This window comes from Lissotriton vulgaris, chromosome 3_1 (assembly GCF_964263255.1).
Source record: "Lissotriton vulgaris chromosome 3_1, aLisVul1.2, whole genome shotgun sequence".
Classification (NCBI taxonomy): domain Eukaryota; kingdom Metazoa; phylum Chordata; class Amphibia; order Caudata; family Salamandridae; genus Lissotriton; species Lissotriton vulgaris.
The window spans coordinates 716794949-716867037 of record NC_141689.1 but is presented as its reverse complement, the minus strand read 5'-3'; the positions used below and the strand labels follow the sequence as shown (position 1 = coordinate 716867037).

At 45.8% G+C, this 72089-nt stretch overlaps 1 protein-coding gene across 1 annotated transcript; it reads right to left on the bottom strand.

The window, feature by feature from the left end:
- Nucleotides 1–41097: 41097 nt before the first annotated feature.
- On the bottom strand, nt 41098–64505 carry SRP19 (signal recognition particle 19). The gene is made up of 5 exons (XM_086961029.1): nt 64312–64505; nt 60074–60149; nt 46177–46248; nt 45973–46084; nt 41098–41875 (listed from the first exon to the last, which is right to left on the bottom strand). The coding sequence occupies exons 1-5, from the start codon at nt 64347–64349 to the stop codon at nt 41745–41747; spliced, it is 429 nt and encodes a 142-aa protein (XP_086817155.1). The 5' UTR covers nt 64350–64505; the 3' UTR covers nt 41098–41744.
- Nucleotides 64506–72089: the final 7584 nt, after the last annotated feature.

Sequence of the window (72089 nt, the reverse complement as noted above, 5' to 3'; positions counted from 1 at the left end):
GCTAAACAGAATGGTCTTGAGTTTTTTTCTGAAAATCAATTCTGATGGCTCCAAACGCAGGCTTGAAGGAAGAGCATTCCAGTGTTTGGCCGCCAGATGCCTAAAAGATCTACCCCCCATGCGGGCTTTCCTTCCTCTTGGTATCGTTAAGAGCCCTGTGCAGGAGGATCGAAGGCTACGTGTGGGTTCATACACGGTCACCAAGTTCCTGAGCAACGCAGGAGCCTTGCCATTCACAATACGATGGCATGTGGAGAGAGTTTTAAATTCAACCCGACTGGCAACTGGAAGCCAGTGAAGTGCGTGGAGCGCGGGTTTGGAGGGGGATCTCCTGGGGAGCCTCAACACCAAACGGGCAGCCGCATTTTGCAGCACCTGAAGTCGCCCGATGGCCCTGCTGGAGGCACCCAGATATAATAGGTTGCCATAATCGAGGCGGGAAGTCACCAGGGCATGCACCAATGTTCTGCGGGCCGCAAGGGGGAGAAGATCTAACACCTTTTTTAAGGTCCTCAGGACGCCGACGCATACCCCAGCCACACGGCCCACATGTGTATCAAAGGTCAGGCCAGAGTCCAGCCAGACCCCTAAGTTCCTTGCCTCCTGGCAAGGAGCTGGCGCCTCGCCCAAGCAAGAAGGCCACCATGCCGACGACCAGGCATCCGGAGTCCCACCCACAATCAGTACCTCGGTCTTGCTACCGTTTAACTTTAAACAGTTGGCGGACATCCAGGCTGCAAGATCTTTCATGCAGTTCCTGAAGTTGTCCGCCGCAAGATCCGGGGTACGTGAGAGGGAGATGGCCAGCTGCGTGTCGTCGGCATAGGACACAACACGCAGCCCGTATTTCTCCACTATTCCCGCCAAAGGGGCAACATAGAGATTAAACAAGGTGGGGCTCAGGGAGGAGCCCTGAGGCACTCCCTGGCCCAACCCGATCTCTCTAGAGTAGCAATCGCCCAGATGGACCTGAAAGCGTCTGTCAGATAGAAAAGATCCAAGCCAACCCAGCGCTGCACCTGAGATACCCCCTTCCTCCAGACACTGTAGCAGAATGGAGTGTGCTACAGTGTCAAATGCAGCGCTGAGGTCTAGCAGGATTAAAGCCATGGTTTGGCCTTCATCCGCACCCTGACGCAAGGCTTCCACCGCCATTAGAAGAGCTGACTCCGTCGAATGACGGGGGCGGAAGCCAAACTGAGAGTCGTGGAGCAAACAGGCATCATCCACGTACTTCATCAGCTGGAGATTAACAATCTTTTCCGCAATTTTTTTTTTTCAAAACCAATTTTATTGAGCAGAAGATTATCAAGAATGTGGTATCTTCACATACCAAGATCCCCACAACAGCATCAATACAACAGTGATATACTCGTCAATCCATGAATTAAATGATGAAGCTCAGCTTTAAAGACGTCCTAACTGCCCACCCCAACCCCAACTACTCCCCCACCCCTACCCAACACCCCCCCCCCCACCACACATGTACAGAGGCAACATAGAGACGGTATACATAGAAGGATCAGGTATGTTGCAACCAGGGCTTTGCCATTCGGGCCAGAAATGTCACTGCGATCAAATGTCCTCCTCCTGTTCTGCCGGGGGTTCCAAGGACAGGCCGCGGTAGTCGGCCCACCGCTTCCAGATTTTGAAATGTTTGCGCGGGCAACCCCGCGCCTCAAAGACTGGTTTCTCAAGGCCCATGAAGTAGTCCAGCCCAGCCTTCCATGCAGACAGGGGGGGAGCCCTTACAGATTTCCAAGCACGAGCCAGGTCACGCTTGGCCACAACCAGGCCCAGGAGCAACAGGTGGCGCTTATAAACATTACCCCCAACCCCTTCCATAACGTGCAGCAGGCCTAATCGGTGGGTACGAGGAAGATCCCATCCCAGGACCTCAGCCAGGCAACTCCATACTCCCCTCCAGAATCCAGCCAGGCGACCACACGACCACACGGTATGCAGCAGGGAGCCAGGCACCTCCCCACAACGCAGGCACTCCGAGGACGCAATCAAACCAGCCTTCCACAGGCGTTCACGCGTGTAATAGGCACGATGCAGGTATTTGAATTGTATCAGGCGGAGCCGAACCGCAACAGCGGTGCCACGTGGGGACTCCAGTGCCTCCCTCCAATCATCCTCGTCCAGGGCGCCCACATCCACCTCCCACGCCTCCCGAAGGGAGCTGAGAGTGGAGGAGCAGTGCGTAACAAGGGACTGATAGATCTTGGAAACCTTCTTGTCTCCCAAGTCACCCATAAATACTTTCGCCTCAATGGGGCTGAACTCGGGCAGGGAGTCGAGGCCGGCGATACTCGGGGCTAGGGCATGCCTCAGCTGGAGGTAGCGGAAGAACTGGGAATGAGCCATCTGGAACTCCACACGGAGGTCCTCAAAGGACTTGAGGGTGGTGCCCGATACGACCTGGCCCAGTTGTGTAATTCCAATAGCCTCCCAGCCCTCAAACCCGGCCAAAGCCGCCAATTCCGGGAGCATGCCATTGTGCCACAACGGCGTTTCGGCTGTCAGTTTGCCCCACCAACCCATACGGCGCAGAGACTGCCGCCACACGGAAAAGACCACTTTGGTTACCGATGGCAACCCACGGCGTATACGAGCTGAATAAAGAATGGTGTGAAGCGTACGATCTCCCATAAGGTGTCTCTCTAGGGCATAGGCCGGATCGCTCCTATCTCCATACCACCAGTCATTGAGGACAAGGAGGTGCGACGCCTGATAGTAGGAGAGGAGGTCGGACGTGGCCAAGCCCCCACAGTATGTGGACAGGAAGCACGTTCTCAGGGCCACCCTGGCCGCTCCGCCATCCCAAAGGAAGCGGCTCAGCACAGAGTTCACCTGACGGAACCACTCCAAGCCAATAGGGTGTGGGAAATTCTGGAGTTGGTACAGCAGCCTCGGCAGCGCCACCATCTTAAAGATGGCCGACCTCCCGAAGATTGTAAGGGGCATCCTGGACCATGTTTTGACATCGGTCTGGACTCGGTCCCACACCGGTAGGACACTGCGTGTCCAGGCCACGGCCCGCGAGGTCGAGAGGAAGACGCCCAGATATTTCAGACCGTCTGTCGCCACGCGCAAGTCGGCGGCCCAAGGATCGGCAACCATTCCGCCACGCAGAACCCACAGGGTCGATTTAGACAAGTTAAGGTGAAGCCCCGAGACCTCGCCAAACCCACGCATGGTCTCCAAGACTCGGGGACCCGAGCGCCGCAAATCAGTAAGGAACAGGAGGACGTCGTCTGCATAGAGTGCAATCCTATCAGTTAGGTGGTCGTCCCAGACAAAGCCACGTAGATGGGCATCCATGCGGACCCGCGCCGCCAGGGGCTCCATGGCCAGGGCAAACAAGTAGGGGGAAAGTGGACAACCCTGTCGGGTACCACGGCCGATCCGGAAGCGCCCAGAGACTGCACCGGCAACGCGGACCGAGGCTGTGACATTGGTGTACAGGAGGCGAATATAGGACAGGAAAACCGGCCCTAGATTGAGGCGGGCCAGCAAGGTGAACAAATATGTCCAACTCACCGAGTCGAAAGCCCGGTCCATGTCCGCAAGAAGGAGTGCAGCCTGTTCATCCCTGGCTCCCATGGCGTCAATCGCTGCCTGTGCCCGCCGGATATTATGCCGGGTAGCCCTGCGCGGCATGAACCCGGCCTGATCAGGGTGGACCAGGTCGGCAATGTGGGGCAGCAAGCGGTTCGCAAGGGCTTTCGCCAGAACCTTGGCCTCAATGTTGAGGAGGGAGATCGGCCTGTAAGAGTCGTGCCGATCCGGCGCCCTGCCCGGCTTCAGAAAGACCACAATCTCGGCGTGGCGCCAGTCAGGTGGCAGCTCGCCCCGAGACCTCGCCGCCTCCAGAGCGTTGCGGAAATGGGGTCCCAGTTGAACGTGGAACTTCTTATAGAATTCGGCAGGATAACCGCTCGGGCCGGGCACCTTCCCGGTGTTCAGCTGGCCAAGGGCCTCCCCAAGTTCCTCGGAAGTGAGTGGGACCTCCAGGGCCGTTCTAGTTTCATCTGGGACTGCCCGTGGGAGTAGGTCATCCAAGTATGAGGCTATGTCGCTCTCCACCACTGGGTCCCGGGGAGCATATTGTGCTGCGTAGTAGCGGGCAAAGCTCGCCGCCAGTAACCCCGGGTCGGACATGACCGACCCGTCATCCGCCGCCAGGCCGGGCAGTTCTAGGGGTTGGAAGGTCGCCTGGCAAAGCCTATGTAACATTGTGCAGGACTTGTCGCCCCACTGGTACACCCTGCTACGCGTGGCGAGCCACGCCTGCCGAGCCTCTTCGTATAGAACCGAGGCATAAGTCTGCTGGGCCTGCAAGAGCCGGCGCACGACGCCCTCGTCGCCCCCGAGTCGGCTACGCTGCTCCAGGTCCTCCACTCGGGCCGCGGCGGCCACAATGGCCTCCCGACGCTCCCGCCGAGCGGCCGCACACCAAGCTATATCGACGCCCCGTATCGTAGGCTTTAGCGCCTCCCACACAACAATGGCGTCGACACCCCCCACTAGGTTCTCGCGCCAAAAATGATCGATCGCTTGGCGTATATGCGTCACGTATTCCGGCCGCTGCAGCTGCCAGGCGGACATGCGCCATCGAAATGGCTGCCGTTTAGAGGGGAGGGTCACGGTGGCCAGGACAGGGGAATGATCCGAGAGGCCCCTGGGGAGTATCGCTGCGTCCCTGACGCGGCTCAGACAGGCACCCGGCACAAACAAATAGTCGAGCCTAGAGAAGGACCCATGCACCGCCGATACATACGTGTAGGCCCGCTCCGCGGGGTGGAAATGCCGCCACACATCAAGCCAGCCCAGGCCACGCACTGTCGCGCACAACCGGGTGGGAGCAGCCGCGGGGGGGAGGTCAGGCACCACATGCACTCGCCGCTGGCGGTCCAGGCTCACATCCATGACTTCATTCCAGTCCCCCCCCACCATGGTCAGGACCTCGGGAATGTCTTCCCACAGTGCAAACAACCGCTCAGACAATGCCCACTGCAGGGGGGGAGGGGCGTACACACTTCCAAAAACCACCGGCTCAGAACCCAGCAGGCCTTGAATAAAGACAAATCTACCCTGAGGATCAATCCACTGTTTCTCATGAACATAGGCCACCCTACGATGCACCAATATGGCCACCCCCCGTGAACCCCTCGCAAAGCCAGCATGGTAAACCTGTTGATAACCGAACCTTTGGAGGCTAAGGGCCTTGGAGCCCAGCATATGAGTCTCCTGGAGCATGAGTACATCCACCATCTCCCTCTTCCCCCATCGCAGCACAGCCCCACGCTTGATCTTGTCCAGGATACCCCGCACATTCCATGTCACCACCCGCAGGGTTTTCGAAGGAGACATAAGCGCAGTATCAGCCATTATCAATACACAGACCAAAATCTGGCCCTCCCTCCCACCCTGGTGCAACCCGCAAACCGACAAAAATCAAAGTCTCAGACATGTGTGGACCCCCCCCCCCAACCCACAAACACAGCGCTCCCTTCCCGACCCTGAACCCCCCCAACAAGTACAACTCCAAAACTCCCCCCCACGCCCCACACCCACCACCCCAATACCTCAGAAAACATTGAAGCATCTGTCGCGGCATGGAGAGACCCGGGCCCCAAACAGAGGACCCAGGACCCACCATACCAATGGATCCCAACAACCCCACAATGACACACACACCCCCCCCCCAACAACACTCACAGCTGTGAGGGTCTGAGGCCCACAAATGGTACCCCCCAAGCCCCACTGCATCCCCATGACAACAACTGAAGTCTTCACAAGGGAATTGACCGGCACATCAAGGACAGTATGAAACAGTCTCACCGGCCAAAGCAGGGCAGTTCAGGATGCAGCATACAAAGTGCGTGTAGATCCAGCAATGTTCAGCTGCCCGCGTCGGAGTGCTCCGAGTCTCGGGCATCACCCGGCCGCGTCGCGCTGGCAGAGGCCGACCTCTTCTTGGAGCGGGACCTCCGATGGCGGCCCTTCCTGTTCGGGCGATCTGTTCGCTCCGGCGACGAACCCTGGGACCTGCCCGGATCCAGCCCCGGCTGGGCATGGGGCCTGAGCCGCACCGATTCATCTGTCCAGCGAAACACCTCCTCCGGCGAATCGAAGAAATGGGTCCGAGACTGATATATGACTCGCAGGCGAGCTGGATACAGAAGCGAGTATTGAATCTTGAGGCCCCTAAGCTTAGCCTTAGCGTCCATGAAAGATTGCCGCTGTTGCTGAACCATCTTCGTGTAGTCCGGGAAGATCATGATATTATGATTCTCAAAGGCGAGGGAGCCCTTGTTCCTTGCCTCCCGGAGGATAACATCTCGATCATGGTAGTTCAGCAGCCGAGCGATAACAGGCCGCGGGCGCTCGCCTTCCGGTGGTCGCTGGGTCAGAGCCCTGTGTGCCCTCTCAACCACGAAGCACGTAGACAGCGCCCCTTCGGGGAGCCAGCTCTCCAACCACCCGGTCAGGAACCGCTCCATGTTGTCCTTCTCACATCGTTCAGGAAAACCGATGAAGCGGAGGTTGTTGCGCCGCGCGCGCCCTTCTGCATCTTCCACGCGGGCCGCCAGCGTCTTTTGAACGCTCTCCACCTCCGCCAGTCGCTTCTTTAGGCCACTAATGTCCGCTTCGGTCTCCGTTATACGGGTCTCAGCCCCAGCAATCCGCTCCACTGCATTGCGGAGGTCTTGGCGCAGGAGCGTGACATCCGCCCCAACCGCCCCAATCTTGGCATCGAGTGTGTCTCGGGACTGGGTGATGGCCGCCAGTAGAGCTGCATTGTCCGGCCCGGGGCCACCGCTGCCACCGGCCGCCCCGGCGCCACCACTCGGCCCAGTGAATTTGTCAATAGGGCCCTGTTTAGGCGGACCACCTCCCCTGTCCCTGGTCATGGCGCACGCCGGGCAGGGCGGACACCACCTCCGAGTCTTCGGACACTGTCACAAGTCTCTAGCGGGGCGGCCAGATGAGGCCCCAGAGGGAAATGCGGGCCGGCCACAGTAATCGGGCGTCACGAAAATCGAGGTCCCGGCGTCACCCAGGCGGGACAGGCCTCACCCGCGCTCGTCCCCACGGGCAGCTGCCCAAAGTATCAATTGAAGAAGCTGTGGGTCCGTGGTCTGTGGACCGCCGCAGCAATGGGCCAGGCCAGGATGGGCAGATCCGATGCCACTGCCGTCTGCCAGGTCGTCACCGGCCGCCTCGGGGCTCAGGGACCTCCGCCTCCAGACTGTCGCGGGGCCACGCCTCGCCACCTCCGCTCGTCGGCCACACAGGGAAAGAACCGATGGGTAGGATCCGATGGCACCGTCTCAATCCTTCAGGCGAGTGCAGTCAGTGAGACGAGCCAAGGCCGGCGCGGCGGATGCCACCCGCACACGCTAGATCGCTACCACCGCCAGGCGTCGCGAAACTCGAGGACCCCGGCCTCCGGCCGGCCACCAGGCCGCATGTCGTCGCCGCCTCCCTCCGATCATAGGAAGGGTAGAAATGCAGGATCGGCACACCAAAGTAGGCAGGGGACCCCACCAGATCAAAAGCAAGCACTGGGTACCAGTAGCGGGCTCGGGGGTCAGGATAATTGATCGGATTAAGTCCGGGCCGGCGGGAGCTCTACAAGGCTGCGACCGCCATCTTCGCCCGCCAAGCCACGCCCCCATCTTTTCCGCAATTTTAGCCATATAAGGCAGGAGAGAGATGGGACGTAGGTTCTCAAATTTATCAAAGCTAATATTGGCTTTTTTTTGCAGCGGGAGAACAATCGCTTGTTTCCATGCAGCAGGGACAGTCTGCGTCTCGTAAGAGGTGTTGAGCAGAAGGCGGATGTGTGGTTCGAGAACATCCAGACTTCCCAACAGCCGTCTGGGAGTAGTGGGGTCCCTAGGTGAGCCAGATCGTATTGATCCGCAAATGCGGATAAGCTCCTCCGTCGGGGGGGTAGTGAAGCTAGACAGCCGTTGTTTCCCCAGTCCCTTGGTAGTTGTCCCAAACCTCGGGATTGCAGCCATCTGGTGTGGGAAGGAGGTGTAGATTGTTGCTACCTTATTGGCAAAATATTCTGCTATTCGGTCGCAACCCTCCACCGTGCAGAGTTCTTCCGGCACTGCTACAGATTTCCCTACCGATAGTGTTTTATAGATTAGGAACAGTTCTTTAGTGGAATTTTCAGCTTCCAAGATCCTGGTGCCAAAGTATGTCGTCTTGGCCTTCCTAATCAATCTATGGTAGGTTCGCCGAATAGCGTTGTATTCGGTTTTCGCAAAAAACTGAGAGTCGTGGAGCAAACAGGCATCATCCACGTACTTCATCAGCTGGAGATTAACAATCTTTTCCGCAATTTTAGCCATATAAGGCAGGAGAGAGATGGGACGTAGGTTCTCAAATTTATCAAAGCTAATATTGGCTTTTTTTTGCAGCGGGAGAACAATCGCTTGTTTCCATGCAGCAGGGACAGTCTGCGTCTCGTAAGAGGCCACTTTATCCGCCGCTAATTTGTTTAAGTGGGTTTATTGTAACAACGCCACTCGCACACTGTGCCGATCCAAGAATGCAAGTACCTGCCTATTTTTTTTTAGGGATTGTTCAATCCTCTGACATTCCATGTCATGCATGTCACCTTACTACCCTCCAGCAGTATCTTTGATGTTCAAAACCTTAGTAAAGACTATACCTTCTGCACCTATGCCACATATAACACATTCCACCCATTTCTGCACTGCAAAAAGCAACCATGAATTAGTTCCCCAACAAAGCCCCCCACCCACTTAAGCATCCCAATCATGCTAAGGCACCCCAATACAAGAAAATTCAGTCATGAGAAGCTAGCCCTCTCATGACCTACACCCCCTTTGAAGAAAAAAAAACGCGGGTTGTTTTCTCCTGGAGGACACCAGTCGTCCACCGACCCCATGGTGGTACCAAAGGGGGGTCATGGCAGGTCCATAGTACCTTCCTAGCACATCCAACATTATTATACCTGCAGCGATGAACATGTCAATAACAACCCCTGCTAGGCAGTCAAGCACATATCATCCTCCTTCCACCAATAAACAGGCCATTGCACACCGCAGTCACTCCAGTGCGTGTCGGAGACCAGAGAGAGGACTACATATCACAAAACAGTCAAGTACATTTGTAGTACTCAGTGTCCCGCATCCCCAACCTCCCCTTATACCAAATAGAACAGAATGTGGTTATACATAACAGCACTGCCAACATCAGGACCAAGATAGCACCTCAGCGAGCTATTGCATATATAGATGCATCCAGATAAGTTCAGCTGTCCATCACCCCTTCACACATGTATTAACAGTGCATAATGCAGTCCTGGATTAATGTCCCAATCAAGTATCATCCTAGCTGTGGAAAAAAGCAACATTAACAACAATTAACAAAGGTGCACAACTGCATGGCACAGGAGCAGGATACGACCTGCAGTATCATGCTAATCTTCATTGTCCGGATCATCACCAGCTCGTTGGGTCGCTGCACGCTTCTCCAGTTGCTTAACATATTGCATAGCGTCTTTAGGGGTCATGCATATCCGCGGCTTCTTCCCATGCATGATCTGTAGACGAGCAGGGTACAACATGGCGTACGGTACTTCCATATTCAGCAGTTTCTTTTTGACTCACTGGAACTCTCGCAGAGCCTATTGCACCGCAACTGTAAAGTCCGGAAACAATGCCACCTCCATCCCTTGGTAGCTAGTGGTGCCCAACTCCTGTGCACGGCGGAGGGCCACATCCCTGTCGTGATAATTTAAAAGTCTTGCGATGATCGGATGCGGAGGCGCCCCCGGGGCAGGTCGAGGTGCAAGAGACCGGTGCGCCCTCTATCACCAGTACTTTGGAAAAATGTTCTGCACCCAGCATAGTTTTGAGCATGTCTTCCACATATAGTTCCAATTTGCCAGTGTTGGTGGATTCAGTAACTCCCGTAATGCGCAAGTTGTTTCGCGCAATCTCGCATCTAAATCCTCATTCTTGGCCCGTATGACCTCTAAGATAGTCTCCACCTCAGTGCAGGATTGCGTGACGCTTTCCACCCTGTCCTCAGCTGTGGAGATCGGTTGTTCCGCCTCCGTCAAACGTACTCCATGCTTGTCTAGCTTCACTGACATGGTATCCATCCGCAAATTTAGGTTATCTATTTTGCCATCAATTGTTTGAAGACTCTGCATTATTCCAGTTTGGAGCTACTACCAGATTCCATGTCCGTTTCCGTATCAGAGGCTGCCTGCATTAGCGTTTTCTTCAAGCGCTTAGATTCAAATGAGAGCGTAGATTGCAGGTGCTTGTCTGGCTTACTCATCATGCCACCAGGATATACAATCTGTTAGTTTGGCATGCCACCCGCCAGGTGACTAGCCAGTGTAGGCAAGTCTTCCACTCTCTGACGCGCCACACACCACTCAAGTTGGTCACGCCCAGTGCAGGTACCCGCACTCCAGGCCCAATCTCCCAACAAGTCGTGCCTCATAGTCCCAGCAGCTTAGCTGCGGCCACTCCGACAATACTGGGGCAGTAGCACTCCCCAGGCTTCTCTGATGCTGTGGCTAGCGTCCCAATGCCCAGGCCTAGAGGTCTTTTTTTTTTTTTTTTTAGATTGTAATGGGAGATTTGTGTGGGGCTCCACGGGTATCTAGCAATCCCCCATGTAGGAATGGCAAATGAATAGTGAGGCAATGCGTAATACTAATTTTTTGAAACGTTCAGGGCTATATAACAAATAGTCGCGTCTTTACGCGATCCAAATGCAGGTAACATTGCACATATGCCGCTAAAACCACAAATCCCAGAAGCACAACGGTCATGTGACCGCTATAAGTAACTAGGTAACCTGGCCGCCGCCCTCCATAGTGAAGGAAGGAAGAGCGATAGCAAGCTGTAAAGAGGTAAGGAGAGCTTGAATCGGGATGAGCTGCGCGCGTAGGGTTTGGATCACCTAATGGGGACCTAAAACGCGCTCCGGTTTGTTTTTTTAAACAGTGTATGAACCGGAGAATTATTCGGAAGCAATCACGCGGCGCACATAACGAGAGTACAGAGGACCGTTGTAAACAAGGTCAGTATGGACGTGCGGTGAACGTGATAAAGTCTTTTTTGATCCAAACAATTCCATTTAGAACCGGTTCAATGTTATATCTTAACAGAGTGCCCGCACATATATAAAACAAGGTGAACATGGAGTGAGACGCTCCCAAAGTTATCGGTGAACCCAATAAGGTATGAAGTTAGTCATAAGCTGTATAACACGTTTGAGAAATGACATAAGCCCACTAGCAGTAAACCAACTTTGCGTTGCCCCTAGGTTAAAGGCATTTCCGAGCCATAGGGAGACGCCCATACACGGACTCAAAAAGAGATAAAAGGGTATGTCTTGCAGTGTTCTTGCTAAAGTGACCGAAAGGCTAGAATTGAGTTTGGCTCTAATAGGATTTGTTAATATCCTTTAGACTGCAGCTCAAAAGACCTAGAATCAGACACAGGACAACTACAGCTACAGTAAAGGTAACATGGACCTTATACGTAGTATAATGTCAGCGAAGTTAAAATATGAGGCTATGGGAATTGACACTGAAACATTGTTTGTTGTTTTCTTTTCCTTACACACATGCAGATAGAAGTGACAAGGCCCTGAGGAGAACCCATAACTGCTGTATGGAGTTCGAAACGCGTCGGCAGAACGGAGATAAAATTTAGAAATACTAATAATTACTGACTCACAAAATTAATGTTGTGTGTTATCGCCTGTTGATTGTAACTTTGTTCACTACTGTTCTTTTCATTGTAAATCACTGGTGGTTAATAAGGCGAGGAACTGATACTTGCCTTCTGGAACAGTAGAAAATAGATATACAGAAGTCATGTTGTGTATAGTGAATGTATTGTATATATTGATGTAATAATGTTTTTTGGTAAATGTTGTGTATAAGTTGATGTACATATGTGTTATATATGTTGTGTTGTTTTTCTGACATAGAACCAACGATTTTTTCAAAAAAGAGAATTTAGAGAAAAGGTAAAAATAAATATACCTAACATATCAAAATTAAGATTGATCTGTTGCTTATAATTAAGAGCAAACAAAACAAGTGGGGTGGCATTTTCTAAAGAAACAGGCCTAGAGGTCAGCACACCACGTGGTGCCACAGCAGCACCGCAGATGGACCCTCCAGCGGCCGTCACTCCAGTCGACTAGGCCCAAAACTGCTCATATGTGGGCACTATGCCAACAGCAGCCCCCAGTAGCAAAGGCACACCGTCCAGTTACACAAGCCAACTGACCACAGAGCATCCAACACCACCGACCTCCACTTCGCTGTCAAACAAGTCAGGTGAAAGCGCAGTTCCAATTCTACAAATACGCAAATATAATAGGCGCCTCCATTAACATTTAAAGATGACCATTAGTTTCATTTGCAGCAGAGGACCACAGTCATTTGCAATACAGCCCCCACGGTCACATGCGCCGTAGTTCCACAGCCTGTTTGCACCGTAAATGACCCCAGTGTAGCCCCTGTTGCAATCGTGCACAAAGACCGATCTTTCTACATGGCTCCCTGCAGGCGCTCCACTACGCACGGTTACCTGCCTCTCCGTGTTGCTGCTGATGAGCTGCCCAACTCCTGCCGGGGCCGCACCGGACGCTCACAGTGCCGAGCACAGGCCTCAGACAGAGCTGCCTCTAGTGCCCACGATGCTAGGTGGACGTCCAGCCCCTCTCCGGTCCCAAAGGTCCCCTGTAGCAGCAGTTGGGCCGCGCCGCAATAGGCCACCCGGCAGCCGTGTCCCACCCCGCCAACAGTCCTCCGCTCTCGCCTCCACAACCGCTGTTGCCGACATCAAAGCAGGTCCGCAGGGGGCCGTATTGGTTCAGTACACCCGCCTATGCCTTCGGCACTCACCGCACCGCATTCCAGTCACAGGCAGGTGCAGCGTCCGCACAGCCAGGCCTTCATGCCACCGGTGTCAGCACTCTACTGCCGCCATTTTAGGGTCCGTCCAACATAGGCAGTTTTGCCGCTTTCCCTTGGCACAGCAGCTGAATAAACCTCCGTAATCGATACAGCAAGTGATACCGGTGCCAATGCGCGGTCACTCCAGTGTAGATGGCTGGGAGAGTAGTAGGATAATGAAAGGATCGTGGCCCCGACCAGCAGAGCTGCACTAATGTGCAGCCATCTTGCTTCGGGCTTACTAGCGCCCCCGAGAGCAATTAATGATAAAGTAATTCCCCAGTTTTTATTTGACCCAAATACTGCTGTTTTAGGTTCTCGTCACAGACCGCTCTTCAATACAATTGTATGAAAACAGTCCAGATCTATTCGCTTTTGCATTAAATAAAATTGTGTTTTCCTGGCAAAGAATCATACAATCATACAATCACCATCTATATTCTGACAAGTACTTCTAATCTTTTGTTATCTTGCTTGTGGATCTGTATTGTTGCGTTGATGATTTCTTGGCTTCATCCAGGGCCACTCAAATTATGCAGCAAGAAATGGCAAAATATGCAGCACATTTTCCGATAGTATTGCTTCCTTATTTTTACACTTGTTAACACGGTCTAGTTATATGTCATGTCTCAGTACCAGTTTAACACCCAAACAGCAATAAGCAACGGAAAGGTGACCGGTCAACCTTTTTGAATAGACTTCCACTGTGCAGGAACTCGTGTTGCTTTGATTTAAGTAACTTTTGAACTAGAATCAAAATAGTTGTTAAAATCTGCAATAATACATTTTAGCATATCAAGAATTGTGCCGCAGCCACACCAAAGAGGGAGGGGTGTGAAAGGAACACTATTGCTGTGATGAACTATTTGGCTCACAAGGGAAATGGGTCCCCCTCTCAAAGCTCCAATATTGCCAGCCTTAAGCAATTTATTTAGGGCATGATTTAGAGAAAGGAATGAGGAATTTATCCCAGTAGATGAGGATAGCTGCATTACAAATGTCCCCACCGAGGTGAGAGCATTCCTCAGTGTAATGGGGGTACTGCAGACATACATTCCAAACGTTTCCCTCCTAGCCATACCATCTCAAATGATTGGCAATGAAGGACTTCTCGGATCCAGTGACCTGGTCTGAGACCAGTGAAGTCATTCTAGGATTTAAAACATATTTGTGTTCATCCTTCGCCCAGGGTGTGCCAGATGAAGAAATAATATTCTACTTTACTGAGAGTGGAGTACTTACTCAGTCTGTGCTAAAAAGAACACCATGGCGATCAAGAGCACTGAGTTGCATATTTCCCCCCTACTTTGGCTTATGTAGCAGCAGTTCTCCCAGGGTGCTTGAGAGCAAAATCTGCAGTGGCATTGTGCTGGGGTATTCTGGGACACTGTATTTACATCATTCAGTCGAAATTCTGCCTTATGTGATGTAAAACAAGGTTTGATGGATGCCAGGCTCACACATAATGGAATAACCTTGCTTGTGAGTCCCAACATACCTGTAAAACGGTTTGGGGTTTTGAATATTGCCTCATTATTGCCTTTGCCTTCCCAGCAAGATGAAGAGCACAATTGTGTACAGGCGACAGAATTGCACACAAACCCGAAATCAAAGATGAACATTGTGCTAATGTATGACTTATGGATGGGTCATGTTTAAGAGACAATGCAGGACATCTAAATCTGCATATGCTGTGTGCATCACTAAAAGAGTAACTGAAGCCTCCTCTTAAGCCAATGTACAGTCAGCACAAGTCACATAACTGATGGCTCTCACAAGAGCATGTTGTTGAGCAAAAAATGTAAACGTGACCATTTAGAACGATTCTCCTGTATGTTTGGTGTATGATTAGACCATGTTGGCCCCATAGGGGCTTTAGGACATGACATCAGCTTTTACTCCAATACACAAGGAGCCGCCTCTGCCCCCCCCCCCCCCACGTGTTTGATCTGTTGCAAGCTCAACAAATGTGTTGCTGTGAAATGTGCAGCACATCGAGGAGGATCGGATGAAGATTTTGCAGACAGTGGCCAGTTTTTACATATTAAAGGCATCCATTACACACCTTGCTTTAATATCAGTGACCATCAAAGGTCCCTGTACATACATTGAAATAGAATCAGTCAGACAAAAACAGGGCAGGAGGAAAAACGGAATTGCGAATAGATGGGTTATGAAAAAAATCAAGATTTGGTGGGGAGGAGGGTAAGGTAAGTAAAAAGGTAAGTAAAATGCTTTATTGTACAGTTAATAAAAACCATTACAAATAGCTTTTAGCAATAAAAGAAATGATCAGTTAAAAGAAGAAGGAAACAAATTAAAAAGGTTGGTATAAAACCGTAAAAGGTTGGACAATGTTCATCCAGCATTAGATACGGATATATTTCTGTTTTAGGTAGGAATTTGTGCTTCTGTCCAGGCGCTTGCTTCCGGCAAATGGGTTATTCTTTCCCCACCGGGGGCAGACCGGCTATCTCCCATGATGATCGTGCCTCTTGGGGGAAATGATTTAATGTTCTTGATCTGTGTGGGTTTCTTGCCCGGTCTGAGGGCTGGAAGCAGGTGATGTTATGTAGGTGGTATCGGTGTCCACTTGTAGTCTCGTCATTTTGAGCCTGGATTCTGCCACTCCGAGATATTTTACCAGTCGGCAGGCCATCTGCACGTCATCTCCTCTGAAGCAGCTCAAAACTGCTTCTCTGCAAGACCTGATTCCCTTATTTAAAAATAAGGGTCTCAATAGGTTCTTCCGGTCTTGCTGCAGCTCTTTACAAATGGTTATGAGGTGTGTGATGTTTTCCTCGTATATTCCGCACAGGCGGCATTTTGCTGGTTTTGGTGGCCGCAGCCATGGGGCCATATGGTCCGCTGCTGGTAGCACTCCAAGTCGTAGTTTTAAAAACGATTCTTTTGTTGATTTGGAGAAGCTGTTCACCAGGTACGACTGTGGAGTAAGTTTATTATATGTTTGCACGGTCAGCCAGCCATGTGCTCTCTTTGCTAGTGAAGCTTTGTCTTGCAGGAGGGTTTCTTTCTTGACGATTTTGTTTATGATTTTTTTGAAACCTAATGGGCTCCCTTGGAGGTCCCATAGCTGCCTTGCCCCAAGATGATCGATGGCATCCTCCAGGAAGTGTCTTGCTGGACTGTTGCTTTTACTTTGTAGCTCTTTCCAGAGGAGTGTGTTAAGGGTGTTTTCTTCTCCTCTGCTTATTTTGTACCAGGTCTTAAGGTAAGTTCCCTTTCGTGCAAGTTCTTCTTTGGCCATCCCAAATTCTAGGCGGATCTGCGCCGGTGAGATGTATTTCGGAAGACCGAACATGATGCGCATTGCTTTTGAGACTACTCTGTTCAGAGTTCCCGTGTCCCTCCCTCTCATTGCTTCACTTCCATATGTGATAGATGGAATCAGCTTGGCTTGGATTACTTGTAAGAAGGGGGCGAGGTTTAGGCCAACGATTTTGTTTTTGAGGTTCCTAAGTGATGCTGCTATCATTAAGCCTCTCCTCTTGATCTCCTCCAGTTGTGGTTTAAAGCTACCCCTATCGTCTATAATCACTCCCAGGTAGCAATATTTGTTTGTGGTCACCAGTTTGTTCGAGTCCAAGTGCCATCTAAATGGTAGGTTTTTCTTACGATAATTAAGGGGCAAGATTTTTGTTTTGCTGTAGTTAATACAGAGTTTATTGGCTTTGGAGTATTCCGCAGTGATGTCGAGGAGCCTTTGTAGCCCAATCTGTGTCCGGCTGATCAGCACCAGGTCATCGGCGTAGAATAGGGAAGAAAGCTGTTTGCCCCCTAGTTTTGGAGCATGTGAGTTGTTTGCATTTAATTTTGTGGATAATTCAGCCATAAAAAGGTTGAATAGGGTTGGCGCTAAAACGCAGCCTTGTTTTACACCTGCGTGGGTTTGAATTTTCTTGGTTAACCCCTTCCACACTCATGACGAGCTGGGCTCGTCATGGTGTAGCCTCCTCGCACACTGATGACGAGCCCAGCTCGTCATAAAATGCTGTAAATCAGAAAAGTTCAGCACCGGGGGGGAATTGGTGCAGCGGCGATGTGGTTAAGAAATCTCCAGGGCCTAGTTTGACCTGCACCCACGTGTCGCTGTGCAGGAGAATTAGCTGGTTCAGTAGGTCGTCAGGGATGTTCATTCTTTTCAGTTTTTTCCACAGGAGGTTTCTGTCTACCCGGTCGAATGCAGCGCTATAGTCTATGAAGCACAGGTACAAGGGATAGTTCCCTTCTTGCGCTGAGTCGATCAGTAATGACAGGGCTAGGATATTGGTAGATGTCCCCATGTTTTTCCTGAAGCCGGTTTGGTTGAACGGGATTGTTGAGGTTTCTTCTACCCATAGAGTTAGTTCCTGAAGTAAGAGGCCTGCGTAGTACTTGGCCTCGTTGTCTAGAAGGGCTATTAGCCGATAACTTTTAGGATCCTTTCTATCTCCTTTTTTGTATATTGGGGATATAATTGCCCCCCTCCAGGATTGTGAATGTTTGCCAGATTTTTTCGAACATTGGTTTGAGATTATTTGCCCAATATTTTGGGTCTTGCTTAAATATTATTGGTGGTATGCCATTAGGACCGGGGGCTCCGTCTCTTCTGCCTTTTGTAATTCTTTTAATAATTTGTTCCGTCGTGATTATTACAGCTTCGTTCGTTCTCCAATGTTCTTGGTGTGGAGACGGGTATTCGTCCGTCTTTCCATTGTCGGCGCCTGTTTCTTTCCCCCTTCCTTTATTCTCACTAAAGTGAGTGCTGAAATAGATTATCCAGTCATCCTCTGTCACCTGTGAGTCAATCCCTCGATTTTTTCCATTGATCTGTGCATTGATCTTTTGCCAGAACTGCGCACTGCGATTTGTTTTGGCGTCATGTAGGAGTTTTCCCCAGAAAGCCTCTTCCTCTTCCCTTTTTTGCTGCCATATTAATTTCTTACGCTCTCCTTTTAGCTGTCTGAGCTCGTGGAGGAGGGACGGATCTGTTGTAGCTCTTCGTAGAGTCCGATTTATCATTGTCTTAAGTGTTTTTAGCCTGCTGCTGTTTCGAAAGTTGTTGGATCTTTTCTGTGTCTTGTTACAGCAGTTTCTTGTTCGTGTTTCAAGCTCTTTTCTCTGCGCGGTGTCTCTCATTTGTTTTACAAACACTTCCCAGCTTGTTATCGGGTTGTGCGTAATACGTTGTGCTTCGTTGAGGGAGCCTATCGCTTGCTCTAGTAGTTTTTCTGGGTTGGAGACTTTACATTGTACCCGTCTTTCATTTGATGTGAAGTCTGTACCTACGTTGTTCGAGTTGGGAGGCTTTAGTGTCGCTGATATGTGCATTACTGTTTCCTGAGGCAGGTGGTCACTACAGTCAGTAAGACCAATTCTAAAGTCTACAACTCTATGGTATAGACTACGGGATACAAAAGTGAAGTCTATGGTGGAGCTTGCCTGGGTACTGTGAAATGTTGCTGACTGCGGTTGGTCCCCTGGAAATCTTCCGTTAAGTGCCCTAAGTCCTAGCTCCTCTAGTGAAGCCAGCAGGGTCCTTGTAGTTTTTGTACTTCTGCCCCCTGCGGTGCGGTCTTGCCGATTAGATTCCCAGGCGAATGGGTCCTCATCATATTTAGTGCCCGTGGCTGCTTCGCTCAGCAAATTTAGGTTAAAATCCCCTGAGATAATGATGTTATTCGTGAGCTCAGCCTTCACCAATTTCACAAGTTCTTCCTTCAGTTGTCGAGCTCCCTTCGTTTTCTCCCTCGGGTGTAGATAGAGGTTTATAAAGATTATATCCTCGTTTGGGTCTTGCACGCGGGGTGACAGTCGTAGAGCTAACATTGCATTTGGGGCAGGTAAGTTGTAATTTAGCTGATCTACTTTTAATATCGCTGTTAATGCACTGTAGGTAGCAAGGCCTCCTTTCTTGTGGCCGAAAAGCGAGCTCTGGGTGGGCGGTAAGGAGTTCAGTGTATACCCTGGCAGAATTGGAGGTGATTCGGTCCAAGTTTCTTGTATGGCGATGATGTCGAATTTTGTCAGGTGATTGCCTAAGTCAATGTCTGTGAACTTGTCCCCGGTGCCGTTGATGTTCCATGAACATATGCTTAGGGTATTAGGTTTTTTGGCTGTTTTTGTATTTGTTTGTCATTGGCTTGTCTCTTTCGCATTTAGAGACTTTGCAAGCCAGTTCCAATTGGGTGAGGCCCTCTTGTCGTTAGTCAGTGACCTTGTTTCTTCCAGATTCAGGTGCAGTTGTCTCTCTGGCGTTTTGCTTCTGGCTCCTCTTAAGACAGTTCTTTTGAGGATCGGCTCCTTGGACTTCTTTTGGAAGCTGTCATATAAGAAGGGTTCCGGGTATTTTGTGGGCGAGAAAGTTTGAAGTTCTATGCCCCAAGAGTCAAATCTTTCCTTTTCTTTTAGTATTCTTTCAGGGAATTCTCCTGTGGTCCATGTGGTTTTTGTCGACTCTGCCCCAGGATGGCTCCGAGATTCGATAAATTCAACGGATTCCAAGTCTGCTGATGTGATGGTTTTGAGGGTCTCTATTGTTTTTAGTAGCCGCAAGATGTTTCCCCTGTTTAGGAAGTCCATTGGACCTCTGGAGTGGTATTTAGGGTGGAATATTACTATCGTTGTTGATCCGTCTGGCCCCTTATCTCTTGCCTTGGTGTTTTCTTCGTCGGCGGGTTTGGATTCCCCTGGGATAAAGGTTGCCTTTGGAGCGGTTTTTTTGGGTTGATCAGTCTTTATGATACTTTCTCGCAGGTTGCGGCCTGAGAGATTTAGTCTTGTCGTTATAATCAACTTGGGACTTCCTGTGATTTGCATTTCAGCCCGATTTCCGGGGCTGTTATTGGCAAGATGCGCCGTATTTTGTTTTGTGCTTTCTTGAGTGTCACTGTCAGGTGGGTCTGAAGTTTTTTGTTGATTATGCCCCGCATTGTTCTCCACGAGCCCTATGTTATTGCCCCTTTCTGGCATACTCTGCGTGTCTTTCTGGGTTTTAGGCACGGGGCTGGTGGTTGAGCCACTAGGTGGGGTAGGGCCGATACCAGTTTTGTCCACTGGGCTCGTATTTTCCCTGTTGGCGGTCGTGGGGTTTATTTCTTCCTTTTCCCTGGTTACACTTGTTTGTGAAGAGTTGGTCGCTATTTGATCACTGTTGTGGGCCTTGCCCCAGGCTATACACCCTGTCAGTTTCCTTTGGTTTCTTCCCTTTCTTTTCTGTTTTCTTCTGACTTTTCCTTGGGATTGTTGGTGGGAGCTTGCTTCCCCTTTTGGATTACTTTTATCTGCGTCTGATGTGGATGCTGTGGGATTTTGCACTCGTCCAGTTAGGTAGCTATTGGTGATCGGTGTCTTCATTTGAGTTATTTTGTCCCTTGTTGGGTGTGAATTAGAGGGAGTCTTTGGGGGCGAGTTGGTAAGAGTCTTTGGGGGCTTATGCTGTGTTGGTTGGGGATCATCTTGCCCGGTAGTTGTGTTTAGTTCTTTCTCCTCGGTTTGCCTGAGGGGATAGCTGTTTTTGGCTACCGTCCTGAAATCAGATAGGAGGTTTCCCAGTGCTGCTGGTAGTGTTGCTAGTTTATCCACTATGGAGATACAGGTGCAGTTAGATGCTGTAAGCTGTGTCTCTGCTTGTGCCCTTTTTATCAGATCGTTCAGGTCTGCTAGTTTACCGTCAATATTTGCCACGTATGTGGCCAGAGTGTTGAGGACAGAAAGTTGCAGATCCATCTTGTCAGATTGATACTGGATGGCATTTACTGATAGTTGCATTGTCTGCAAGAGAGATGCCCAGATGTCTACGTTCTTCTTAGTCCTTTCTTTTTCCGGGCTGTCGCTGGAGCCGTTTCTTTGCTTTCCCTGTTCCGGTTCCTCTGGGTTAGGTGCTGCCAGTTCTACCCATTCTTCCGGAGTGAAGTACGAGGTGTTCAGGTCAAGCAGCATGGGGATTGTGGGGATTGTGAGACCTAACTTAGGCGGTGAAGACAAGTCTGGTTGAGTCCGAGTTTTTGTGTCTAGGTGTTGTAGTACTGGCTCTTCAACCGTCCTTTTTTGATTCATTTCTTCAAGTTGTTCCGGATCTGTTGTATGCAGAGGACTACCGCCATAGTCCTGTTGCTCCTGTGTGGATTTGCCCTTTGCTTGCCAGGCCTTGCCGGGAACCTCTGCTGTGCTCGGACCGTGCTTATTGCCAGGATCAGGGGTCACTTGTGCCCTCGTTTCCATTTTCCATGTGTACTTGGAGGGTGATGATTCTTTTAGTCCCTCTTGAGTTTTTGTCGTTTGGGCTTTGTTTGTCCTGGCCCAGGAGGGTTCTTCCGCTGGCCCCCTGTTTTTTACCTGGTCTGCCGTCATATCTTGTCCTCGATGAGCCTCGCGGGGTCCTTTTCGGCCCTGGGGACTCGGCTGGAGTGCAGGAGGGTCGCATTTCTTTGCCTCCTTCTCGTCATAGTTATCTCTTGAACTTGCTGGACTACTGGGGGTTGTGTGGTTTGTGTTGTAGCCCTCCTTGATTCCTGTTGCTTCATGGTTTACAGTTCGAGTCCCCGGGTTCTCCGAGTTCTCCGTTGAGCCCACCATTGGGTCCTCCTTGTCTTCGTTTTTTTGATTAGTATTCTCATCTTCCATTATGGTGGCTTCTTGGCTCCCCCTCTCTGATTTTCTTCTGTTCTCTGGTGCTAGTTCTTGTTCCTTTTGGCTTTCCTGGGATCCCAGGGTTGATTCTGAGGATCCCGGTGAGGCCCCGTTCTGTGAATTCTGGGTGTATGTCGCCTCTGATACTGCACTTTCTGGGCCCTGCTCCATGAGGATTGTCCTGTGAGTTTTGATTGGGTTGAGTGGGCTTGGTAGGTTAGGTTTATTGACATTGTTGTTCAAGTAGAGGAGCATGCTGGGATCTTTAATAAATGCGAATTTTGTGTAGATTTTGGGTTGAACAGATGGTTTACTACTAGTTTGGTTGTGTCGGTGTCCTTGTGCCTCCGAACCTCCCGGGCTGGCGAGTCCCGGGAGCAAGGGAGACAACTGAGAGGGTTCCTCGTCTCCTTTTTTTCCCCCCCTGTTCTCCCAGCTTGCATCGCTCGTGTCCATCAGGTCCTTCTTTAGCTTCTTTTTTGTCTGCCTAGGCTTTCTCGTGAGGTTCGGGGGTGCGTTATGTTCTGTGTTGTCCCTTATCCTCCCCGACCTCATCCTGCGTCTCCTTTGCTTTCTTTGCTTTCTTTTCTTTCCTCTTTAAATTTGATTTTCCTGGCGTCCCGGGGTCTGCTGGGTTTAGTGTCTGGTCCCTTCTAAGCCTTCCCTGTTTTCCACCTGTTGCCTTTGTTAGCCACGTTGCCTCGTGTTGTGTCGCTTAACACCCCTCTGCTCGCCTTCTTGCTATCACCACACCTTGGTCCCTGTGTTATGTCACTTTGCCCTTTGCCCCACTTTGCGCCTTGTGGTTAGGGTTAGGGCAAGTGGGGAGTAGAGACTACTCTGCCGATGGGATTGGCAGAGGATAGAGGACAGTATGGGCCCCCGTCAGTGTCTGTGGCAGGCTCTATGGCTCTATGGCAGGCCCCGGTTGACACTGGTTTAGGCTTAGGTTAGAGTCTCGCCTAGGGTCTGCGGGTCGGGGGGAGGTCTGATAGTGTGAGCAGTAGTCCGCGGATGCTGCGTTGTTTCCTGTTGCGTTCTGTGGTGCTGTGGGGCTATGGGGCTATAGCTCTGTATGGGGCTGTGGTGCAGGGTGGGGTAATGAGGTGAAGAGGTGGTGAGAAGGTCACCAGTCCTGCGCTGCTGGTTCCCCTGGCTCCCCCTAGCTCCCTGCTGCCCCCCCCCCTGCCCCCGCCTTCTGCCTCTTACCTCGCACCTGCACCACTGCTCCTCGCTGCCACCGTCCTCTTAGACGCCTTCCTCTTGGCGCTGCCTGGTGCTGGTGTAGGCGCTGGGTGGCCGCGGCTGGAGGCTTGAGGCTTTTTTTTTTAGTTTTGGGGGTCAGGGGTGGAGTTGTAGCTTCGGCTCGATCAGCCGGCTGTCAGGCTCCGTTGTCACTCGCGGCACCTCCTCAGCTCTCCCAGCACTCTGCCGGCGCTCACCCTGCTGCGCTCGTCCTGCTCACATCCCCGGCAGCTCGGCGTCCGCTTTGGCACTTGGTGCGCCTAGGCTGTGCAGGGTCCAGGGTGCAGGGTCTGCTGGTGCCTCAGGTCAAGTGTCCCTGCCACCGCGGGTGGAGGGAGCTGTGCGGCGGTGGGGGCTGCCGGTAGTGAACCCGATTCTCGCCGGTTTGCGTGCTCTCCGCTAACCGTTAACTGCTGCCTGTGTGCAGTAGTGTCTGGCGTCTCCGATTTGGTGGGGAGGAGGGGGAGCAGGAAGTATTTGATTTGTGTTAAAAAAATGTTTCATGGACCAACCCGATAAATTTTCAGAGAAAATAGTGGAACCGCCATTTGAGTATATGCCCAAGACTATTGTTCACAGCGTTTTCTTTTCCAGAAAAACAATGTGGGGAATGGAACTCTTGTTAGGAGTCTTTCCCCTGTAGCCTAGGGACCATTTTTAAGGCTGCAGACTGACTTTATAGAGAGCCAGCATGCAGAGGATACAGATATGCAGTCTTTCATTTGGTGTTATGTTATTATGCTGCAGTTTTCTTGTCTTTTCCAATAAAAGCGCCGGGACACTCTTTCTGAGTAGCCGTGCGCTATAAAAATGAACCAATAACATAACATAACATAACATAACATGTACATGTTCTCTAGATGGGCGGGAGCATATCCACAACACTAGTGTGCTGACATGACTGTGGCAAAACTGTTGCTTAAAGAACTGGTGCAGGCTACCGAGTTGGATACAAAGTTATGAGTGGATAATTGAAAAATATAAGCATGAAGCTAATGTCCGGCTGTGAGCACCCCATGGAGATGGATAGTGAATATCACCCTCCATCCTCGGGTGTGGTGGAGTGCTTGGAGTAGTGTCATGAAAAGGAAAGTTGTGACCATCCACCATTTTGAAATGAACCGATGCCCACCCGTTAGTGTGTCTTCATTTTAAACCAAATGAGAAAACATGTTATTTATCCCATTGGATCCTGCTTGGGAGCCATGCCCGCCTCTTTGGCTGCGGGAGTTACATACATTCAAAGACCATTTTCTTTTCCATTACCATGTGCTATTTCCTCTCTTTGTCCTCATACAGGTACCTAGGAGTTTTTGCACAGAATCAAGAATTTAACTGGTTGGAATGGAAAAAAATAGAGAAAACTAATGGAATTCAGTGCCTAAAGATGTAAAATGCAAGTTGTCTGAAGGTAAGAAATACTTTCTAAATGCTTATGGGAATGATACTAGACATTACCAAAAACAAGCATTTAAAATGCAATGGTCTCGTCTTTGTTAAAGTTAGAGCTATTGGCATTGCAAATGGCATTTTTTTAAAACATAAATAAATGGTATTGTCATTTACAATGGCAATAGGTGAGCATTGGAGAGTAGTAGAGAGTATTAGCAGTGATTAATAGTTAGTAGAGAGGGACTAGTTTATTAATAGAGAGTATACTTGTATAGAGTAGGAGTGAGTTGTAGGCAATAGTAGTTAGTGAGTAGTGTAGATTAGTAGAGATTAGTATAGAGTGAGTAGTAGATAGTGTTTAGAGAGCGTGTAGGAGTTAGCAAGTAGTAGAGACAGTAGTAGTGAGTAATGAAAAGTACTATATAGAAATAGATGTAGTGTAGTGAGTCGTATATGTAGTGAGTCGTAGATAGCATATGGGGTAGTATATCTATTTAGTAGAGTGAGAAGTGAATGACTTTTAAAATAGAGTATATATTAGAGAGCAGTAGTTAGTTATTACTTTTGAGTATTAGTGTAGTAGACAGTGAGTATAAAATTGTGGATAGTGTAATTGAGTGAGTTGTGAGGAGTGTGACTTGTATGTAGTAGAGAGTAGTTAGAGGGTGCATTAGAGTGTGATTAGTGAAGTGAGTAGTAGAGTGTGAATTGAGAGTATTAGAGAGTAGTAGAGATTGAGTAAAGTGAGTAGCCCCCCCCCCACACACAGCCACACACACACAGCGCCTGCCAAGAGGCGTCGTCTCGTTCCTGGTGACATTTAATGCTCTGCACAGTAATTATGTTCGGTATAGCTTCCTTAATTAGGACAACTCTGCAAGTGTAGCATGCATGGTGGAGCTGGTTTCAAGGCTGCCACCAGCAATCACTTAGAGGCACGGAGCGTGATAAAACACATGCAAACACGAAAACAATGGCCACAAAAGTTGTTATTTTAGGACATCAATCTTGGCAAGCATTTTTGAACTGCTGATAAACAGGAGTGATGCAAATGTAAATACCGCAGACAAGTTACAGTACCTTGGATGCAGACTAGCAGGGACAGGCAGTTGCTTCTTTTAGTCCTCATCACTGCAGGCTGAGCCTCTGTCCTGCGGGAACGAGGGGTGGATGCGCGTCGGCGTGTCTTCAGGTCTGTGATTATAAAAAGTCAGCCTTGAGCCCTCGTCGTCACTTTGAGGGGACCAGTGGTGACCGCTCAGCTGCGGCAGTGCGTCTCTGCTCTGCTGCCAGGGAGTGTCAGGCTGCCGGCGTCAGATTACAACAGGAACACCAGCGGCAGGCCGGCGATTCCTCCCCTAGGCAGTCAGCTCCGCTCGCACCTGCCTCCTGCCCCCCACACTGCTCACTTCTGACACCTTTACTCCTCGGCTCTAGCTGTACCTTGTGCAGAAAGACGTGGCAACAAAATCTGCATATGGGCTGAGAGCGGGCTCGGATCGGCGTGCGCCCAGGCCCACGTCGTCGAGGTGGTAAGGGCCGCAACTGTGCTACGGGCACGCCCGGAGGCGATGAACGGCTGCCGACAGTAGAGGCCGGTGGGGGAGCAGCACTGAAGCGGTTTCTCTGGACAGACGATATTGCCGATGACACGCCTAAACAGAGAGACGGGTAGCAGGAGTCTGTAAGCCCCGTCCTTTTCAGACTGGGGGGGAGTGTTTCTTTCTCCATTCTTCTCCATTGACTGGAATGTAAACAACGGGCGTGTACTGTTTTTACATTCCAGCCAATGGAGAAGAGGGTAGAACGAAACTAAAATACATGCCCCCAATCCGAAAAGGACGGGTCTTAGATGGAAAGAATGACATCACTGAGACCTCTTCTCCAATGACTGGCCGCCGTTTAGGAGGCCAGCCAAGGGAGAAGAGGGGCGGGGTTTACCCTTGCTACTCAGTCATTAAATCTCTCCAGCGAGACTGCGCATGTGCACAGCCTACGCTAGCCGAGACCTAAAAACGGCTGCTGAAGCTAATGAACCAGTTTTAAGTGAAAACACTTTGCTACTAATGCATCCAGCTTTTGATTTCTGTTGTGAAAGGGTACGCATGCTTTGCATATCCTGCAAGGGAAATCTAAACCTAACTGCACACATCGATTAAAGAGCAATTTATGTGCTACAAGGAGATGGCTGTTATTTGGAGATGTATCACGTTTGTGGAATGAAGGCGGACTTTTCCAGCTGCAGCTATGTTCTAAGGCATGGGTCAAGCGGACAATTGCCCTGGGCACCCCTTTCCAAGGGGCCCCTGGGAAAGTGAACTTTCTCAGTCTATTTTACTATCCCGGCCATTAAGGGAGCAGGCAGAAATGCTCCCGATATACGAAGATATGGAACATTTCTGCTCCCTCCTTGCTGCCCACCACCAATTCAGGCACCTTTGCACAGAAGCGCAAGGGTGCCTGCATTAGACACTATTGTTTTCGCGCTGGAGGAGGACACATTACTACTCAAAAGCAATCCTTAGTGGTATACCCCTCTTTATATTCGTACTACAGAATGCAGCACACATGGAAAGGGGATGTAATAAGGAGAAATACATTTCTCCTTGTTATGCCCGTTGCGTAGGTGTGCCATTTTGGCCCAGCCCAAGGTTTACAAGTTCTTGGAAATCAGAATTTGCCCATGCAACGCCCACTTGACATAAAGTAACGCAAAGCAGTGATTTCCGTGGAAACTTACAGTGCGTTTCTTTGTATTTACTAAACCACAACGGCATGGGTCTTAGTAAATGTCAAAAAGTATACATGGAAAGGGGATGTAATAAGGAGAAATACATTTCTCCTTGTTATGCCTGTTGCGTAGGTGTGCCATTTTGGCCCAGCCCAAGGTTTACAAGTTCTTGGAAATCAGAATTTGCCCATGCAACGCCCACTTGACACAAAGCAACGCAAAGCAGTGATTTCCGTTGAAATTTACAGTGCGTTTCTTTGTATTTACTAAACCACAACGGCATGTGTCTTAGTAAATGTCATAAAGTATTTAGTGTCGCGGCTGCGCCACAAAAATGGGGCAATTCCACTGCAAAATCATACTAAATTTGGGCCCAAATGTAGTGATAATAACGAAGCAAGCTCAGTTAAAGAGAGGCTGGCTAATGACACCACTGCTGCTTTAGCTAACATTACTGAAGAAATGATAGCAAAGTGCAATATGATTTTCAGAACAGAATGGCTTTGGCTTTAATTTTAGAGAAGCAGGGAGGGATATGCAAGGTTATCAATACACAGTGCTGCACTTTCATACCTATAAGAACAAACAAAAGTGGAAAGTGTCTATGGGGATACGAGATTAAAGACCTGAAAACACCCTTCCCTATTGAACTAATGAAAACACATACAAGGGGTGCTAAGGTCTATAGTGGCCAAAAGTGTCTAACGTGTACTCAATGGATAGAAGTATAGACTGAGTGTGGGAGAGCAGAGCAAAAATAAACCCATCAGCCCACCCATTGGCGGAACTTCATCTGGGATTTTGAAAAACCAGCCTGGTATCCACTAGGTGTCTCACCTTGAGAGAAATGTGAGTACAACAGCTAGTGTATGGTACACCAGTGATGGAAATCTGGGTAGCAGTGTGTGTGCCTAATAAACCTTTATTCAGATGGTCACCATGGTGACAAGATTAAAAGCAGAGTGTGAATGGATGAAAGCAAATATTACCATTCATGGATGAATCAATCGGTTGACATGTTTCAGCATAAAAAGGCTTTCTTCAGGACCTAATACAACACTACTGCAACTGTGATAGTAAAGAAATATCTAAATATAAATGTACGTACCATGCCAGTGACAATAACCTGTAATCAAAGAAAGAGTGTCTTAAGGAAAAGCTAGACCCTTATAGGAAGCACAAAACAACCACACTGGATGTTGAAGAAAGCTCTCACTCACCACCTAGTGATGACATGCTTCATCATCGGGCCCCACCAAAGAGACCGAATGCCTCTTTGGTGTGCTGCAACGCCAGGATTACTGCGGAGCGGGATGGTGAGTTCAGGGCGTGTTGAGTGCAACTTAGAATAGTGAGTGGTGGAGGTATTAAAATAGTCAGTAGTGTATCTGAGGTAATACTTTTATTCTATGATCACTAAAGACAGAGATATTAAAATATGTGAGGAAACAGTCCACTGTAATGGAGTGGTGGGTTCCTATAAGTTTGTCAACATGTTTCTTGCCATCGAAACGGTGTTAATTTACCCGGCAATTCATCAGGACTGTGTGTGATAAACCCTGGCGGTATGGGCACGCTAAGGCCCACCCTTACCTAGGGGCGTGAGAGTGAAAATTAAATAAAAGTGAAAAAGTGCAAAAAAATTAGGAAGGAACAAACTCTTCCTAATTACTCCTGGTTTAGGAGGCTTCTACTTATCGGTTTCTGCACCTAGGAAGTAAAAGGACAGAGACACACAAGTAGGACAAAACAAACACTTAGTATTGATACTGGTTGTTACTGTAGATATCGTGCTCCAAAGGAGATAAAATTCTAGCTGTGGTTGAATAGCGCTATGGTTAACACCACCTCTTAGCCCAGGGTTCCAATGAACTAGGAGAAGTGCGGTGTACTATTCGTGGTATGGGCTAGGAGTGACTATGGATTTAAAAAGTGAAAATCTTCATAGAAGATCGTCAACTGAGCGATCAAAAGTAAATATCATAATGAGATCGCAAACAAATTAAAATGTCTCACTTTATAGGTGTTGGAATCAAACACCATGGGTCTCAGGAGGGGGGTGGAAGCGTATTCGGCACACCCTGTAAAATGGCAGCGCGTAGGGGAACAGAAAATGGCATGAAATCACTATAATGCCCATTGGTAAAAACGGAGCGCGATCTGTACTTAGCTTGGTAAAAAGTTAGGTAGTGTCAACTCACGCCCTTGACGCTTAGCACCCGCAGTCTGCCTACGTCGCCCTCGGACCGGACCCAGACGATTGTGAGGCGGGCCCGATTCTCTGCTTCAAAGCAAAACAACGAGGCGGTGATTGCTTCCGGGTGGGCGTGGTTCCGCGTCAGTGCACGATGTCAGACGCGCTTTGCCAATCGGAGCGCTCAGGAGTGAATCACGATTCGTCACATGGCGTCTAGGAAATGGTTGCTAAGCGACCTAGGTTAAACATTAGTCACACTAAACACGGAAGTGTTTCTAAACACTGGGGCGGCCGATTTGAGATCTCGCTAGTGAGTGCGTTCGCTTATGGTTGACTGGAAGCAATTGGTAAATTAAAATGATAATCCAAAAAACAGGGAAGTCATAGTATCACTGTAGTAATATAAAAACATTACTGTTAGAATGAGACCCACTTTACCGCCAGTATTATGTGAGGGGCTTACATTGTTGAGAGCCTGTACATAGGTTTTCAGCTTGGTGGTGAAAATAGGTTGTTAGTATTGATTCGTGCCATGTTAGAAACTGCTAGACTCCATATTTGTTCATTTCATCACAGTATTCCAGGGAATATCATCGTTTAGACCTATAAGGTGGGTACCAAGCCTGTATACCCACCTTTGTTCTTTTTCAAGTGCTCAATGATGGTCCATCGCATGTCGTTGGGAGTGTGGTTCCGTTCCAAAAAATGACGGCTCATTTTGGTGGTCAGTTTTTTACATCTGATGTTAGAGCGGTGTTCACCTATCCTTTGCGGGTCTTCATGCCTACATAACGTAGGTCGCAGGAACAGGTGATCAGATAGATGACGTTTTGGTATTGCAATTTGTGTGACCTTTCTGTGTCCAGACTTTGCCTGGCTCAAGATCAAGAGTTTTGGAGTGTGTCGTGAGGTGGCAGACACTACAATTTGCGCAGGGGAAGTGTCCAGTAACTCTCGGTAAACCCCACGTGTCTTTGATCGATCTCTCTGTGGTAGGTGCTTCAATTCTGGGTCGAGTATGCACCAAAGTGTCCCTCAGGCTGCGTCCTTTCTTAAAAGAGAATTATGGTTTCTCCCAATCTGTTTTTATACTGGACACAATGCGCCAATTTTTGTTGACAATAACCTACCAGCCCTGTGTGTATATATTGGTAGGAGATGAAGTCATGGTGTATGGAAACCATCCGCTCCTGAAATACAAAGACAGTATATACAAACAAACAAGTACCCATGTTGTAAGTACTAACAATATCTTGTGAAAGATGAGACATAAAGACCACAGAGACATTGCTCTATTATTGTGAATTGATTAGTTGATTAATCACTCACCCACAATTTTGCTAGGGGATGGCCTCACCTCGCCTGGCGCTCGCTCAGGTCAATGAGGCCCCGCTCTAATAAGAAATGAAAGAAAGGGGGAAACACCAACATAATAACCGATTATGCTGGAAGGCAATACATTTCTTAGACCATCGGTGTTTAAAAAGGCAAAAGTAGCAGAACATTAGTATTCGCTGGCCAAATATTCAATGTTGTGATGTTTATAGGATGAAAATCTTTAAAATTTCTAGGAACAGCTTACCTATAAGCTATTGATGTAAAGTGGTTCAATGCATAGGCTCACTATTCAATGTCATAATGAGCAGGCAAGGGCAGAAGGAATATTAAATACACTCATGCCTAGATTTCAAGAGTATATATATATAGCTACAAACATAAAGTAGAGAAATGACAAGCATTCCAATTGGTGTAAAGTCACTCATGGAATCAAATATACTTCTCTAAATACAACAGCAAGATAACAGCAAAGAGCTATTACACACTCACCTGTCCGTAGGCACCTCGAATCCCTACTGAGTCGAGGGGAAGGTAACTCGACGGACAGAGAGGTCTGTCTAAATATCGGAACGGCGGATCCAATAGTGAACACTAATTAGCTTGGGTCGTCTCCGAAAAGGAAGAGCTAATGCGCACCTCACGGATAACTAGATATGTGCAGGGACTGCAATATACGTCAGGTAGCCTGATAGGGTGATAGCGTGTTTAGGCAGTGTTGATTGGTCAGTGCACTAGCCAATGGTAACGAGGAACGCATCCTTCGAACAGGCCAGCATCGTCGACCTCACAAACAACAATGTTGTTGTTGATTTGTAGCCGTAGGAATCTACATCGTAATGTGGCCTCTAACATTACGTCTTATGTAAAATGAGTAAGAAATGTAAGGGCTTCGGTATGAGCCAGGCAGCGTTGCAGAAAGAGACTGAAAGTCGATAGGTTCGAGTATTGGCCAATCATATCGCGCAATATGTCTCTACCGCCAATGAAAAGGCCCCGGCAACGTCCCGTGTTTACTAGAGTTACTTCTATCTAAAGCACTCAGTTCGGGAGATCTTGGCTTATGTAAACCAAAGGACTGAGTTTGTTTGCATTCAAGTGTCAGAGGAAAGTTTGACGGTATTTGGCTGAAAAACAAGGTAGTTTGAAAAACCACCGGACTGAATCCATGGCTAGTCCGGTCGGGTGAACTGACGGCCAGTGATTGGTCGAAAACGTGTATATGTCTGCCTTATTGGTTACAAGGCTAGCCAATAAGGACGCGAGTATTGCCATAACCACCAAATAAAAAACTCAGATCGTGGAAAAACGCCACGTTTGTGTCCCTAGTCCAATATCTGATAACAGACCATGTATGGAATGTCGTTATTTATCGAGACCAGGTGTTGTTCATCGAAGAGTACCAACACGAATGTGATGTTCATACATAGGAAAGGGGGAAAAAATGCTGTATATGTGAGGTGGGGTTCTTGTAGTAAAAACCACACCCTAAAGGCATAGAATGTACTAGCAGATAAGAGTAAACTGCTTGGAAGTGCTAGTACTCTTATTATGTTGAATGTATGTACACTGTCATTCGAGGAAAGTTCGGCGTACAATAAAATAGAGATTGTCAAGACATGTGAAACTAGGGGCCCAATAGACAAGTGATTATTATGACCGTTGTCTATAGGGGATTAACAGACAGTCTGCTAAACTCTCTAGATATGAATCCATGGGATCTCATCATTCAGCCCTCCTGTCACGCAATTCAGCTTGAAAATCCACTTCTGTTCCTTGACGAACAGATAGTGTGAAACGTCACCGATGTGTGTTGGAATGAAAGGTTTCTCAATCACTATCCACTTCAAGTCATCAACATTATGTTTCATGGTGAGGAAGTGGTTTGTTAAACGTGCTGCCTGGCGGTTGCACCTGATGGTGCTCTTGTGCTCCAGTATCCTGAGCTTCAACTTTCTCGTGGTCATCCCTATATAGCGTAGGGAACATGGGCAAGAAATCATATATATAACCCTTTTGCTGTTACAATTGGTGTGATGTTTCAAAATCCAGGGACGTGCTGTGCCAATGTCCACTGTTAAGGTTTTCTCAGTTTGGGGACATACAGAACAGCAGCCACAGGGATAATGACCCTGAACTGGAGGGAGGTTCCATAGGGTGTTGGTAGACTCCCGTGGAAGCGTGCGCGGTCTAGTATGTACTAAGCCATCACGAAGATTTTGACTCCGCCTGAAGGCAAACATTGGGCAGGGTATTGAAACTCCAGCAGTATTTAGAATTCGCCAAGGTTTTCTGATTATTTTTTGTACTTGAGTCGAAGCTGTACTGAAGGTGGTTACAAAAGTCAAGTTCTCCAGAGGATGTTTTATGACTGGTGGGGCAAGCAGGGCGTCACGGTGATTATTGAAAGCCCTCTTTCTTGCCTTGCGTATGATGGAATTTAGGTAGTTCTGCTTCCTTAACTTAAAGCTCAGATCTTTCGATAGGTCTACGTAGTCAGACATTTCTGTGCAATTTCTACGTACCCTAAGGAACTGGCCAAAAGGCAAGTTTTCCCGAAGGGAACGTGGGATGTGACTTTGGAATTGGAGAAATGAATTTCTTGCCATGGGTTTGCGATAACGTCTGCTGGCCAGATGGCCATCTTTTGGAAAAAATTAGTAAATCCAAAAAGGGGAGCTCTGTCTCACTTTATTCAAGAGTAAATTTAAGAAATTGATTTTGGGCATTAAGCCAGGTCTGGAATGCGAGTACCGATGTATCCCCGCGCCATATCACCAGGATATCGTCGATAAATCTTTTCCACAATATCATTTGTGTGGAGAAAGGGTTATTGAGATCAAATATCGACTGTGTCTCAAACTGGTGAACATAGAGATTCGCCAAACTGGGGGCGAAAAGCTCCCCTTTGAGGTACCAGATGTTTGTAGGTATAGTGAGTCCTCAAATTGGAAGAAATTCTCGGTCATGGCCATCCTGGCCAGCTCCATGATAAAATTGACCGGGGTTATACTTGCAAGATCTTGAGATTCTAGCAGATTTCTTACTGTGAGCTAAGTTTCTTCCTGAGGAATACAGGTATAGAGAGATTCCACATCGAAACTGACCAATAGGTCAGTTTTGATGTTGAAATCAACCTCTGGCAAAAGGCGCAGTACGTCCGTATCTTGTAGATAAGTGGGCATAGCGCTCAGCAAAGGTCTCAAGAAAAAATCCACAAAAGAGGAGAGGGGCTCTAGTAGAGACCCAATGCCAGATATGATTGGTCGCCCAGGAAGAGGTCTAGTTGGTTTGTGAATTTTGGGTAGGGCGTAGAAATATGGAGTCACTGGATGGATGGTAATAAGAAATGAGGCTTCTTGTGGTGTGACCCAGCCCTCCGCATTGGCTTCCTCTACTAGGTTCTTAATCTCAGCTGTGAGTCTGGTAGTGGGATCTTCAGTAAGTACGGTGTAGGAGTTGGAATCACCAAACTGTCTTAAGCATTCTGCTCGATAAGAGGTGGTATCAAGAATCACGATCGCTCCCCCCTTGTCGGCTGGTTTATTAGTAATTAGGCTGTCTTTGGACAAGGTATTCACTGCCAATCTTTCAGCTTTGGATAGATTCTGAAAAGTGTCATGCTTAGATAGATTCAAAGAACCGATCTCGTGAGTCACTGCTTTCTCAAAGGCACCAACCATTGGAGGTACTTGATGAGGTAGCGGGGTGAAGGTAGATTTCTTTCTCAGACCGGTGTTCACAATTTGCTGTTCGTGATCTGCACTTTGATCTAAAAAGTAAAAGTGCAGTTCCACTTTTCTGAAGAATTTTTCAAGTTCAGTCCTTAATTGGAAAGCGTCACCACTATAGGTAGGGACAAAACCTAGTCCTTTATTAAGAACTTGGTGCTCTGTGGGAGTAAGTGTGCGCGAGCTTAAGTTAACTACCAAGTCATCTGTACTGCCTGGGGTGATCATTGTTGGCCCCGTCGATTGAGAGGTGGGGCAGGTTCCTGCTCGTCTGCCCACTGTACTGTCGACTGTCCCCTCCGTCTGCCTCGGTTCCAGCCACGGCCCTGCCCTAAAAAAGCCTGGCCGTCAAAGAATGGTTGAGGATGGTATTGTGCCATGGGGTATGGAAATTGTGGATAACCCCATGGTGCTGGGGGCCACCAGGGACTTGATTGGAAACGATTACCTTGTCCTGCCCTTCTGCGATTTGGCCGATTGTATTGACCTCTGCCTCTCGACTGAGTTGCATCACCCGTACCTGGAGCTGATGTGTTTAAATCAGAATCTGAGGAGGATGTAGAATAATTGGATCCATACCTTTTTCCTTTTTTGGTAAAATCAGGTGCGTATAATTGTCACTGGTATAAGGATACATTATCCCAAAAGAAAATTTGTCCAAGTCCTTTTTGAATTTATCTATCTTTGCAAAAAAGATAGAATCTTTATATTCTTGATTGGTTTTATTGGCTTCTTCCAATTGTTTTTTGAATTGTCTGTCAGTGATGGTGGTTTTGATTTGGCCCTCTAGTACTTGTATTTCGACCAATATAGCATCTAACATGCTCTTGGCAGTGGTGATGATGAGGATGAGCCAATCGCGAGTGCATCGCCAGGCGATTAGTGCCCAATCCTTGAGAAAGGTCTTATTCGTCAGGAAAAGTCTTGGAGTGTTAGTCACTATAAGACCTGTGGGTGAGCATTTCCCGTGAAGGTACTCTGCCATGATTTGACCATGTATGATGGTGCGTGAGTGACTTTTTTTCAAATTGAGAATGGTGTCCCAATCTCCCAACGGTACCGAACTGGTAGTGGGTATAGAGTCTAACTTACTTTACAGTCAATTCTAAATGAAAATTCGAGTATCATCATCGAAAGCTAGGCCTGCAAACTCCGCCATCCAGCAAAAGGGCCTAAGGATCACCAAGGGAGAGCTAACGGCAAACCAAAATGAGGTTGCCTAGAAATGAAGACCCGCAGCCGTAGCTGCACTAAAAGTGGAAAGGGTCTATGGGGGATACGAGATTAAAGACCTGAAAACACCCTACCCCTATTGAACTAATGAAAACACATACAAGGGGTGCTAAGGTCTATAGTGGCCAAAAGTGTCTAACGTGTACTCAATGGATAGAAGTATAGACTGTGTGTGGGAGAGCAGAGCAAAAATAAACCCATCAGCCCACCTATTGGCCTGTTCGAAGGATGCGTTCCTCGTTACCATTGGCTAGTGCACTGACCAATCAGCACTGCCTAAACACGCTATCACCCTATCAGGCTACCTAACGTATATTGCAGTCCCTGCACATATCTAGTTACCCGTGAGGTGCGCATTAGCTCTTCCTTTTCGGAGACGACCCAAGCTAATTAGTGTTCACTATTGGGTCCGCCGTTCCGATATTTAGACAGACCTCCCTGTCTTACCTTCCCCTCGACTCAGTAGGGATTCGAGGTACCGACGGTCAGGTGAGTGTGTAATAGCTCTTTGCTGTTATCTTGCTGTTGTATTTAGAGAAGTGTATTTGATTCCATGAGTGACTTTACACCAATTGGAATGCTTGTCATTTCTCTACTTTATGTTTGTAGCTATATATATACTCTTGTAATCTACTTGAGAACAAACATCATATATAGCTCCTTGAACCTGCTTATTGTTAGGCATGAGTGGATTTAATATTCCTTCTGCCCTTGCCTGCTCATTATGATATTGAATAGTGAGCCTATGCATGGAACCACTTTACATCAATTGCTTATAGGTAAGCTGTTCCTAGAAATTTTAAAGATTTTCATCCTATAAACATCACAACATTGTATATTTGGCCATAGAATACTAATGTTCTGCTACTTTTGCCTTTTTAAACACCGAGTGGTCTAAGAAATGTATTGGCTTCCAGCATAATCGGTTATTATGTTGGTGTTTCCCCCTTTTTTTCATTTCTTATTAGAGCGGGCCTCATTGACCTGAGCGAGTGCCAGGCGAGGTGAGGCCATCCCCTAGCAAAATTGTGGGTGAGTGATTAATCAACTAATCAATTTACAATAATAGAGCAATGTCTCTGTGGTCTATGTCTCATCTTTCACAAGATATTGTTAGTACTTACAACATGGGTACTTGTTTGTTTGTATATACTGTCTTTGTGTTTCAGGAGCGGATGGTTTCCATACACCATGAATTAATCTCCTACCAATATATACACACAGGGCAGGTAGGTTATTGTCACTGGCATGGTAAGTACATTTATATTTAGCTATTTCTTTACTATCACAGTTGCAGTAGTGTTGTATTAGGTCCTGAAGAAAGCCTTTTTAGGCTGAAACATGTCGACCGATTGATTCATCCATAAATGGTAATATTTGCTTTCATCCATTCACACTCTGCTTTTAATCTTGTCACCATGGTGGCTGTCTGAATAAAGGTTTATTAGGCACCATGCTAGTCAATTTTATCTCACCACTTTCTAAATAGCACATATGCTTTGAACACTGCAACTTTTCTCACTTCCCACAGCCCTTTACACACTGCTACCCAGATTTCCATCACTGGTGTACCATATACTAGCTGTTGTACTCACATTTCTCTCAAGGCGAGACACCTTGTGGACACCAGGCTGGTTTTTCAAAATCCCAGATGATGAAGTTCCACCAATGGGTGGGCTGATGGGTTTATTTTTGCTCTGCTCTCCCACACTCACAGTCTATACTTCTATCCATTGAGTACACGTTAGACACTTTTGGCCACTATAGACCTTAGCACCCCTTGTATGCGTTTTCATTCGCACTTTCATACCTGCCAATACACAAAATGTACGAGATTTTACATTCAATATCACAAAAGTTTCATAAAAAGAAGCACAAGACGGCCAACTATGACTGTCGTATTTCTACTTTTGTTTTGACTAACAGGCATAGGGCTTACCTTATGCTCAATGTGCTTGAAAATGGGAATATACTGTAGAAAGGAAGGAATCCGACAAGCAACTAGAAATAGAGGGGATATCACCACCAGAACATCCTTTTAGTGATGTTCTGGTAGCGATATCCCCTCTTCCTTATTTACAAAGTGGGGTTAAGCCACTTTATGTGGCTTAACGCCGCCTTCTAAATAAGGCCCCTTTTCACGCTTCACTTAGTGTAAAAGGGCCTTCAATGAACATTGCAGTGGGTGTTCCACCGCAACATCCATTGCTTTTTTGACACTGCCCCATATTTACAAGGCTGGGGAAGTGGGAAAAACTAAGAGCAGCGAATGCCTAGTCTTAGACTGGCGATACAAGGAGAGAATCTACATTTCTCCTCATATTTTTCCTCTTTCCATGTATGCTGCATTCTGCAACACAGATAGAAAGAGCAAATAGGCTCAAGATTGATTATGTGCAGGAAGATGTCCCTACAGAGCGGGGCACCCTTGCAGTATTGCGCAAGGGAGCCTGCGCTGGCAATAGGCAGCTTTATTAGCGCCAGCGCTAGGCTAAACACAGAGGTGCCCCGTATTTTGCACATCCCGGCCTTTTAGTAATGTCAGAGCACGGCATTACCAATTTTGGAAGGATCTAAATGACTGAGTGGTAAGGAGGTTAAGCTAGCACACAGTGCCAAATGAAGGGAATTCTGGGCTTCAGCAAGCACATAAAACAAATAAACTAGACTGACTCCAGCTGGTTCTTGTGTAGGTTCCTGAGACTGGCTCAATTTTCACTCAGCATTGGCCAGACTTATCTTCCATGATCAGCCTCAAACAAGCTGTATGCACAATTCACGACACAGGCCCAGTCAGCTTGCACAGTAGCTTCGCATTTAATTATCAGCACAATAGGAAACGTGAGTCTGGCCAAAATGTCCTAAATATATATGTATCAGGGTCACCTAGTACAGACACTAAGATATACAGATATGTGCGCAGAGGTGATGCATATTATGAACACTAGTTCCAGTTGCAATTTTTCCACTGAGTTTCTGCCTTGTTATTCCACTCAAATTCGTTAACACAAAGGCATGGCCATCTGACTCAAAGAAGCCTTTATTGCAGAAGAATCAAAAAATAGGTCAGATTCTAGACTGCTGTTTGCACACCTTCTTGGACTGGGGGTTGGACACATGGAACAGAAGCAGAGTTCAGATGAGCTTTGCTGCCAGAGATCATGTTTTCACTGAGAGAGCAACTGCGGCGTCCTCTCCAAACCAGCTTAGAGTCCATGGCCTCTGGAGGTATGCTGCCTGACAAATCAAGTATTCTCCTTTACCCATGGTTAGTTTACTTGGTAGAAATGAACATGGTAAAATTAGTGTCATTTTCACATTTATAGTAACTTCATAGTAGCAATATGGTGTATATGCCTTGTGGTCACAATGCATGCATGTAGGTTATAACAATGAATGTTTTCCAACATGCATGTCAGAAGTGCAGATGCTGAAGTGTGACAGTCTAAGCACAAAAGCTGGGTCTTCCAGATTACCACTGCAGCCCTGAAAACAAAGGGACTCCCCGTTTACCGGAAAGCATACTCTCGCCCCCACCCCCCTCATATGTGACGGGGAAAAGTGTGGGTTAGCTGTAAACCAGATTTGCCTCTCTCCTATTTAGCACACTGAACTAAGTCCTTGTGTCACAGGGTTAGGGGATCTAAACCTTTAGGCTTAAGTATCTTTAGGGTGTACTCCAAGTTTTGTGTCATGTACACATTGCTTATCATTGCACTAACACACATGTACAAGCTGAAGCAAATAATGGAATTTTGCAAAGTTCAGCTCGTTTGCATGGTAACGCAAATATAGGTTCTCATTCCGTCATTTGCACTTAACTATCAAAGTTGCAGCTGCAGTGGGACGAGCTCACTGCTTAACCGGATGTTATCACCGTACCAGGAAGAGGATGTTAAATAATTAAACCCCATCTATTTTGAAATGCCCGAAAACTGAACTGCTGAGTAAATATTAATTGCTAAACAAGTCTATAGGAGCTTGTAGTTTTGTCAGCCACTTTGTTAGAGCTCAGCTAATTAAACTTTGCTCTCCTAGAAAGATCCTGCTTATAAAGGCCTGTGTTTCTTTGCGACAATACGGGGTCTTGAAGAGGGTGGATTGCTCAAGTATGCAGATAAGTGGAAGACTTGTTACAAATAAGTTTGTTCTTTAGATGTTTGTGGGCTATCACCTAGAGTTCCAGAGCACGCCTCCAAGTACCCGTTTCGCCACACTCCTCTCACCTTCTACAGGGGAACTAAAAGACTTCTGTTAAGAGTAATATCACTTGTACAGAAGACAATACTGCATCAAATATTTCCCTAACAAATGGTGACAGGGATATACTCCATCCTACTAGTTTTTTGTCAAGCCTTCATGGGAGGTTTTGCCTGTAAAGGAGTTAGGGTTCTCATCTATTATGACTTTCAAAATAACTTCACTTCTTGTGATCATTCTTTTGATGAATCCAGGAGACCTATTGGGCTATCCTGGATTTAGAACATATTCCCAAATGTTTCGAAGATCTGCTCTGAGAGAGAAAATATAATTATTTCAGTAATGCGTTTCAGTTTATTAGTGGTTAGTGGTTTCCAAACCTGGCTGGGTAATTTTTCCCCCCACCCCTCCCCCCCATCCTTTGTACTTGAAAAGGTTCAGTCTCAAGCCAGCAAAAGATCGCCAATTTATAGTGCCATGTACTGCACGTACCTGGGGAGGAGGTTCAACTCTTCAGGTTCAGCCAAGGTCTCTCCGAAACAGACCCGGGTCCTGCTAAGGACATTCTGAGGCTTTTTTGTTACATTTCATCCACTACAGCAGTAGTACCTTAGGCTCTATTGCATCTTAACCCACTGATTCAATGCCTCACGGTCCATTGGGACCCTCTCCGAATGGGCATTACATGGTAGTCGTATGCTGGAAGCCCACTGGCTAATGTAACAAAAATAAAAAAGGTAAAGCCATTGTAACAATTTTGCTCTTCCCAAAGCTAATACATACTTTCAGGCATGATCAAGACGCAAACTGCAACAAAGTCCATGTACGAAACAATCCATGGATGCAATGACACCTAACCCATACGAACTACACCAAAACCATTCTGTGTCAGATCGCTCCCACCATTCTTGTAAAGAGACACATCCTGGTCTGAAGACTAAACACACGCTCTATCATCTCAAACAAGGAGAGAAAAGTTTTCACCCATGGGCTCCCACATACACAAAGACATTCTTCAATGCCTCCCATTACCAACCTCTGCTTTCAGTGACACCATTGCTTTCTGGAAAAATGTGTATCCTGGAGTCACAGAGTATGACACTGCCTTTTCACTTCACCACATGCAAGAAATAATGCTCAATGTCCACCCAAACTAGGATCCGGGAAGGGGGGGGGGGGGGGGTATGGGCACTCTTAGAGCCCCCAACCTACATCTGAAACTTTGACATGCCATTATTTTCGTTTGGAAGCCAGCAATATTGTGGCTCCAACCTAGTCTGTATCCTCAACCAATGTTAGGGAGAAACCATACTGCTCCACGCTCATCCAAATCACAAATGCCCTACCCCCCCCCCCCCTCCCCCAACCCAATCAAATTTTCATAACCCTGAAATAAAACATTTAAATACCATTATTTCCAATAGGATTTATTTTTTAAAAATGCATCACTTATTGTTTGTAATTGATTGATTTTCTTTCGTTTCAAACTGCTATTAATCCTATCCACCATCTTGCAAAGAACAGAACTACAGATAGCAGATACCCTTACGACAAATTAAATCAAACATTTTCAGAAAATCATGGTTGTTGGCTTTGCTTTCAAAGTATCAAAGGCATTTTGGGTTTTAATTTCACACCAAAAGGTAATACATTTAATATTTTTCAAATCATGTGATAAAACAAACAAAACAAAGAAACACATTTGTGTAGAATTTGCTGTTTTCTTGTTTTCTTACCACGAGGATGGAATTCAAACTTAAGACTCATTATGTTAAATGCAGCAGGTCTTGAAACGGGATATGCATGGAATATTTTGCAGGACACTATTTTATTCAGAATGTAGTTTAGGTGCAGTAGCCAGTATATGGTATGGATTGCCACATACAGCAACAGTACACTTCAGACATAACCCCTTAATGGACAGTGGAGTTTCCTTAAGATTTTCAACAGGTACTAGCTTGAAGTTCTGCAGCTAGTACAAGCTCAAGAGACAAAATAAATGGTTTTGTTTCCTCCAACACAGTCCAAATAGTAACAGGACAAATGGCAGTCGCTCAATCATTTCTTTTTCTTTTTGCTCTTTTTACCACCTTCTCCTGGCTGAAGAGTCTGGTCCCCACCTCCAGCCTTCTGCGTCCTGGTTTTCAATTTTGGAATCATTTCTGCTACATGCAACATTACTGCTTGACCTACAAACAAACGTTGATACATTAGAGTCATAATAAAAATCATCGACAAAGTTTATAGAAAGTTAAACTTTAGGACAGATCAAAGTAAAATGACAGCAAAGTTAAAAACTTGAAGAAAAAAACCTGCCAAACATTAACAGAAAAATTAAGCATCTGCAAAGAAAAAGATCTAGCAAGCTGGTAAAACAGCGGCATTTTTCGTTGTTTTTTTATTGCAGGCATATACCACAAAACGAGAACACAACATGCGGTCTACCAAATGAGACAGCTTAATGCTTTTAAATGTAAGAATAAATTACATAATTTTAATATAAAAGTATACCTCTGCTTCCTAGCCGACAGGGGTACATATAAAAGTATATGACATTTCTCCAGTTTTCACTTGAACACTGGATGCTTTTTGATGTAAAGAAAACATACTGTTGCCTTTGAATTACTGTACCTCATAAGACATATCTTAAATACAAGGATGACTTAAAAAACAAGCATTTACAATGCTATAGGTCTCGCATTGTTAAAGTTTGAGCTATCGGCATTGTAAATGACAATGCCTTTTATTCATTTGCATCAGTGCATAAACAAGCACTTTGTACTTGTAGACCATGCTTATGATAGGCAAGGCTAGCAGTCTCTTTGACTGCCAGCCTTGCTCATCTTAAGCAAGGACTATACGTTAAAATTGCGTGTTTATGCACCGATTGCAGGATTTAAAAACAAATTAATAAAAAAGGCATTGTCATTTACAATGCCAATAGCTCAAACTTTAATAATGCAAGACCTATTGCATTGTGAATGCTTGTTTGATTTCTGAACGGGACAAGGAAGCTGACCAAGATCTGCTGGCCACCATGACCTATTCCTAAAAGATGTGTTTGATCCGAAACTGATCATGAGACCCAACATCCAAATCTGTGCTAAGAATAAAAGAGAAGATTGCAGACAGGCGAGTGATACTGATTTGTATTTTTTTTTTTTTCGGTCGACCCGACCACATGATCACTCTTGGGTGAAGTGATGCCAAGGAAGACAACAAAGCCGCACCAATCGTGAGAAACCTATCACTCAGTAAGTGAATGCGCGGGTGGTAATGCCATCTTGTTTTGAAAGTTACCAGAAAACAACCTTCCTTTAACGCGGTAACACACATGAAAATGATATGATATGATTGGAGTATTCTCTTATATAGCGCGTGGCTACCCGGAGGCATCCCAGCGCTGCAAACGCACGGTAAGGAGCAGATGGAATTTATGGGAAAAGCCATGTCTTCAGTTGTCTGCGGAACGAGAGGTGGTTGGTTTCCTGATGGGAAGAGGCAGGGAGTTCCAAAGCCTGGAGGCTTGAATAAATGCTGCCTCTTGCATGTTCTTCTGGCATGAGTTTGTTCAATCAACGTCCGTGAACGCGAGCGCAAGCCTGTGGCCGATGTAACGCTCGGTCAGCTTGAATAGGGGATGTGAATGCCCCACAAAAATATGCAAATCTTAGTTTTGAAGCATAGGGACATTTAACGTCAACACTTTCCACAAATGCCAGTGTAGATTTATTAAAGGAAATCTGGTCACTTCCCCAGCAACTTGTGGATACGCACTGCGAATAATCCAGTTTGTCAATCAGGCACCTGTGGGTTTGGACTGGGGAGTTTAACTTGTTGCCACAGTGTTGCAGTTTATGATAAGGCACAACTTAGGATTGAGTCGCTCCCCCTGAGATCTTTTACTAGTAAATGGCGTGGGCAGTCTAATGAGTTCTGCCCATGGTGCAGGGACCAAAAAGAGTCAATAGGCCATGTTCTCTTTGTTTGCCTTGAAAACTCAGCACCCCGGAGAAAATGGCTAAAACCGATTTGTATCAATATGAGAACACGGGTGGGGTTGGAGGCACTATGGCTATTACGGACCAATACATCAGACCCAGTGGCCATAGCAGTGGCAAAATTTCTGGGGTGGTCTTGGATAATCAGAGCTAAGCACCCAGTCAGTCAGATAGTTGATCACCTGTTTTAATATTGATGTTACGTATTTTCTGACGTCTTTAAATTTAATCATGTTTTATCCATTGTACATATGCATCTTTGTATGTCGTCTGTAGTAGACCTACCTTGAGAAGCATTGTGCTTGGGATTTAATTTTTATTCAGAAATTCTTAATGTTATGAAGACTGTTTAAATAATAGTATTTATTGCATCACTGTGTAAGTTTTGAGCAGAGTTTTTAATGTCTGTCTTTTAAAATAAAATACTTTGAAATAAAGACGTATGAACTGAACTGAAGAGACACATTACACTTTTAGGATCTGAAACAATTGAAGTTTATTGAACAACTTCGTGGCAGCCTCCCCGCAACAACTGCCAGCAATGCAATTGCCAACACTAAATGTTCCCATATGATGTGAACACATTGTAAGTGACATAAGAACATTACAGAAAGAGTTTCCTGTGCTTGTCGTGAGAGCCCCCGCCCCTAGTCCAAATTGTGAAGCACGGGTAGCAGGCAGAATTGATAAGAAGCATGGTCCGAGGGGTGCATGGCTGGTGTCAGTGCTCCGGTCCGGTGCCAGGGTGCCTCAGTCTGGCTCGAGCTGCGGCCTCTCAATCAAGGATGAGGTTATACGAGGCCGCGGCCTGCACTGAGCTCCCGCCGCTGAATATCAATGTACGGCCGTCGACACTGTCCGTCAGCACAGCTTGCCATGGAGGGAGTACGGGGGGCACGGAGTCCATAGCAGCTCCTTTAATAGGATGATCGCGCACAGCGCCTCTGCTGCCAAAGCGCGCCCGGCGCTATCGCTGGCAGAGCACGCCTGGCGCTAGCAGCATAGACGTCACACTGCCGGGAAATACAGCGGGGTAGATGCAATAGTTCTCGACCGGCGCCGGCAAGCCTGCCACCAGGGCCCCCTAGAAGCACACACTAGAGCTTTACTTCAAGCATGTCTCGGCCACTTCACGACTGCTGAGGCGCTAGAAGTACGCAAGTTCGTCCTTCACGCACCCACGGTTGGGTCACCTTTAGATAACAAGACGTGTGCGTGCGGAAAACTGCCGTGGGGCGGGACTTCGGTATCCTGCTGGAAGCCTGCGCCCACGGATTGGCTGGCTAGGAGAGGAGCAGTGGTGACGCGGGGCTCCCATGCCCGAGGGAGAGCCCCGCGGTGGCGGCTGAACTCCGGAGTTGCACCGATGCGGTAAGCGGGGTTTTTGGGGGGGGGGGGGGGTTGCGTGTGTATGTATATGTGTGGCTGTGTGTCTGTTAGCTGTGCGTGTATATATGTGTGTCCCGATGCATTGTGCCTGCATGGGTGTATGTGTGTGTGAGGCTGCGAATGAGAGGCAGGGGATGTGCACGGCGCCGTGCGCGCCCTCGAGGAGGAATCTGAGACAGCAGAGGCGCGTGCCCGAACGCTGTCTCAGATTCCCCCGAAAGCGCTGACAATAGGTCCTTCGCTGACGCTTGACCTAAAAATGGATCTAAAGAACACTTGCTAAGTAGCTGTGCACTGGCACGGGGTGCCCTTGTTTTTAGGTGGACGTGCACGGGGATTGAGGGTCAATGCCATCACTCACAGTACAAGATGACCAAAAGTTAGATTGGGTGGATGTGTGGACAAAAACTAAATGTGAATGGCAGTTGAATAGACCAATGGCTGACACAAATCCTCTGTGTATGCATATGTTTTTTCCGATTCATTAATTGGTTATTAAAGCAGAGAGACCGCTACAACGGCTTCTAGGTCACGCCTAAAAGGAAACCTAACAAGCATGTAAAAAAATTGTAAAAGCAAAAAATATTGATCCCTTCATCTTATGCGGAGACATCTGAATTCACTATAAATATCCAAAACTAATCTCCAAGTGTATTAAGGCTTGCTCATATACTTTATGTTGAAATATTTAAATGAATGACATGCAGTGCCATAAAACTAATTCTGCATTTGGTGTATAAAAGTATGCAAACAAGAGGCATAGGTATGCAAATAAGTAACTTGACCTCTTCCATTACTGAAAATGACGGGTTTGGGGCGTGGGTTTTAGCCGCATCCAAACTTTGTGGTCCCAGGTCCTCAACCCACTGCTAAAAAGGTAATATTTTCAAACTTACGTGATGGAAATTGCTCCAAACAAAGACCGCCGTCTTCGGTTTTTAACTGCACACGCACTCTACCTCTGAACTGTGCATCACGGTTCCACTCTCTGGGATACATCTTGTTGTTCTAGGATTCCAGAGCAAACAATTTTTAAATATTTGATTCATTGGTCATTTAAGATGGAAATGAATTAAGTGGAGCAAACTAATCCAAGTTACCTCGGCAATTGCGTTTAACCCAGCAGTGCTGCACACTTCTTGGATTTCACTACATGTGGGATTTGTAGCAGCCTGAAGTTCAATAAAAATAACTTTAAATCAAAGCCACTCTGAATTAAAGTGAAGGTCTGGATATGGATTAGCAAGACAACATAGGCAAGCATACATCTGCCTCAAATATGTACCTTTTTTTCAATTAACACCAGAAACGCAAACAATCAAAGTGAAAGAAGAATTGTGGAGACAAGTAAGCATTTTCATAGAGGTTTCTGGACTTTCATGCAAATACTTTTGTTCTAAATGCATTGCTCTTAAAATAAATAACTAAAAACAAGCCATCATTAATTACCCACGACTTTGTCCACACCTCCTTTCGCACATCAGATTTTTACTCGAACTTACTTTTGATTTTCAAGGTCTAAACAGACACTTATTGGACGACAAAAGTCTATCTACACCCCATGTTCATATTCTAGGATTCAATGATACTGGTTCAAGGAACTACCCTTCAACAAGCAGTCGCTTAGTCTAAAATGAACAGAAGAGAGTCTGTAGATTTCTGAATGCAAGTCAGAAGGGACTATTCTAATTGGATAATTGCTACTTTGGTGCCGTTGCCCACTTTGAGAATGCTGGCCTCCCTAAGGTCTGGGTGTAATAGTAGTTTGATATCTTTCACTGGTTTTTAGAGCCTGTGCAGACATGTTTTTCGATAGCAATACAAACTATTATTGTTCATTCTTGGAAAGTCATTTCAAGCTTTTAATACGATACAAAAGGATTCTTCTATTTTACATAAGTGCGTGCAGTACAAGATTTACATACTAAATGTGACCACCTTAATGTATCTTCTACATGAATATTAGGTAGCATAAGCAGCTTCTCAATTCTTATGAAGAAAATTATCACTTTACAATGTAGAAACAAAGTTCACAAGTCTAGAAACAGCCTACATGGTCAGTTTATATCAAAAGATAAATTATAAAAAACATCTATGCGCAAAACATTGAGATCAGAGTTTAAAAAAGAAAAAACTTTTCCAACATTAAAAAGCTATCATAAACGTTATATCCACATACATTACTCCTATCCTCCAGAATTTCTCTCATCACAGGCCCACGGATTAAGATACCTAATCATGTAAAAGGAGCAAGATCGTATTTTGAAAAAAAGTTACAATAAGATGATAACGCATACTGTAATTTTAGGGGCTTCTCCTTGCTGAGATGAGGCAGTGCAATAACTCTGCCAATTCCTTAACACTGCATCACAAACGGTTGATGCCAAGTATGTTCTAATGCCACCACAGAGTGAACCGAGCAGTAACTGCAATAGCTAACCATCAAGGTACTTAAACGGCTATGGATGCTGACTTTATAGAGAAGCAAAGTCTAAACTGGCAGAGACATGTGTAAGAAGAGTGCAGCTATTCGCTCATGGAGACTCAATTCAATGTGACCACAATGTGGATAAATGGGTTAGCAGATTTTCTAGTTGTGGCCATAGTAGTCGAGGCATTCAGAGATGTGGACAACCCAATATGAGATGGAAATTTCACAACCGTTTTGGCCTTTTGCAACCTACCAATGGCAGAAAAGGAGTGGAGATAGTTAACCTAAAGGTGGGAGTGCCAGGGTAATAACGCAGGCCCCAAAGATATGAGAGATACAAGACCAGAATGAACATAGAAAAGTACAACTTATATATTACGTTCAATTGTGCTGGGTACTTCATTATTCCTTTAGCAGCGGAGGCTAGAAACCAAGGACCTGATTTAAAGTGTGTTGGATGTGTTACTATGTCAAAAACAAACGATATCCATTTCTTCTTATTGTAAATGCCACATTGTAGAATACTCTTGTAAGAAGGGGAATGTGATATCCTTCACGTTTGTGACAGAACGCCTCCCCACAACACAAACGTCTGCCTTATATTAGTTCTGCAAAGAATTTCTAGAGTCCAATGAGACCTATGATGCACAAAGAGTGACAGAGTTCTTATCTCAGACCAGCCTATAAGGTAGAACCGTAAGAAGTCACTTCAAATTAGTTTTATGGTAGAAGAGCAAGGATTTCCTTTAGAATAAATGGATATATTAAGAAGTCAATTTCCAGAACTATCCCTTTAAATACCTCTTAATTATTATTTTTTTTAAATTCTTTTATTCAAGCTTGATAAGGAAACCGAATACTAAAAACAAAATCCACAGGAGTACGAAAGGTACAAATTGTCGACATGGTGCCACAGATTATAAGAGTAATAAATATTGAAACAGTGTTGGTAGAGGAGAGAATGACAAAGGAAAATCTCATAAAATGAGAGGTAAGGTGGTGCAGACAATGCAGAAGAGAAGCATACATTGGAATAATGAGTTACTGTTCAGTTAGAATCGTTGGGACTCTAGGGTAGGTAATCCCTCAGAGGCTTCCAAACATTCTTAGGCCTCGAGTCGTGTGGTTGTAACCATGCATAGTCCTTACTAATTTTGTCACAATGTGACATACTTTTGAGCTAAGCTGTCTTTGTGGGGGGCCTGTCTATTGCCCCAATCCAAAGCTGGTTCACAATTTACAAGGAGTGGAACAGAGAAAAATCTGCTGGTAGATCTGGGGTGGGGTAGGGGGGTTTGAGAGTATACCCCAGAAGTTTCACAATGGGATTGGGTGAGATTGTGATGTCAGTCATAGTAGGGAGGAGGGAAAAGATAGAGGACCAGTAATGGCCTATATGGGGGCACATCCAGGTTAGATTGACAAAGAAGCCCAAGACCAGGAGTGGTTCAGAGTTGCCACTCCACAGATCCCCGTAGCAAGTAGCTACTGCTTCTGCCGCCCACTCCTGTCTAGCACCAGTTCGTGCCCAGTCGCTCCTCTCGCACTGCCTTCCGCTCCAAATTTCTCACCCTAGTATTGTTCCTTGCTGATCATCTTATTTTTCGGATTGTATTTTTTCTGCATCACTTCTGACCATTTTTCTTGTATTTGGTTTTCTTCCCAGAGTTTTAGTACGTTTTGCCACATTGTCGCTGGGCTCTGCTCAGATTCGCCACCCCCGCCGGTTCTGCGCACCACTCTTGCCATTCCCTCCTCCACGGGACTACTTAATGGAGGCCGTTGCGTAGCTGTGCCACTGGCGCACCAAAGGTAAGCCGGTCTGTACCTGGATCACGCCCAGCACCATTACCCCATGTACCACAGCCCATTGCTACTCCGCCACTGAACTCTGAAACCTCGCAGCCAAGCCACGAGACAACTGCTGTACTGCCACTCCCTGCTCCACAAAAAGACCTTTCACCTGCTACCACTGCTGCTTCTTGTGTAACACCAGAACCAACGCAACCTCCGACCAGACTCCAACATCCCTCCAAAGACCCCAGCGCTCTACTCAATGTCAGGTACCTCGGCAAACATGCCTTGGAGACCTGGCACACCTTACCACACTCACCCCCGGCGAGATGTTAATCATCGAAATCTAGCTCATCCCCTCATCCGAACCAGACATTGCCACTGCCATGCCCCTCCGGATACAAGATGACATATTGCGACCGCCCCCACAAACCAGGCTGAGGCAATGCCATCATCCACAAAGACTCCTTCGACTGCACAGCCCTGGACGACACCACTCCAATCATGGAACAGCTCCACTTCCAGATCAAAACCAATATTAAAACCACTATTACAGGAACCCTCGCCTACAGAACACAGCCCCCCTCACCAGCTACTTCAATGCCATCCCGGACTTCATGGCTCCCCAATAATTTGACTCCAACCACTACATATTTGTGAGAAACCTCAACTTCCACCTCGAATACGAAGTAGACTCCAACACCACCACACTTCTCAAAAACATGAGCTCAGCTGGTCACACCCTGGACCCCATCTTCTCCACCAATGACAACGCCAAGTTCTCCCATACCACTTCGCTGTCCTGGCCAGGCCACAGCATAATTTACTTCACCATCTACGCCCGGCCCCGCGAAATACTCCACATTTCCCCCACCAACTCGATCACCTCAACCCCAGGCACCCCTCACCCCCCTCCCAAAAGAATACTCCCAGGGAAAAAACCACCATGCAAGGCAACTGGTACACACCCCGAACTTCTGACCTTCGAACACCACAGCAAGAAATTGGAAAGACTCTGGCTAACTGACAAGACCTCGGCAAACCGCAACTCCTTTAGGGCAGCCCTCAACAGCTACTACCAACGGCTCAAGTAAACAAAGCAAGAATCGCTCACCTCCCGCTTTTATGTAGGCACCAACCACACCACGGAACTCTTCAACATTGTCCAAGAGTTCACCAGTCTCTCCACCACTGAGAAAAAAGTCAGTCCTTCACAATCCCTCAGCGGCATACTGGCAAAATTCTCTCACCTAAGATCTCTGACATCTACAACAACTTCAACCCTCAACCTACCAACCTCACCCACCTGCACCCCTATTGACGCCACCATCCACCAAATGGAATCAACTCTCACCGGAAGACACCAGTTCGATCATGAACTCCATCCACTCTAGATCCCCCCCCCTGGACCCCTAACCTCATCACATCTTCAACCTAGGAAGTGAATCCATCAGAGCCCCAATTCCCATTACTCCTCAACACCTCCATCGCTTAAGCCACCTTACCAGACGCATGGAAGCAAGCAGAGGTCAAACTTGTCCCGAGGGAACCCACAGCCAACCCCAACTAACTCAAAAATTACAGACCAATTGCACTCTTCCCCTTCCCCGCCAATGTCTTGGAGAAGGCCATCAACTTCCAGCTTACCAACTTCCTTGAAGAGAACATGCTCGACCCCTCCAAGTCAGGTTTCAGACCGAACCACAGTACTGAGACCGCCCTGATCGCACCACGGAAGACATACCACCTTTGACCAAGGCAACTCTGCCACCCTCATCCTCCTAGAACGCTCGGCAGCCTTTAGCATGGTCATCACCAGACTCCACCACATAGGCATCCAGGGAAAGGATCTCGCCTGGATCGTCTCCTTCCTCTCCAAACGTACCAACAACATCCACCTCCCTCCCACCCTTCACCACACCCAAAGACACTGTATGCAGCGCCCCCTTTGGGCTCCTACCTCAGCTCCACCCTCTTCAACACATACAGGACATCTCTGGCCAACATCACGCGCACCATTCGCCGACGACACCCAGCTAGTCCTATCCTTCTCAGAAGAAGACAACATCCAAACCACCATGGCCAACACCTTCACCTGGATGAAAACCAACTGTCTAAAACTCAACTCAGACGATGCCTGGTGGCCCTCCGCACTATGCCCCTCACACTCCCAGTTGGATCAGGCAGGCAACCATGGCATCATCCTGGACACCAATTTCATCATGAAACAGAGCAATGCGGTCTCCTTTGCCGGCTTTCACACCCTTCGTATGCTCCGCAAGGTCTTCCGGTGGATCACCACCTCTACCAGGAAGACCGTAACCTAGGCCCTCATCTCCAGCCGACTCTACTACAGCAACGCCCTCTATGCTGGAACCACCAACCACTCCTTAACCGCCTCCATACCATCCAGAACTCGGCAGAAAGACTCATCCTCAACCTTCCCAGAACAGCCACCATCACCCCTCACCTCAGAGCCCTGCACTAGCTCCCTGTATAGAACAGATGCTTCTTCAAGCTCCTCACTCATGTCTACAAAGCCCTCCACAACACCAGACCTTCCCTACATCAACAACCACCTGACCTACCAACCAGAGAGCTCCGCTCTGCCACTCCCACCTTAGCCCGAGTCCCACTCATTAGTCGCAGTCAATACGGCAGCCACGATTTCTCCTACCGCGCTGCCAAGTCCTGGAACAACCTACCCGACTACTTACGTACGTCCCCCTCTGAGGGAGTTCAGAAAGCAGCTGAATGCCTAGCAGATTGTAAATGATGCTCAAGGCAGACCAGCATCAGAACAGAAATTACCCAAAGGCGCTCTATAGAATATATATTATATATACATACATACACAGACAAACACGTTTCATTTAAAGACTTTTTTGTATTACAAAATCGTAACAGTCTGCCAAGAAGAGATTCTAGCAAGAATTATTACAGTGCAAATCTTCCCCCTTAAGGTTTGTCAGAGATGGTAACCACCACGAAACTCCCTTCCTCATAAAGGAAATCTGTGACATTGCATGTAACAAAATACCAGTCTGTAAGCTTTAATAGAGAAATACGGGGGGGGGAGCTACGCTACTATCCAAGATGGCCGCATAAGCTCCCGGCTCCGCCGACCTCCACCGGCAGCTCGTATATCCTGCCCTTTATCCTTCCAGCACGCCGGACTCCCACATGTATGAAGTGCTCCCGACTCCTGCGGTGCAAACCCGGACCCTCCAACTTACCGGGTGACAAAGTTACGTCGAATTTACTTCTCGGCCTATTCCAGAGCTTCCACCAGGACCTCGATTTCTGACCCATCCGGGTTGGATGTGATCAACATCGGCTGTGGGACCAGGGTTGCTTCCGGTCTCCCGACCTCGGTTCAAACCTTCTAATTCCAGTTGGCGACTGAGTAATCGGCTTCATTCAAGGACACGGCACAGTGACGCATATGATATCGGTGACCACGGTCGGGGGTCCTATGCCCGGTGACCCCCTGGGGAGCCCGGGTTGTCGGGCTGGCCCCCGCGAGTGGCGAAATACCGACCCTGCCTGTTGTGTGAGCGCTCGTTGTTGTCATAAGCCCGTGTGTGCCTGGTTCCTGGACGGTGTTTCAGGGATCCGAATCCTGCCTCGTCTCATGCCGGAGGAGATGGGGGATACTGACGGTACACCAACACGGAGGTCCGTAATGGCCGCCATTGGGGCGCTCCGCTCTCACTTTGCCGTCCTGTGCCAACGGATGTCTGTAAAGCTGGATAACGCGCACTTGGAACCGGAAGCGGATAATCCGACGAGCTGTCAGCATGCCTTGGACCCCGTGGATTATTCTCCGCACCATTTAGAGACCCCCGGACGGAAGCCTGTTTTAGTCTATTTTGATGACTCTGGTCTTATGGAGGGTGCACCTGTGATCGTCGTTGGCTTTCCCTTCTCCATTCCTGTTCGACGGAACATTGTTGCTAAGGGTTTTTACCGCCAAGGACAGTTCTTCAGTGACTTTCGGAGAGGTTTGCCTTCCTTCTTCATCCTCAATTGTCGAATTTTCAGATGCCGCCATTTTGTCTCCTCTCCTCGATCAGTCGCCATTGTTTTGAACTGTCTTGGACGCTTCGCCTTCTTCGCGATTGTTGTGGCTTGGACGACATGGGCTTTTGTGAAGAACCGAACTGGTCAAGGTTGACTTTGACATTCGGGGTTAGCTTTTCTATCTGTTTTATGCCGGAAATGCACCGTGTATGCTATTGGGAGACTGGAGGTTTTTATTGGAGTTCTCCCCATGTACGTGTTCAATACTTGCTTTAATAGTCGACATGGAATTTGGGGAGGCTGCTGCTGGTGGGGTGTAATGAGGACCGGGAGTGTGTCTACTGCTCTCCTCCTCCGCTTTCTTTCCTTTCTTTAGGGCAGTTCTGGGGCGACAGGCACGCTGTTAGTGGGGTTGGCCGTAGCCATTACAGGGGTGCAGGGTGGTGGGTGTTGGGGGGGTTTATTATTTTAGTTTGTTTTGTTATATGGTCTCTTGCTCTTTCTTTTCTCTCTCTCTCAGGTGGGGCTTTCCTTCCTCTTCAGTAGGTTGGCTGTCTCTCTTTATCTCACTTCTTTCTCTATCTGGCGTCTATACTTGCCTATGCCTTACTTCTCTGGAGGGTGGGTTTTTCGGGATGATGCTCTAGCTCAGGGGTCTCCAACCTTTTCTGTAGTGAGAGAGAATTCTGCTCAAGGAAAGTCCTGCCGAGCTACTTTCATATTTTGTCACTGTAAAATGCTGATGATATGTATTAACATTACACTATGATCACCCTAAGAAAGATTTATCAGGAGTCACCACCCAAGCATTCCAATTGTAATCAGAATGCTAGGAAAACGTTTATCAATATTGAATGCTTATAATCAAGTAAAATTAAGATCATCACATGCTTTGTGCCCCAAAGGGTACTACTACAGCAGTAAGTCCCCCCAATTCAAATTGAATTATCATTCAGCTAACCACTTTAAATGTGTTTTAGAATTTGTAATATTTCGTCTTCATTAGCATATTAGTTTTTAAAAGTACACATATTTTTCTATCAAAACCACTGTCCACTTTCCAGCAATCAAACTAAATTTTCCAAAAGAAAAACCTTTTCAGAAAAAGCATAACTTTTTTTCTTTAAAAATCTCATCAGTTTTCATTGTTAGAAAATTCACAGTCCCTAAACATCAGCTTTTCGTTTTTATTGAGTACCGCCATGTAAAAATGCCAGGGATGGACAAATTCTGCTTCAAATACCCAGGAATTGGAATCATAGGCCATGCATGCTCACCATTACATTATTAATGCATCTGTTATGCTAATAATGCCCACCATTAAACCGGGGCTACCACTGTGCCACAGCTGGATGCCCAACATATTTCAGTTATGGACATTATTATGGGAGAAGCGGTTGCCACTCTGTCAGGAATGGCTATAAGCAAGCCAGTCATGCTCTTAATATGTCAGTGATGGCAGCAAGTATGTAATTACTAGACTTGTATGCCTAAAATAGTAAAGGATGTAATATTATGGCAATGGCACAATTATACCATAAACGAGCACAATTGCGTCAGATGATGGGGACAGCATACATATTTGGCAGCCCTTGAGACTAGGAGTAGCTTTAACCCCTTCCATGCTGATGACGAACCCCAGCCGTCATGCACTACGGTGCTCGTGTGCTGATGACGACTGGGGTTTGTCACGGCCCTCCCCTGTTCGTGTTGTTTACAGCACACCAGGGGAATCGCGGCCGCATGGAAGGGGTTAAGGAACCAACACTGTTTATTAGGGAAGGACACAATGTCACACACCCACACAAAAATGAATATGAGGCTTCTAATTTTCTCTGCCCTAGATGCATCCTCTCTTCTCTCTGCTCTTTGGCTGATCATGCTCCCAACTAACACATTTTCCCTCTAGTCTATTTCTTGCAGTCACACACTTTGGGCAGTTAGCCCTGGTTACTGCTTCCACTATTCTTTGATCTCGCACACAGTGTGACTGATAGAGCAGGGCATATAATATGGCCAATCTCCTTCTTCAGTAGATTTAAAGTAGATAAAGATGGTTTATGTGACAGACACATAGGCCAACACTGTACCCTACACATGATTCAAACACCCTCCGCATACTTCGCAAGACATTTAAATGGATCCCTCCAGAATCTAGGAAGACCGTCACCCATGCACTCATCACCAGCAGGCTGGACTACCGGAATGCCCTCTAAGCCGGAATCAACAAATCTCTGTTCCACAAACTCCAGACCGTCCAGAACGCCACAGCCAGACTCTTCTTCAGCACCCACGACAAGACCACATCAACCAGCACCTACAGGACCTCCACTGGCTCCCCTTCGACAAAAGAGTGACCTTCAAGCTGCTCACACACTTACAAAGCCCTCCACAACACCGGACCCCAATACCTCAACGAAAGAATCTTCTTCTATGCCTCCAAGAGAAACCTCAGCTCTGCTGACCAGGCCTTGGCCGAAATCACCTGCATCCACAGAGCCAGAACAGGAGGCAGATCCTTCTCCTACATCGCGGCCAAGACCTGGAACAAACTGCCCCTCAGCATCAGACAAAGCCCCACACTGAAAGCATTCAGGAAGAGCCTCAAGACCTGGCTTTTAGAATGACTGGAGGTGCCCAAATGCCCCCACCCCGAGCGCTTTGAGCCCCTCACGGGTGAGTAGTGCACTCTATAAATCCCTGATTGATTGATTGATAGGCCAACAGAGTGTGTGTTTGAGTGTTATCAAGAGATCCTGCCATTGGTTTGGCTGTCTGTAACTCTTACGGGTAATTAAAAGAGCAGTGCTGCCTTCTTTAATATACACAGAATCCCTGAGATCAGATTGGTTTGGCTTCACCTCTGAGAGCTACTTTGAGGGTGCTGGTGAGCTACCAGTAGCTCCCGAGCTACTGGTGGAGACGCCTGCTCTAGCTGAATCGCTCGTTATTATATTGGCTCCTTGTTTGCCTTAGCGGGCGTAGTATGTTTAAGGCTGTAATGTTCATCACCTGGTTCTGATTACATTGCGGGGTGCGTCCCCCCATCTTTACTTAATTCTATTCTATGGTGTGATGCCATCTATAGTGCAGCCACTACTGCTTCTTCATAACCAAAAAAATGAAACCTTTGATATCCTTTGCTTAATAGCACATGCAATCATAAGCTATGCTTGTCTCGTTGATATTACGCGGTCGTATACATTTGCATGCCACCTGAATCTATATCCTGAGTTTGCGGCCGGCCCCTGTGGTTGTAGGCCTGCGCTTGTAATGCTTTGATAATTCAATAAAGGTTTTTTTTAAAAAAAAAGAGAGAAATACCTGAAACGCCTACGGACTTTAACATATGCTTTACACAATCAGTCAGGCCCACTGCATGATCATATCTTTTCATAATAAACCAGGTCAGACCTATGGCATCAGGAATATTTTCCAGTGAACCAATCAGGCGTCTAGCTTTTAACAATAAATTCATCAGGCCTAGTGCCATTAACAAATAATTTTATAACAAACAGATCAGGACCAACATGATCATTGGCTTGCCAGCATTACGGAGTCCTGCTGTAGAGCATAAACTTTGCCACATCAAAAAAGTGCAAGACAAGCAGTCTTTAGTGAAGCAAACCAATTTGCCCAAAGCAATTCCTGTACTCCGGGAAGCGAACAGGTGGGTGGAGCCTAAGCCCCTCTCTAAGTCTTTTTTCTTTCTCACATTAAAGGTCCATTGACAGTTGCCCTATCAAGCCAGATCTAAAAATCCATGTAGGTAAGTGTAGCCCTGGGCATCCCATGCTGCTCTCAAACACCAAACTGCGCTTTGCAGTCCAATGTTAATGATGGGAAGGGGGTCTGTGCTGCTGCCAGAGAACAAACTCAGTAAATTATCTAGTTACTTAATACACTTTAACAACATTATGCCACGTGTGCACTTCCAAAGTTTGAGCTCAGGCAGCCATTCGGGTGCTAGCTTAGGCAGCTGGATAAATAAAACAAAATCATGACATGTGAAGGGTAAGCACTTTTCTGTGGAAGCTCACACCTTCGGCCCAATCAAAACATACTCCTGGCTACAAGCTTGTGGGTGGAGCCAAAGCCCCTCTGTAGTACTCCAGATAGCTCTTTTTAGGTTGATCAGATTAGTATGGCGACAGAGGTCTGATCATGCGAGACCTACAAGGCATATGGCAGCTATGTATAAGGAAAGAGAATGGGTTTAGGGAGGGCAGTGCCTTTCTTATGGGTAGAATGGGGTAGGGTGAACCCATTCTGTCTTGGTCTCTACATTCTTCAGGATATGTCTGGATGACAGGTTAAGTCTTGAAGAAACACATGCAACACAAAATGAAAGACAACACACTAAATGTAACAGTCTTTTCAGCTGCTACAGAGTTTGGGAGTGAACCACGGTAAGTGACCAGTGGTGTGGGAAAGTGACTTGATGGTCACCTGTTTGGTGGAGAGGTGGGTATAACTGGAAGACACTCAACATGCATTAAAAAACTGACTAATTGTACACTGGAATTTAATACAATTGTGGAAATTGTATACAACCGCCATGACCAACTGAATGTGGTAAAAAGGTGAATTTGGTAAATAAAAAGAGCAATGGCAAAAGAGACAGTATAGAAATACATAAACTGGTACCAAAAGGGTTGCATTGACCTAGCGGCTGTTGTACATTTGCTGGTGAAAGACTGGTTATATGACTATAAACTACAAAATGGCAGTTAAGAAAAAGCCAACGTAAATTAGCAGGCAGAGATTTTGATGTGGTCACTAGTATCAAGTGTGATATTTTTTAGAAGGTTTACATCACATCAGGTGATATGGAGTCTGAAAAATGCTAAAGCAAATCATTACTTTTTATGATATCTTGCATATGGAGGAATATGGATCCAAAGATTAATGTTGTGAAGTCAAACAGTTTTTGCAGCGAAAATACCTAGAGATATTGGGATATGAAGAGTTGATGGTCCACCTGCAGTTACTGAGTTGAAGGGGGTGCAGGCATAAAGAAGTAGAATGATGTAAAAACTATCAGTTCAAAAGGGAGTGAAGTTTAGCAGATGCTCCAATTACATTAAAATACCTTAAAGGCAGATGTTGGCCAGGTACTCATCGAAGAAGCAGGAAGATTTTTTTTCTGTTAAAGAAGTGATTGGCAGCAGAGACTTAGTGAGTGAGGGTTTTAGAAAGATATGAGAGATAATAGACCTCTATATCATGAGGAACAGCAACACAGTGAGGTCTCTCAGCTCACGCCCAATACAGCATTTTGTTTTCTAGCGGAGTATCGGAGATCAGAAACATGAGAGCATTAGATTCTTACAGAAAACAAAACTTAAACTTGTTTCAGTGACCAAGTAATACAATAATATGGCACATCAGGCCCTCACTCAATGTTCATGAAGCCATGGTAAGCATTTTGGACCAAATTGGTCCAATATTTTTCTCTCCTGTTCCATTGGAGCAGGAGTAGAGAGCCAAAAATTCACCCCATAATTTGCAAGGAAAGCGCAGTCAAAGAGTGCTTTCTTCTTTGGTACCTGTGCACAACCTCCTTGCTGGTTTAACCCCATACAGTGAAACCAAAGTACTTTTTCCAAGCATACTTATCTCACCCTTGGATATGCTGAGCTACGTCTTGCAAGGTTCAACCACTCAAAAAAAAAAAAGCAGTAGAGGAAATAGAATACTACAACGTAACTGGAGAAAAAAAAGTGTCAGCCTTTGAAAAACTGATACGCATTGCTCTGGGTCTTTCATCACACTCTCCAAGTGACTGCATCCCAATACCCCCTATTGCAAGTAATAACTAATGAGGACTACGCATAATTCAGAAGAGTAAACTTCTTAAGAAGACCCCTAGGAGAGCTATGTAGTGCAGACCAACCAAGAAAAAGTATATTGATATTCCTACTGTTTGTGATTTTCAAGTATTTAATGTCAATAGTAGGCTTGTTTAGGGCTCCAGGATTTGGATCTTTAACTTGTAAGACTTGGCTCTTGCATTTACCAAAACAGTCATTCGATGTATACCTTAGTCCTCCACAATAAGGCCAATTTAAATCCAGTACCTCACCAAATAATATGGTGTAAAAAAGACTTGTACTATTCACACCAAACAATAAAAAAAAAAAAAGTATAAAAAGGAGAGCTAAATTGTTAACCTGAACTCAAAAGGATTAAAAAAAAAAAAACGCTTTTAAGATAATACAATTCCAGATAATTACATTAAGAGAAGCAGGGTGCGATTTGATATCATTTTCACACTGGAACTGCAATGGACTCGATTGTGCTGTAACTTTACAACCAAATTAAAGGGGGGATTGTTTTTAGCTTATTTTAAAAAAAATTTAAAACTGTGGACCTTATCCTATGATATAAAATTAGACCTTCATCATCCGGCCATATACTTTATGATCTCATGCACATGCACTTTAAAACGCCGCCGTACCCCCGGGTTGACGGCACAGGGGCTGTGTAATTCGTGCAACGATATTAACACTGCTTCCATTGTTTTGGCCCGCCCGTTGGGTTGTAGGCGAGAATTTTGTATAATGTGAACTACTTGAATAAAGGTCTTAAAAAAAAAAAAAAAAAAGAGAGAAGCAGGGTGGAGTTTTTCCTTTGCACCCCTTGGGGATGCTGCTTTTTAATTAGATTTTTTTAAACATGCTAAAAAGAAGAAGATCTACTTTACTAACCAAATTATTTACTACAGGGGATGTTAGTCTGTTTCTTACCTTTTCTAATGAGATTCTTCGTCCTTCTGCAATTGTTTTCTTGCCATTTATGTAGGCAGGGTAGATGCAAATAAACCTAAAGATAAAAAAGGCATTGCACAATATGAACTTAAGTATTAACGCTTTGAAATAGTACGTTGAAAGTTACACATCTACAACTGAAAGGAAATATTGCACTCCAAGTTACATACACAATATGATCCCTACCTAGATCTACTCTTATAGCTATCTTTACACCGTAAGCTTTTGCCATTTTGCTTTATTTGACAATTTTCTTATTAATTTAACATTGGACTATTGCATTCCCGCTTCTTCGATTGACAAGTGATGCAAATTCGCTCATGAAACATCAACTCAGAAAGTGATGAGTGAAGCATAAGAAACCAAAATGGTCAATCTGTAGAAAAGGGGTAGGATAATTCATGCCAAGAGGGAAATCAACTTTTTGTCTAATCCCAAAGAATAGTGCAGTATACTAAAAAAGTTTTGCAGCTAAAATTGCAAAGATAAGAACATTTCCTGCTCAATACTCAATGCCCTCTGGAAGCACTGGCTTCCCCTCGGGGGACGGCAATAGCAATGCGCCTCCAGCTGATCCAATTCAATTACCGACACCAGGTCTATTATACGCGTGTTAGGCTGTGCAGGGCGTATTTGATAGCGTCCCCACGTTGTGGTCAGGAGGGTGGCACCTTGTTTCACACGATTTGGCGGTGTACAGTGATTGTGAAGTTCTGGCGGGGGGTACTGGCCTGTTTTGCTGAGGTTTTGGGGTGGGAGCTCCCCATTTCCCCAAAATTGGTGCTGCTTCATATAATGGAAGAGGTTGGGGGAAATATTTATAAGCACCACCGGATGCTGTTGGGATGTACGCTTGCCAAACGAGACATCGCACAGAAGTGGAAGGCAGAGACCCCGCCCTCTTTGTCAGCATGGAAAAATGGTCTTGATTTTAATATGGGGCTGGTGGCTCTTATTTTTAAAGCGTGAGGGTGTCTGCACAAGTACTTTAAGATCTGGAGGAGGTGGGCGAATTATAGAGGCCTAGACCTGGAGCCCCTCTCCGCGTGAGACAATGCAGTTCTGGGTTAATTGGGCAGGAATGTGGTACAGGGATGTTAAAGGTCCAGCAGGATTTGACATCTATGGGCGAGCAAAAACCAGCTGCTTATTGTATGGTACAAGGACAATGCTTGGGGTGCGGGGGTGTTTTGTTCCTTTATTTCGTTTTTATAAAATACATATATTGAAAGTCAACGCAATATCCATCTTGTACAATGTAGCAGTCAGCCTCTGGGTTACAGAGCTCTGCATTGTATTTGACATAATAAACATGGTTTACAAAAAAAAATCCTAAATGCCTTCTTAAACTATCACTAAATGCCCGGGTGCCCACCATCATTCATTGGGTAATACAGTTTAAGGACATCTCCACAAAAAAACTACTGGAGGTCATGTATAGTAGCTGCACATCTAGCTCCCCTGCGTATGTGCTTAGCCACAATACTGAAATTATTTGGCCCAGTTCTTGCCCCTCATCTTGTGTTGTTATTTAACAGTTCTTTATTGCGAAGAGGAGCACCATTCTTCTTGAACTGCAGCCTTCCTGACCCAGAGTGACTTTAGCAACTCTTGCCCGATTTCACTTCTACCATACCATGGATAATTCTTGGAAAACAGTTTTTACTAGCTGAAAGCCTACCTCAATAGGTATATCAAAATAGATTCTTTCCATACAGGCTTCTGTCCGGGAAAAGCACCAAATCTACAGTAACAATTCTTGTAAGATCTATGAAGATTGGTGGATGGCAAGGTTGTCAAGCATTTGTTCAGATACAACTTTGAACAGCCTTCATCACCATTACAAAACTTCTTGGATACTAGAGACCCTAAGCATGAAAAAACTGTTTCTGGACCGAGAAGGAGCAAATTGTCACACTACGCCCCTTTAAATCAGAGGCAAAGAAGATAGGCCTGGGCATGCTGCAGTTTCGGTCCTTTCTGCACTCTTAGTCAACATCTTTTAATGGTCTTTGACCAAACTACTGTACTCCCTTGGTTGCAAGCAGAGGACTTCCTGCTCATCTTTAGGCTTATCGCCATAAAGTCACGCACCAGAAGAGTTGTGGCTCTTAAGAAGTCTTTCATTTAAGTCATTGTAACATTGTGCGGAGGGATGACAAGTACATTCCTAGAAACTACTGATAAAAAGGAATCCATAGACTGGCCTGATGCAGTGGGTTGTCCTCAAGTGCCAGCCAAAACAGATTGCAACCAATTTAGTTTGTTGCCAATTGGTCACTGGAGGTAAATGTATCAAGTTACTAATACATGCTTTTGTCTTTCAATACTATGGTGCCACAACCAAATACAACCCTCATTCACGTACCAAGGCTCGATAGGCGGTATATCTTGGTTCTCCGCCTTTGTTGTTAGCAACGTGACAGCATCATCATAGGGTTTGATTGTATGCTTCCTCCACCCGGAGGTAAACCACTGGTTAGTACAGTAGGTATTTAGTGATCAAAAATGGGAGTGTGCAATTAAAAAGGCTTCATAACCAGCGTTGATAATTTTAATTAGTGCTGTAAGGAATGCCTGGTTAAAAAGATTAGGCATGCGTAGGAAGCTTGATTATGGGGCTTCCGCACGGAGTTATGTCCATAAAAAGGTCAACATGTTTCAGCCACAAGTTGCCCACAAGGGGGGGGAAGTTGGCTTTCTTCAGGACCTAGTATCTCTATTGTAAGTAGAAAGAAAAAAAAAAAAAAAAGTTAAGTGACCTTGAATATTAGGTCGGATTCATAGAATGATTTTTCTAGAATTAGGAAAGGCCATAAAGTACCTTTTTAGGGGATCAGTAATTGCCTCTTCGGGTGCGCTGAGTTGCCGGACCTGCTCCTTGTCAGTTTCTTGTGCTGTCTCTGCCTCTCAGTCTTGGGACGCTGTGCACACTATACCTTACTTTGCTATAGTATATACAAAGACAGCTCCCTACATTATTTAAGAGATTTGATCTCAAATAAACAAAAGTATGTATTTGCAAGTCTTTATCATATTTTCTGATCACATTTGTTGTCATATTGGAGAAGTGTGGCTCAATGGTTAGAGCGGCAGACCCTGATGCAGAGGTCTAGCCCGGGACCAGGGTTCAATTCCCCGCCTCGGCGGGTCTTGGGCTCAAAAATTCCACGGACCTGATAATTCTTGTCTTGGTGCCTATTCCAATCATGGAGTCCCACCCTGCAACTCTGGGCAATAGCTTGCTTAATCTCCACAACGGCCCCCACAACGCTAAGGATGCCTGGCCTCCACCTTGGGGGTGCCCAGGAGTGGACGCCTCACAGGGAAAGCCATGATGGGTTCCACAGCGGTATTCGTACAAGCGCCTTGAGACCCTTGCGGGTGAGTAGTGCGCTATACAAGTATCAATTTACAATTTTACAATATTTACATCTTTCGGTGGCTCCTCAGCTTGTGCGTAGGCTATTACAGCCAAGACCCATGGCTCGGCTCACCCAAAAGCTGTCTGTATTCCAGCCTGAACTTAGTGTCTCCAACACCCTTGTGAATAAGGGATGGCTCAAAGGCCCAGCAAGTAGATTATACATGCAAGTTTTATAACATCAAAATGTCTTTGTTCATACTAGACGTTGATTGGTGGTGTTATGCACAACATGTCCCTAGTCGATCATCAGACTTTATAAAAACGCAGACATAGTCCAGATGGACATAAGACACTTGTCAAATGAAGTAGCCTCTACAATTAGTTACAATAAATACACATTCTGCACGCAGAAACATCCTAAATCTGCAACAGGCTGAAATGTTGAGCATCCCAAAAGTTAACCAAACTAACACACTGGCAACCTCATACAAACCATACACATCTATAAAATGTCTACTCTTACCAAGGTTTAAAACGCAAAGCACCAATAAAGACTGAATCTAAAACCGGGTAGAGAGGGCGGGGAAAGGCCAGCATATTAGATAATGTTGGCGCATACAGACGACATATTACGTGTACTTATAACATTTGTAACGTGCAGTATCACCCGCGATGGCATCTGTGTGCCAGGACAAATGTGTTAAGCTCCTGTCCAAAGGCTAACAAAACTGAACAAGAATCGTGAAATAGAACGGATGCAGTCTGGGGTATGCAAATCTTGCAATACTCATCCAATAAAGTGCTGCTCGGAAAGGAGTTTTCTGTGCAATGCTTCACGCAAAACCAATACCTCTCTCGGTCCGCCGGGGAACGGCTGAGGTACGCCATGCCGCTGACCACACAGTAGCACAGGTGCCAGCCGGTTCTCCAACCTTTCGCTGTCTTTACTCAACACATACGACAACCCTTAGAACACGGTGAATGGAAAGTAAAGATGATTGGGCAATGAAGCTTTCACCATTAAAGGCAGCACGTCAACGTAGTGACGCAAGTCGCGCGGAGCGTTGAGCGACACATCGGAGAACACGTTTGCCTAACTAAGGCGGAAACTCAGGAAGAAGTAGACATAGGACAACTCTGCTATTATGGCACACCTACTTCCCACTTTACACATTTACAGGAGCAGCGATAGCTTCTAAATTACTAGATTTACAATGCATCAAAACATTTTCTTTGTATAATATATTGTTTGCTTTGAAGTATTACGTATGCACCCCATTGAACGTCTTACTTTTAAAGTAATAGTTGAAGATTTTTCCTTTAAAAGCTAATCAGCCGTCGTATCAAGCACATCATTTATTTTAGATGGTTCGCCTACTTTTCCACCAGAAAATCAATTTCTGTAAAATCTTATCGGCATTGCGTTTGACATAAAGCAAGCCCGTGTCCTCCAAGATGGCAGCCAGAATTGCATAATTCGAAATCGGCTTGGAAAGGAGTGTTAGCTGGGACATGAGAATATGATTTATATGATATACTGTACTCTTTTACTTGACCACTAGGTGATGATAGTTGACCGTTATTTATAGTGTTATTCCATTACAAAGTGAATTACTTTTTTTTATTTTATTATACTGCAGTATTTATATTATGAGGGGCGCTGAAGCGCTTGCCTACATGGGTAGCACGCTACACTTTGCAAGATGTTTGGTTGGCAGGATATTGTATTTGTTTTGATCCTTTGTGGGGGGTGTTTCTATGTCGTGGGTGCTGATAATGAGAAATGTAATAGTTATCACAAAGGACAGTTTCAATTCTATAAGGAACGCGGAGGCGAGGATTATGCATATCCTTTCTTCATTTATTTGACAGCATGTTAAAAGATAAACAGAAAAAACACAGTCCATGAGCTACATAACCCATGAGGCAAAGCGGTAGCCATGGGAACCAGTCAACCAATCATAGTCCAGCCAAGTGCATATAGAGACTCCATTGACGTATTTATTTATTTATTTAATGCAATTTTATATAGCGCGAACTTTACCCGAAGGTGTCAGAGCGCTTTACATAAGAACCAGTTGCAAAACATAAGGACTAAGGGTTACATGCGTTACATAAAAGATACAAACAGAAAAAATTGAAAATGTACAAGATGTAGGGAGGGGCGCGCGACGCGGCAAACAAGATGGCCGCTCCCCCCTGAGCTCCGCGATTTCGGCGGCGCTTTTTACACGAAGGGACCGCTTCTGGGCTGCATTTCTTGCCGAAAACGGCCGATTTGTGCGTCGGAACTGCCCCTCCACAACTGGGTATGTTTCTGCACGCCTTCTTCGTTTTTTTAGGCTATAATTTGCACAAATGCTTTCTTCTTGGAAACGGCCGCCATTTTGTTTTTTTTTCTTCATCGTTTTTCGTTGATTTTTTTTCCAATGATTCTATTTTTCTACCTGCTGATGCTTCTTGTCTCCTGGCTGTGCTACTTCAATTTTGCAGTGCTTCCACGATTATTTGACATCTAATATGACGTTCTGAGTCCTTTTTGCTTCTCCTCGGCTTGCTGGACCTCCACTTCAATTTTTTCTCTCCTCAACTTTTGACTTGTCTCTGCGCAGTTGCTTTTCTGCTTCCTCCGTACGCATCATTTCTTCATTTTTGCGCTCAGTTGATATCCAGTTTGACTCTCCTTGACGGTGGTCTCCATTTTTCACAGTTTCAGTGTTTTTCTTCAGAGGACTTTGCAGCCTTTCACCATATTCCGTCGCTCCTTCTTTACCTCAAGCTGTTCCTCTCTCAGGCCTTTACATCATGGAGCACGGATATGCCTCTAAGACCTCTAATGTGGCTACCGCTACACGCAAAGACGCTGTTCCTGCGGGCAAACGCCTCAAGAAGGACCCACCATCTCCCTCCAAATCTCCTCTTCCCGTTACCCTTGAGGATTTAATGGAGGAACTCAAATTAATCCGCCCTTTTATAGCGGACACCACTGCTACATTGCAAAGGCTGGACGATAAGTGGTCCAACCTTGATAAACGTGTCACCGAAGTTGAACAGAAAATCAGTGACGCACAAGATGTTGTTGCCAAGGTGGATACCCTCACCAAAGAGATTCTAGTCCTCAAGAAGATGTCTGAGGATTTGGAAAAATTAAAATAGACGCAATAACCTTCCTATTTATGGTGTTCCAGAAAATTCTGAAGGGTCGGACATCATTTTATTCCTGAAAACACAAGTTTTACCGATACTTGGCCTGCCGAAACATGTGGATGCCAATATTCAACGAGCGCACCATCTGGGTCCCAAAACATCTTCCACTTCATCGAAACCTCGTGGTATCATCGCCTATTTTCTCCTCTACTCTGACCTTATGACTATACTTCACTCAGCTAAACAACACAAGCAACTGATATGGTCCGGCCATAAACTTTTTTTCTCTCAGGATGTCTCCAAACAGACAGCGGCGCGTCGTAAGGAATTCCTGGATCTGCCGCCTACACTTCGAACCATGCATGCCAGATACGGCTTGATTCATCCTTGTTTTTTCAAGGTTACATACAAGGAACGGTCCTACAGTTTCGAAGACCCGGCTGACCTCCGCAGATTCATCCACTCCCACAGAGAGGACTCCATGGAACAAAGCAGCTCCTAATTTTTTTTTCTCCTTTATTGTTTCCTTTCTGTGTTTCTCTTATTGTCTGTTATGGCTTGTTGTTTCTCCTCACATCACCTCACCTTTTTTTTTTTTTTTGTTCTCCTTTATTTCTTAGGTGCGTTTCCTGATGTTTCAAAAGTCCTCCTCTGCATTGTTTTGTTAGATCGTATGTCTCCGTCATCCCAGTATGCTGTTTTTTCCTGCATATCTGTTTGGTAAGTCTCCTTCATTTGTTCTTATGTCGTTCTCAGTTCCAGGTTCTCCGTGCATTTTTCCTCTCTCCTTTGGTTCTTTCTCGTTCGTTCCGTGGACTGTGTTTTCGACTTATTCCCTTCTATTTGGTCGTCTTTTATTGCTGCTCCCGCTCTCACCTCATTGTTTTTCTCTGTTACATGTTCTGTATGGCTAGAACCATCTTTGTTCTTTTTGCCGTCCTTCTTTTCGCTGTCTTCTTTTGGGTTGCTTTTGGCTCCCTCTTTCCTCCTTCTTCCTTCACTTTCTTCTCCTTCCCTTTCCTTTTTTACCCTATTCGGCTTTTTTGACTTTATTCACCTTACTTTGCTCCTCTCCTCCTTTCTTTTGGCACTGTGATGTTACTCATTCCTTCCCTTTCTCCTCCATTTTTATCTCTTCACTTCTTCTCATCTCACCTTCCTATGATGGCCTTGCTCCTTTTTCCTTTTGCTCTCTCTACTTGGGCTCCTCTACTACTTCCATCGTTCTTCTTTTCACTTCATCTAGCTAGTTTCCATCTCTCCTTGCCATTTTCTCTATATATTCTCTCTTTTTACCTGTATTGTTCTCTCTTTTTACTTTCCTTTAATCTCCTCATATGAAAAGTTTCCGACTCATTTCCTGGAATGTTAAGGGTCTTCGTAACCCTATCAAGAAACAACGTGTTTTATCTCATCTTGCTCGTTTAAAATGTCAAATTGCCTTTTTACAAGAAACACATCTTTCTACTCAAGAGTTATCAATGTTACGTAGACAATGGGTTGGGGATGTTTTTTGCTCCACTGCTATTAATCACAAAAGTTGTGTTGTTATTTTATTTCACAAAGCGTTGTCTGTTCAAATTCTAAATGAAACTACAGACACCAATGGCAGGTGGCTGTTCCTTGACTGCATTGTTAATGATGTTCATCTCTCTCTCTGTAATGTTTATGGTCCGAATGGCATTGATTCTTCCTTTTGGAATGATTTCTCCCCCCTCCTCTCTTCTAATGCTAATGAAGATTTGATTGTTGGGGGAGATTGTAATCAATTGATGGACCCTTTTTTGGACCGCAAATCACAAGCTCGCTACATTCTCAACAAAATGCAAAAGTCCTTCCACAAAGCCATCTCCTCCAGAGGCCTTATAGATTCATGGAGGTTGTCCCACCCTGACTCTCTGGACTTTTCCTTTTTTTCTCCTGTGCATAATTCCCTCTCCCGTATTGATTAGATTTTTCTCTCCCATCATGCTTTCCAATTTATAACCAACTCAGAAATAGGCTCTATCCTCATCTCCGATCATGCCCCAGTTATTTTAGATATGGATTACCCCTCTCCCACGCCTCAGGTCCGTAGATGGCGCTTTAACAACTCCCTTTTACTTGATCCCACTTTCATTGAACACTTCACTCATTTCATGGATGACTTTTTCACTACTAACTTACACTCCACCTCTGACTCTCACTTTCTTTGGGATGCTTTCAAGGCCACTGCTCGGGGTTGTATTATTGACTTTGTTTCACGTAAAAAAAAGAAAGCATTATCCCAGGCTTCCTCCTATCTAAAACGCATTAAAGAACTAGAGCATCTTTATTACACTTCCAACTCTCCTGATTCTCTGTCCTCTCTCATTTCCGCTAAACTGCAATTTAATAAACATTCCTGGGAATCGGCCTCCAATCAGGTTCTTCAATTTAATGCGAAGATATATGGTGGTCGCAATAAAGCTGGTAGGGCTCTGGCAAATTATCTCAAAATTAAAAAACAGAAATCGAAAATAGTCTCGATTAAAGATTCACAAGGCTCGCTCCAGTCTTCTGATGCCAACATTTTGGATTGCTTTGTTCAATTTTATTCTTCTCTTTATACTCCTGAGTCTTCCCCCTCTGCAGAGCAATTAGACTCTTTCTTTAACTCTGTCCCTAAATCTCCCAATCCTTCGTTGGATTTCTCTTCTCTTGATGCCCCGTTTTCAGAAAAGGAAATTCTTGCTGCTCTCTCTCTTCTTCCAAAAGATAGGACACCTGGCCCTGATGGCTTTACTGTTTGTTTCTTTCTCCAATTTAAATCTATCTTGATTCCTCATTTTCTTCAGTTAATTAACCATTTTCTCTCCTCTGGTGAATCTAAAGGTTCTTTTTCGCAGGCTATGCTTGTTCTTCTCCCCAAGAAAGATAAGGACCCTTCCCTATGTAAAAATTACCAACCAATCTCCCTCATTAATACTGACTGTAAATTGTATGCGAAAATTCTGGCTTTACGGATTAATTCCATTGTCCTCGATTTGGTTAACATTCACCAATCCGGCTTTGTTAAGGGAAGATCCATTACAGACAATTCTAGAACCCTTCTTAATATCATTCATCTTTCTGCTAAAATGGACAGTCCCTTGGCTGTCATTACTCTAGATGCCGAGAAGGCATTTGACCGTGTCAACTGGGATTTTATGTTCGGCGCCCTTTGCTGGCACGGTTTCAGTCCCACTTTTCTTAAATTTGTTCAGTTGCTTTATTCTGCTCCTTCCACTTCTATATGGATTAATGGTATGGAATCTGATTAATTTTCCCTTCATAAAGGAACCAGACAAGGCTGTCCACTTTCCCCCTTCTCTTTATTCTGGCACTCGAACCCTTCCTTGAGAAAATTTGACAATCCCCTTCCTATTCTGGCTATCTTTATAAAGATGTTGAGATTAAGTTTACTGCTTATGCAGACGGCATTTTGCTTTACATTTCTAACCCTGTTGTTGCCCTTCCCGCTTTCTTTTCTTTATTACATGATTATTCCTCTGTTTCTGGTTATAAATTAAATATTGATAAAACTGAAGTACTTCCCCTCAATAAATTCTGTCTTCTACACATGTTTCAGGGTTCTGGTTTCCAATGGAACTCTGGCTCTATCAAATGTCTTGGCGTTTTATATGCTAACACTATTAGAGAAACTATCAAAATTAATCATTCCGATATCCTTAAAAAGCTCTCTTCTCTAATAGAACGTTGGTCCCCTCTTTTTCTTTCCTGGTGGGGTCGTCTCTCCACTATTAAAATGATGCTCCTTCCTATTGTGAACTTCTGTCCCTCCATGCTTCCTATCTCTCTCCCCCATTTCTTTTTTAAGTCTATCAATAGTCTTTTTTCCAAATTCCTGTGGAATAAGCGTAAGGCTAGAGTCTCTCTCCTCCGTCTTCAACAACCTAAACATCTTGGTGGTGTTAACTTCTCCAATATCTCACGCTTTCATTCTGCTTTTACTCTCAAGCAAATTTGGCCTTTTCTTCTTGATACCTCTTCTCCTCCTACTACGGCTTGGAGCTCTCTGGAATTGGTTCAACTTCACCCCTTCTCCTTCCTTATTGGCTCCAATCTCACTCAACCACATCCTAAGCTACTTTCTCCTATTTTCAAACACTCCAAAGCTTTAACACTTACCCTTTTTCGTTCATTCTCTGTACCATCTACTCTTCATATGAATACCCCACTTTGGTATAATAAATCTCTTAAATTACGCAATCGTGCGCTCTTTTGGAAAGAATGGATTGACAAAGGAATTCTCACTTACCAACATCTTATTTCTGACAATTCCTTATTAACCTTTCCAGCACTTCGTGACTCCTTCGGTATCTCTAACAAATACTGCACACACTTTCATGAACTTCTGCCCAAACTATCCACTATTATCCTACACAATACTCCTTCATCCTCTTCACCTCCCCTCCTTGCCTCTCCACCTAACTTTCAGGTTCCCCATAAGGCCTCTGCTATTTATAAATTACTTTCTCCCTCACTTATTGACAGGCCTAAAACTAATCTGGAACTTATCTGGGAATCGGACCTCAATCAAACTTTCCCCTCACTTACCTGGGACTCTATTTGGTCCAAACTTCATTCCACCTCTCGTTCCGCTAGTACCACACAAACTCTTTATTTTTTTATCATAGATTATTTTATACTCCCTGTGATTTGTTTAAATTTAAATTGTTAGACACTAAGAAGTGTTGGTCCTGTTCATGCACTCCTGGTGACTTTGTTCACATGTTTTTTCTTTGTCCTAAGGTCCATCTTATGTGGTCCCACATTTGGTCTACACTTAATAAGATTTTATCTACTAATGTTCCCTTTGTTATTTCTTCTGTATTCCTGGGTGGTTTGGCCCCAGTTTGGGATGTCCCACTCCATACTCGTAAATTTATTGATCTTTGCATAGCTGTCGCTTTTCAAATTATAACAACTAATTGGAAAGACACTACAAATGTGGTTTATAATGCTTGGTGGAATTTGCTCTGCCATTATCATAGACTAGATCGTGCATGTGCTTCTTCTATTCCATTGTTGATAAAACATGATTTACTTTGGTCCCCTTTAACAGACTTTTTATCTAAAAGTGCCTCTTGATCACATGTTGTTATATTTAGTATTATTGTTATTATTATTATTGCGAACTTCTCTGTATTTCATACCTCTTTATTACTCTTACCATACATTTTTCTATTGCTGTTCCCCTTCCATCCCCCCTTTTTTCCCTTTCTTCCCTTTATCTTTCTCTCTTCCTTCCCCACAAAATGAAAAGTTATAAAAGCATTTTTTCTTTGTATAGCGTTTTCCCCGTTTGGGGCCTTTGTTTATTGGCACATTATTCTCCACAATTATTTTAGTTCCTATTGCTCTTTATTTGTGCTATTGTACTGATGTTTTACATTGTTTTCTTCAACTCAATAAAGCTTTTCAAACTTAAAAAAAAAATGTACAAGATGTAAAGTCACA

What these genes read in the sequence shown, in the direction of transcription:
- SRP19 (XM_086961029.1), bottom strand. Translation starts at nt 64,349, where the DNA reads ATGGCGTACCTCAGCCGTTCCCCGGCGGACCGAGAGAG. An exon ending in TCCCCGGCGGACCGAGAGAG is followed by an intron (nt 60,150 to 64,311) that starts GTATTGGTTTTG and finishes TTTTATCTTTAG; the next exon opens with GTTTATTTGCATCTACCCTG. An exon ending in GAAGAATCTCATTAGAAAAG is followed by an intron (nt 46,249 to 60,073) that starts GTAAGAAACAGA and finishes ATTGAACTTCAG; the next exon opens with GCTGCTACAAATCCCACATG.